Source organism: Rutidosis leptorrhynchoides, chromosome 6, assembly GCF_046630445.1.
Source record: "Rutidosis leptorrhynchoides isolate AG116_Rl617_1_P2 chromosome 6, CSIRO_AGI_Rlap_v1, whole genome shotgun sequence".
Classification (NCBI taxonomy): domain Eukaryota; kingdom Viridiplantae; phylum Streptophyta; class Magnoliopsida; order Asterales; family Asteraceae; genus Rutidosis; species Rutidosis leptorrhynchoides.
In genome coordinates, this window is record NC_092338.1 from 385,923,789 (window position 1) to 385,995,877 (window position 72,089).

Genomic DNA, 72,089 nt, shown 5'->3' on the forward strand with positions numbered 1-72,089 from the left:
GGACCAATGTCCATATTTGTTTAGAAATGGACGATCCTCGTTTACTCCAGGGATCATGGGTCCATTCCAACGAGACTGTGGCTCCGAAAAACTAAAGCTGGGTGGAGCTGGAACCTCCCCTGGGTTTACCGGGAGTTGAGATTCCCCGGCTAACACAATTTCTTCTTTAATAGGTATTGGAACGCCCTTTTCAGTTGTGGATAGAATAGATTCAGTGTCCGATTCCGAGTCGTACAAAATGATAGGATTAGAGGAAGTCATCTATCACATAATTGAAACAACAATTACGTTAGCATATAAATATATCACATATAATGTTTTTGACCAAATAATAAGCAAAAATCAGTAAAAACATATATGGTCATAGTCCAGACTCACTAATGCATCATAACAATTACCAGTTAAACACACTAATGTAATTTCTGGTTCCCTATGACCTCAAGCTCTGATACCAACTGTAACGACCCGTCAAAATTGCTATTGACGCGGCACGTTAATCATTGATTCCACAGTGAGGTTTTGACCTCTATATGATACGTTTTGATAAAATATTGCATTCATTAAAATAAGTGACTTTCTAAACATAGAAAGTTATAAACATGTGGGCGAGTGCTTAGGTATAAGCAAAACCCCGAAATACATAAGTCTTTAATTTACAGGTTAACATCACAGTCCAATTATTTATTACACAACGCAGTTTTATTTTGAATGCAATAAACTTTGTACAAAGCATGAGAGACTCCATGCAGGCAACAAGCACATCACAGCGGAAGCATTCTAAGGACCTGAGAATAAAACATGCTAAAAAGTCAACAAGAATGTTGGTGAGTTATAGGTTTAATTGCTCGAGTCATAAACATGTATAAAGATAGACCACAAGATTTCATCAAAAGTTTATCAATAGATTCTACGTAACAGAGCACCCTGGTAACTAAACTTAACGCTATAGTGATAATTACCCCATTCATTTTAATACACGCAAACCAACGTGTCTTAAACTCAAATAACATACGTCCGTTAAAAGACTAGCGCTCTAGCTCGGACGGGGATGTCAAGCCCTATGGATCCATATACAATTATTCGCGCCCACCAGTCCATATCCTATGTACTGGCAGCTACTAGTTACCCAAACTAAGGGATTTCCGGTTTAACTCAGTGTAGAATTTAGTATGTACTTGTGTCTTATCGCGTTTAAAATAAATTGCATGTATTCTCAGCCCAAAAATATTTAAAGTATTTAAAAAGGGATCTATAACTCACAGTTCAATATTGAGACTCAATATTGTTGGCAAATTGCGTAGACGTAATGATAGTATACGATTGTATGGTTGGCCTTGTGATAATGCTAAAAACGAACATATATTTCATAGCATTATTCCTCAAGAAAGACAAGCTTTTAGTTGCAATTGTTCTATTTACAAGTGATATTCGTTTAAATAATAAAAGGTGAAGACAAAAGACAGATTCGACGATTTGAAGACGCAAACGACCAAAAAGCTCAAAAGAACAAAAGACAATCAAAAAGGTTCCAATTATTGATAAGAAACGTCTCGAAATCACAAGAGTACAAGATTCAAAACGCAAAGTACAAGATATTAAATTGTACGCAAGGACGTTTAAAAAAACCGGAACCGGGACCAGAGTCAACTCTTAACGCTCGACGCAACGGACTAAAAATTACAAGTTAACTATGTATATAAATATAATATAATATATAATTAATTATATTAATTATATATATATTATATATATATATTATTAAAACCGTCGGCAGCCAGAAACTTCAAGGGTGTGAAATGAAAATACCTCTCCGCGACTCGCGGAGTTTGAAGGGCTTTTTGCCGCGAGTCGCGGAGCCCCAAAATTCATTTCTGGCTATAAAGCCAACCGAATTCTGATCGAATTTTACATCTTATTTTCTCAATCTCTCTCAATATATACGTAATATATTTATATTTATAATTTATATTTTAATTTTAATTATAATTCTAATAATAAGGGTATGTTAGCGAATGTTGTAAGGGTGTAAGTCGAAATTCTGTCCGTGTAACGCTACGCTATTTTTAATCATTGTAAGTTATGTTCAACCTTTTTATATTAATGTCTCGTAGCTAAGTTATTATTATGCTTATTTAAAACGAAGTAATCATGATGTTGGGCTAATTACTAAAATTGGGTAATTGGGCTTTGTACCATAATTGGGGTTTGGACAAAAGAACGACACTTGTGGAAACTAGACTATGGGCTATTAATGGGCTTTATATTTGTTTAACTAAATGAAAGTTTGTTAATGTTAATATAAAGATTTACAATTGGGCGTCCCTATAAATTACCATATACACTCGATCGGACACGATGGGCGGGGTATTTATATGTACGAATAATCGTTCATTTAACCGGATACGGGAATGGATTAATAGCCACTAGAATAATTAAAACAGGGGTGAAATTACATTCAAGGGTAATTGGTGTAATTGTTAACAAAGTAGTAAAACCTTGGTTTACACGCAGTCGATAACCTGGTGTATTCATTAAACAAAGTATTAAAACCTTGTTACAATTCGAATCCCCAATTAGTTGGAATATTTATCTTCGGGTATAATAATAATTTGACAAGGACACTTGCAATTTATATTTATGACTGATGGACTGTTATGGACAAAAACCAGACGGACATATTGAATAATCCAGGACAAAGGACAATTAACCCAAGGGCATAAAACTAAAATCAACACGTCAAACATCATGATTACGGAAGTTTAAATAAGCATAATTCTTTTATTTCATATTTAATTTCCTTTATTTTATATTTAATTGCACTTCTAATTATCGCACTTTTATTTATTTTATTTTATCGCACTTTTAATTATCGTACTTTTTAATTATCGCAATTTAATTTTATCGCATTTTTATTATTCGCAATTTCATTATCGTTATTTACTTTACGCTTTAATTTAAAGTCTTGTATTTATTTTATATTTTACATTAGGTTTTAACTGCGACTAAAGTTTTAAAATCGACAAACCGGTCATTAAACGGTAAAAAACCCCCCTTTATAATAATAATATTACCTATATATATATTTGTATTTTTATAAAAGTTAACTAATATAGCGTTGAGCTTTGTTTAAAGATTTCCCTGTGGAACGAACCGGACTTACTAAAAACTACACTACTGTACGATTAGGTACACTGCCTATAAGTGTTGTAGCAAGGTTTAAGTATATCCATTCTATAAATAAATAAATATTTTGTGTAAAATTGTATCATATTTAATAGTTTTTCCTAGTAAAATATAAGCTATTTTATATACACCTCGTTCGACATCAAGTATTTTTGGCGCCGCTGCCGGGGACCTATCTTAAAAACCGGAAGCGCAACGCTAATATAAAAAAAAAAAAAAAAACAAGATTTTTAGTTACTTTTATTAAAAATTTGCTTTTGTAGAAATACGTTTTAATTATTCAAAAATATAAAAAGAAAAAAACAAAAATATAAGTATTTTTAGGATTTTGTTAAATATTTAAGTTTTATAAGTTTCTTTATCTTTATTTTAATTTATAAAAATATAAATTTTATTAAAAATCGTTTATTTAAATTAAAAACAGAAAACAGAAAAATAAATAAAAATAAAAAAAGAAAAACGCGTAAAAAGTACTACCTGTCAACAGAATTCCTGAACCCCGCGACTTGCGGGGTTTTACTCTTTATTTGCCGCGACTCGCGGAGGGTTCCTGACACACGGACAAAACCCTAATCACGGGTTTTAATTTATTATTATTATTATTAATTACTTAATTACTATTATTATTATTAGTTTTAATTTTATTTTTTACTTTATATTTATGTATTTAGTATTAATTAAGTTTTTATTAAATTGTAAAATTAATAGTTTAATAAAATAAATAATATAAAAATAATATTTTTATAAAAATTGTACTTTTTACAACTTTTTATAAATTTTTATATTTTGTATTTTGTACCTTTTTAATCGTTGTAGCGTAACTTTTGTATTTTTAGCTCATATTTAATTTTAAACTTAGTTTTTGATATAATTATTTTTACTCCTATATTTTTAGGCTTTGCCGTAGAATTCCTTAAGTGCTTTTTCTTTAGACTAAGATTTAGGTGCTTTAGAATTTTGCGACGCCTTTTGAAGTTTTAGTTTCTTTTTAAGTTATTTCCATTTGGGATTTAGTTTTTCCTGTAAGCTTTAATATTTTTAGAGACCTTTTACTATGTACCAATTATCATTCCAATTAGTAATTTCAATTTGCGATTATAATTTTAAGTTAGTTGTAGTAATAAGGTTAAATTAGTTAAGTATTTTTAAGTTTTTATAAGTTTCTTTTATTTTTCAGTCACCTTTTATTTTTCAACCATTTTTCTTTTTCGACATTTTTCGACGCGCAATCTTTTTCTCTCTTATTTCTCGCCATTCTAGTTTTAGGACTTAGAATTTTTTTTCTACTTCTTCTCTAAATTTCTTAAAATTACGAAAATTTATTTTAAGTGGTTAAATTGATAGACATCAAAATTTTCTGGTTCGTAGTAATAGTTGGATTTGTACGTGGACCGGGTTATTGGAGCCAAACAGTCCTCAATTATATTGAGACCAAACGAATCCTGCCCCTCTGCTGCATCTTTTGGCTATTCGAAACGTGGGCAAAATCAGAAAAGTCTATTGATTGGATAACTTATTATAATTTTTCTTTCCTTTTTAAAACTAATAAGATATTCTGTGAATGCACCGAGCAAGACGTTCACCACCTTTTGTACGTTCACCACCTGTAACTCGATCAAGACATCGTTTAACAAATATAACCGCCGTTGATTTTTCTTTAGAATCGTCATCCAGTCGACCAAGTACTTCAGTTCAAATTTCCGATAATCCAGTTTTTGAAACAAACCTCACAATTGAGAATCCAGAAAATATTCAGGAACGGTTCGTAGATCCTGAACCATTAAACTTTCCTCCGGAACCACCAATCATTCAAACAGAGATTGTTGAGGAACGAACTATTAAATCAGAATCATCTAGTGATACCGATTCAACAAATTCAATTATGGAGAATCTGGAACCTTTAAGTATGGAAGACCGAATGAGAGCTAAACGCACTGGCCAAGGTCACGCAATTACTCATCCAGACATTAATGCGCCAGATTATGAAATCAAAGGACAAATTCTACACATGGTGACTAATCAATGCCAATTTAGTGGTGCACCGAAGGAAGATCCAAATGAACATCTACGTACCTTTAATAGGATCTGCACACTATTTAAAATCCGAGAAGTGGAGGATGAACAGATATATCTCATGTTATTTCCCTGGACTTTAAAGGGAGAAGCCAAAGATTGGTTGGAATCGTTACCTGAAGGAGCGATTGATACATGGGATGTTTTAGTTGACAAATTTCTTAAACAATTCTTTCCTGCATCTAAAGCCGTAAGACTTCAAGCAGAAATTGTTACGTTCACACAAAAGCCAAATGAAACTCTATATGAGGCGTGGACAAGATATGGAAAGTTGTTAAGAGGATGTCCGCAACATGGTTTAGACACCTGTCAAATAGTACAAATATTCTACCAAGGATGCGACATCACTACAAGGAAAGACATAGATATAGCAGCTGGTGGTTCTATTATGAAGAAAACCGAAACTGATGCTTACAAAATTATTGATAATACTGCTTCCCACTCACATGAGTGGCACCAAGAAAAAGATATCATTAGATCATCTAAAGCAGCTAGAGCCGATTCTAGCCATGACTTAGATTCCATTTCCGCAAAGATAGATGCTGTGGAAAGACGAATGGAAAAGATGACTAAGGATATTCACTCAATACGAATTAGTTGTGAGCAGTGTGGAGGACCACATTTGACAAAAGATTGTCTCAGTATTGAATTAACAATGGAACAAAGAGAGAATATTTCATACATAAACCAAAGGCCTGGAAATAATTATCAGAATAATTATCAACCGCCAAGACCGATTTACAATCAAAACCAGAATTATAACCGAAATATTCCATACAACAACCAACAAGGTCCTAGCAATCAACAAGTATCCAATAATACTTACAATCAGCAAAGACCTAATTTTCAAAACAAACCACCACAACAAACCGATGATAAAAAGCCAAATTTAGAAGATATGATGACGAAGCTAGTTGAAACTCAAACGCAGTTTTTCACATCTCAAAAACAAACAAATGAACAAAATGCTCAAGCATTTAGAAATCAACAAGCTTCTATTCAAAATCTGGAACAAGAAGTAAGTAACCTAGCAAGGTTAATAGGTGAAAGAAAACCGGGAAGTCTACCAAGCGATACAAATGCTAACCCCCGGAATGAAACAGCTAAAGCTATTACCACAAGAAGTGGTACAACACTTAAACCACCTGAAATACCTGTAACTTCTGATGAAACTATTCCTACTACACAAGAACCACAACCTGATCAAGATAAGGAAAAAGAACCGGTAGTTGAAAAGGTTAATGAAGATAACACAGTTAAGGATAAACCTTATGTTAAACCATACCAACCACCACTTCCTTACCCGAGTAAAATGAAGAAGGAAAAACTTGAAGCCGAGCAATCCAAATTCTTGGATATGTTTAAACAGATAAATGTAAATCTTCCTTTCATTGATGTAATTTCAGGAATGCCAAGGTATGCTAAATTCTTGAAAGATCTAATCACGAATAGAAAGAAAATGGAAGAACTCTCGGCTGTTACTATGAATGCAAATTGTTCAGCAGTGCTGTTGAATAAGATACCAGAAAAACTATCTGATCCAGGAAGTTTCACAATTCCATGTTTTCTGGGTAGTCTTAGTTCAATAGAAGCATTGGCTGATTTAGGTGCTAGTATAAATCTAATGCCGTATTCACTATACGCTAAACTAGACCTTGGAGAATTGAAACCAACAAGAATAAGCATACAACTAGCCGATAGATCAATAAAATATCCTAGAGGGATAATGGAGAACATGCTAGTTAAAGTTGGTACTTTAGTATTTCCAGTAGATTTTGTTGTTCTAGACATGGAAGAAGATTCTCAAGTTCCTCTCATATTAGGAAGACCATTCTTAAACACGGCTAAAGCAATGATAGACGTGTTCGGTAAGAAACTGACCCTAAGTATAGAGGATGAGAGTGTTACCTTTTCAGTTGATAGAGCCATGCAACAACCACAATCTGCAGATGATACATGTTATTATATTAAAACTATAGATGCACATGCAGAATTATTAGAAGAATTTCCAGAATTACAAGGAACAGGAGAATGTTCTTTAGGAGAAGGAAATGAACCAATTGATGAAGCTGAAATGTTAGCTACACTTATAGCTAATGGATATGAACCAACAACAGAAGAAATTCAAATGCTAAAAGAAGAAGACAGATATCGATATAAATCATCAATAGAAGAACCTCCGAAATTAGAGTTAAAGCCACTTCCAAACCATTTGGAATACGCTTATTTACATGGTGAATCTGAATTACCTGTAATAATATCGTCTTCTCTTACTGAAAATGAGAAATCACAACTCATTTCTGTGTTGAAAGCTCATAAACCAGCCATTGCATGGAAGATTCATGATATTAAAGGAATAAGTCCTTCGTATTGCACACATAAAATCCTTATGGAAGAAGGTCATAAAACGTATGTGCAACGCCAACGAAGACTAAATCCTAATATGCAAGATGTAGTTAAGAAAGAGATTATTAAACTGCTAGATGCAGGTTTGATATATCCAATCTCTGATAGTCCATGGGTAAGCCCAGTTCAATGCGTGCCTAAGAAGGGTGGCATGACTGTCATTACAAATGAGAAAAATGAGCTTATTCCTACTAGGACTGTAACAGGATGGCGTGTATGTATTGATTATAGAAAATTAAATGACGCCACCAGAAAAGATCACTTTCCCTTACCTTTCATAGATCAAATGTTGGAAAGATTAGCCGGAAATAGTTACTATTGTTTTCTAGATGGATTTTCCGGATATTTTCAAATTCCAATAGCACCCGAAGATCAAGAGAAAACCACATTCACGTGCCCTTATGGTACTTTTGCTTACAAACGCATGCCATTTGGACTTTGCAACGCCCCTGCAACCTTTCAAAGGTGTATGATGGCGATTTTTCATGACATGATAGAAGAATGCATGGAAGTATTCATGGATGACTTTTCAGTCTTCGGTGATACATTTAAATCATGTCTAGTAAATCTGGAACGAATGCTAATTAGATGCGAAAAATCAAATCTAGTACTTAATTGGGAGAAATGCCATTTCATGGTTAAAGAAGGCATCGTTCTTGGACATAAAATTTCAAAAGAAGGAATTGAAGTGGATAGAGCTAAAGTAGATGTAATTGCTAAACTTCCACATCCCACCAATGTTAGAGGAGTTAGGAGTTTTCTAGGGCATGCCGGTTTTTACCGACGTTTTATAAAAGATTTTTCTAAAATTGCCACTCCTATGAATAAACTCCTAGAAAAGGATGCGCCATTCATCTTTTCAGATGAATGTATCAAATCTTTTAATATTCTTAAAGAAAAACTCACTAATGCACCGATCATGATAACACCAAATTGGAATCTACCATTTGAACTAATGTGCGATGCAAGTGATTTTGCAATGGGAGCCGTTTTAGGACAAAGGATTGAAAAACGATTTCAACCTATATATTATGCTAGTAAGACATTACAAGGAGCACAAACGAACTATACAACTACTGAAAAAGAACTCCTTGCTATTGTCTTTGCTTTTGACAAATTTCGATCATATCTCGTTCTAGCAAAAACGGTGGTCTATACCGACCATTCTGCTCTTAGATACCTATTTTCAAAACAAGATGCTAAACCAAGATTAATCCGTTGGATCTTACTCTTACAAGAGTTTGATATTGAAATCCGAGATAAAAAAGGAGCAGAAAATCTCGCCGCTGATCATCTTTCTCGTCTTGAAAATCCCGAATTAGAAGTTCTGAATGAATCGGCCATACAAGACAACTTTCCTGATGAATATCTATTGAAGATAGATTATAAAGAAATCCCATGGTTTGCAGACTATGCAAACTACTTAGTTTGTGGATTCCTTGAAAAAGGATTATCGTACCAAAGACGAAAGAAATTCTTCAGTGATATAAAACACTATTTCTGGGAAGATCCACATCTGTTTAAAAGTTGTCCCGATGGAATAATACGCCGATGTGTATTTGGAGATGAAGCTAGTAAAATTTTAAACCATTGTCACACAGGACCAACAGGAGGGCATTATGGGCCTCAACTAACAGCAAGAAAAGTTTATGAAGCTGGATTCTATTGGCCTACAATTTACAAAGACGCACACCTTCTTTGCAAATCCTGTGATGCATGTCAAAGGGCCGGAAAAATAAGTCAACGTGATGAAATGCCACAAAATGTCATCCAAGTATGTGAAGTATTTGACATTTGGGGTATTGACTTTATGGGTCCATTTCCAAAATCTCATAATAATCTATATATACTCGTAGCCATTGATTATGTATCTAAATGGGCGGAAGCACAAGCTCTCCCAACTAACGATGCACGAGTTGTAGTCAACTTTTTAAAACGTCTTTTTGCAAGGTTTGGAACACCGAAAGCTTTAATAAGTGATCGGGGTACTCATTTCTGTAATAATCAACTTGAGAAAGTTCTTAAAAGATATGGAGTAACTCATAAAATCTCCACCGCATATCATCCACAAACAAGTGGACAAGTTGAAAATACCAACCGAGCTTTAAAACGTATTCTAGAGAAAACCGTAGGATCAAATCCGAAGGAATGGTCCATTAAATTGGAGGATGCACTCTGGGCTTTTAGAACAGCCTACAAAACTCCAATTGGAACCACACCTTTTAGACTTGTTTATGGAAAAGCGTGTCATCTTCCAGTAGAAATTGAACACAAAGCATTTTGGGCTTTGAAGACATGTAATCTTGATTTACATGAAGCCGGACGTCTACGATTAAGTCAACTAAACGAATTAGAAGAATTAAGACATGAAGCATACGAAAATTCGTTAATCTATAAAGAAAGAACGAAGAAATGGCATGATAAAAGAATCAGAAGTTCAAAAGAATTTAAAGAAGGAGACAGAGTTCTTCTTTTCAATTCACGATTCAAGCTATTTCCTGGAAAATTGAAATCAAGATGGTCTGGACCATTCATAGTCAAAAGAGTTTTCCCATACGGAACGATAGAATTAATAAATTCAAATGGGATTGAATTTAAAGTTAATGGTCACAGAGTTAAACATTACATACATGGTCCGATGGAAGTCGACAACGAAGTTAATCACAATTTCGACACCACAGCTAACTAAGTGTGGGGAGAATCAAGTCTTTAAAGGATAATATGTATTTCTGTTAGAGTTAGATTGTCTGTTTTCGTGTAGTTCTCGAAAATGGAACACGTATGGTCTTTCCCTAGCAGACCCTAAAGAACTAGTCTTCTCCCCCCATTCTGAATTTTTATTTTTTTTAGGTTTTTACGAAATGAAGACTGCCTGTGAACTAAACCATGGTCTAATGCTACACGCTTTGATCACTAAACGTAATAATGACATACTCCCGAGTGAAATAGTATCAGTAATCAGAGAAAGAATGGACGGAGTTAGAAAAGGATCCAGATGCGAAGATAATAAGTTACAATTTGGTAAAGGAAAATCAAAATCCGCAGCGAAAAGAAGAGCACGACACCTAGAAAGATGTCACAAATGCGGAAAATGGTCACATGGAGGTAAATGTTCAAATAATCAAACCTATTCAAATACCGAATTTGTTACTTTATGCAGAGACGGACCGTTCATATGTTTAGAAGAAAAGACAATGAATGCTCGAGGTTACGCCTATGCAGCCATGGAAAACCAATTAAACCGACTATCTTATGAATATAATAGGTCATATAACTAAGAAATCTATTTCACAGGTATGTCTGTACAGTTTTTATTTTTATTTTTATTTTTAACCTTTTGATAATAAACGCTAATTTGTTCGCTAAAAAGTATTAAATTGGTATTAAATAAAATTAGGTTTGGCGACCGAAATTATTGATATCATTCAAAAATTTATTACATCACTGCGAAATTTAACGTTTATTCTTAAGGTATAAATATCTGTAATCAATCAACCCAAAATATTTCAAAAATTCGTCATGAGTTAAATTAGGTCTTGGAACCGAAATTACTTTACCGAAAAGAGGGGCGCATATTTTTGATAATATTTGACTGATTAAAGTGGGATAAAAAGACAAAAAGATTTTTAATTTTATTTTTACCATGTTTTTAAAATTAATATTTAATCTTAAATTAATATTGTAAACTTTGTAAAAACAATATATTTAAAATTGTAAATATTTGAAAAATTAATATAAGTTTGGTATGAATTTATAAATTTTTAAATTAAGTTTGGTGTGAATTTTTAATTTTTAAAATATTAATTTTTAATTTTATGCATTTTAAATTTTGAGTTTGGTGTGAATTTTTAATTTTAAATTTTGAATTTTATATTTAAGTTGTGTGAATTTAAAAACAAAAATTTACTTTATCTCATTAAGTTAAAAATATGATTTTTAAAATTCGTCGTAAGTTGAAGACTAGGTCTTTGAACCGAAATTGCTTTACCCGAGGGAGGGACGAGAACTTTTATTATCATTATTTTTAATCTTATTGATTTAAAGTATGCCAAAAACATTAAAAAACCCAAAAATCTTAGCTTTTAAAACAATCGCTACAAAAAGACAAATTTTAAAATTTTGTCGAGGGACGGACTAGGACATCGATCCGAAACGACCTCGTCCTAAATAACAAGGGAAACAAAATTTTAAAATTAATTTCTTAATTGTTTTATAAGTTAAAGATTATAAAAAAAAAAAAAAAAAAAAAAAAAAAAAATAACTCCGCGACTCGCGGAGTTTTAAGTACAAACCTCCGCGACTCGCGGAGGGACCAAATTACAGAAAAAAATAAAACAGCTGCACACGAACTGATCACTCACACACACACAAAAACACCCAAATACAGCTCGAAAAAACCCGAGAAAACCCACGAAAATCATCCCAAAAACTCGATTTTTCACCGTTAATCTTCAAATTTTTCACTACAATCATGTTGAGAAGGATGATATCTAGGAACTACTCAAGAAAACAGGTACAATTACACCCCAAATCACCTTTAAATCCGAATTTTAGTGTGTTCTTGAGCATATTTTCATAATTTGAATTTTGTTAATTTTTAGTGTAATTAGTGTTAAATTGTTAGTATATTATGCATGTATATCCTAGATTGATGCTTGTTAACATGATTTGAAGCCAAAAACTTCAAAATCTTTAGAATCTAGGGTTTGTGTTCTTGAGCAAATTTGGGGCTTTTTGATATAAACAGGTTATGGCCGATTTTTGTCATGAATTGTTGCTAAATTGAGTAGTGTAACATGTCTAGGTAGTTAAATGATCCAAACTTTGAGCCTAAACATGATTTTGAGAATTAAAGTGGACTTTTTCAAGTCCAAAATTCATGAACTTGATTTTTGAAAGATAATGCCATTTGAGACTTGTTTATTTGCTAGTAATGATTATTTTGACATGTTATTTGAGTTGAATGCTTATGAACTTGGCGAAAATTTTCGTATATGCTTATTTGAAAAAGTGTAGATTTGATAAAAATATGAAAATAAGCTTAAGTTTGATATAAATTGATAATGTCATTGTAATTATTTTGATTGATGATTTTGCTGACACTAATGCATATTTGGATGCACAAAATTTGTGTTTGATGTGTTTTGCAGACTGAAAGGGGTGAATCTTCATCCCAAGCCCGTCACGCTCCTGCTGAGAACTTGGAACAACAGGAGGTAGATAACTACTACAAGCAGGATGTACCTCATCCAGTCATGACCTTTTCAGATATGCACTTGGAACAGTTGCACCCGAACCTGCGATTTGACAGACTTTGGATAGATTATCCAAAATATCAACGGGGATTGCATACTCTTCACTCTAAGGTTGTTGAGGTACCGAGGGTCATAGAATGGGGACCCTTGGAAGCTGTAGAATTGGCCGGGCCAATTAGGGAATTACTGGTACAGAGGTATGGTAATTCTTCTTTTAATGACTGGATATGTTTATTCACCATACGCAGACCTGTATATAAAGTATGGTGTGAAGAGTTGTTATGTAGTATAGAGTTGAATGATCGGGTAGCTAGTTTAACCGATCGTTCTTTTATTAGATTTTTGTTAGGCGGTTCGATGCGCCACATGTCTTTACTGAACATGGCTCAGGCTTTACGTATATATACGCCTGAGGAATTAGCGTCTGCCGATTGTAGAGGATTGATACTAAACGGTAGGAAAATAGATGAAAATTTTGATACACACGGTGTGTGGAGTCAAATGACAAGCCATCACCGTTTTAAAGGGGGAAACTACTCTTATTTGGATATAGATAGAGCCGAATTAAGAGTAATACATAGGTTTTTAGCTAACTCGATTACACAAAGGGGTAAAAACAAAGAAAAGGTAAATGAACAAGATTTGTTTTACCATATGTGTATTCGAGACCCACACAGCGCTGTAAGTATACCATATTGTGTGGGTTATTATTTATCAGCTATGGTTCGAGGGATGCGTCCACATAGCATAATAGGAGGTGGTATTTTTATTACTTTGATTGGTGAATATCTCGGTGTGGATATAAGTCGGGGGGGATTATTAGTAGAAGAGCCGGAACCCCGCGACACTATAGGTTTAAATGTATACCATGGTGCTAAAGTTTTGAAGCGGCGAAACAACGCCGCAGTACGATACAATGGTAGACATCCACAGGTAGAGAGAAACCAGGAACAAGGTAATGTAGGAGGGGGGAACCAGATGCAAGAAATGCAAAGGTTTATAGCTTCTCAGGAATACGAAAATGCTAGACAGAGAGCATTTGAAGATTGGCAAGTTCATCAGAACCAGATCATAGCGCATTGCCAACACATAGGTAGAAACTATATTCCTACACCGAAACCCGTCTTCCCTCCTTGGTCGATAGAGATGCAGCCACCATATCCTACGTATGACCCTGCCGAGGCATTCTATAGCACTTATGGTTATGCGTGGAACCCCTATTGGTACCAATATCATCCTTAGTTTACTTATTTTTATTTTTATTTTGTAATTTGTAATTATTGATATGTTTAATATTTTTTGTTAATATTGTAATCATTTTTATATTTATCTAACTTTTATTCTTAGATTTTAATAATTTTTGAATGTGGGGTAATATACCAAACTTCAAAAATATGTATATATGTTTGCAGTTTATCTTATGTACACAACAGGGTAAAATAACGCATTTTCAAAGACTGGCATTAAGTTCAGCAAAAGCAAGTAATTTTGACGACAATGATGCAAAATGTATGTGAAATAACAACAAGACGGAATGAACAAATGACGTGCACCATTTATCATTCAGCAAACAAACGCCAATATATTTGGAAACTTTGGTAAAAATTTAATCATTTTCACACAAATCACCCTCAATAATTTAAATTGTTACTGATTTCTTGCAAATGAGGGCATTGCAAGATCTTAAGTGTGGGAAGGGGTTAAATTCTTTCGGATTTTAAAACTTTTACTTTATACACTTGGTTACCATTAAAAATACTAGTAAAGCAGTAGTAGTATTAGAATCTAGTGCTCTCTGATAAAAAAGAACAGCCCTAGTCTTATATACTGACTACTCAATTCTAGTAAAATTTTTCAAAATTTTCAATTAAATGAATTCAAAATCATGTTTATACATATTTATGAACGATAAAACTAGGTTTTAACACCGAAATTATTGTTACCTCAAAAAGGACATAAATTGAGAAACAAACTAAAACGTCAAAATTCATTTAAAATGGAATAGAGGACGATAAAAAGAAAAATAAAAAGCCAAGTGTGGGAAAATTTACCAAGTTATTTTAAACATATGTCACATATATTTGTAACAAATAACTGAAAATACTTTTGCTTTGAACTAAACTAAACTGTTTTACCCGATGAAAGAAAAGAAGAGATGGATCTACACGATGAATCAATTCCATCACTAAAAGGAAGTAAAGTCTTCCGAAAAAGAAACGCGCTTCTTGATTTAGGTCATGAAGTTGTCGTCCAGACCAGCTGTAGGTTGACGAAAAATCTAGAAAAGTCATCACTAAAATCAGCAGGAAATCCACGGACCTCAGCATTAAACAGGGTCGCCAAGTGGTCAGATTTATCCTAACCATGAGAAGGATTTATCTCGTACAATGGGGAGGCACCGTGCAAATTAGCTGGATAAGACTAATGAATCAGATCCCCAGAAAGGATAATCTCCTTAAAGATTAAAAATCAGCTTTTAAGACTGATATTACTCAATCCTAGAGATTGACCTTAAAGATTGAGAATTCAAACTCATGGAATTCGATGATATCTAAACTCGAGCTTAAACGAAAAAATATTTTGATCAAAATTATAAACCGATTTGTTTTCTGAAAACCCTATTTTCAATGCGTTCATTACCATTGAACGTAAAATCCTAGGAATTCACCTGGAATTCATTAGGTCACCTGAACTAAATCGGGTGTCAACCGTAAGAACGGTGGTTGCATAGCATGGTCAAAGACAGGACCTCGTGCCAAACCGACAAATTATAAGGGTGAGCTTTACTATTGCTCCTACCAAGGATAGTAATTGCGTCCGACACGTTATAGACCATAATCAAAAGCATGTCACGGGACATTGCCTTAAACAGTTGCTTGTTCAACGCTTTCCTTTACAACCGGACGGTAGTTTACCGAAAGGTAATATACGGAACAAGTAAACTGGACGTGTTGCTTTCCAAATACAAGGTTAGCAAGTGGGTGACACAAAACCGCAAGTTTTGAGCTAAAATTTTCAAATCTGAAACCCACCAAACCCACAAAAATATTTTGCAAACACCGGTAAAGGGTTATTCCGGAAAACTTATCTAGGGTAAAAACTAGATTTAATTTTCAAAAGATCAAATGTTTTCATAAAGATCCAATTTCCTTAATGGATCTAAAATTTTATAGTCATGTGGGACTGTAAACCATATCGTTACTACCATTGTTTATACCGCCGTATAGAAATCACTGATGTACAAAGTGTGAAGAATAAAGAAGTGATTCTAGTATTTCAAGACAATATTACTTGAGGACAAGCAACGCTCAAGTGTGGGAATATTTGATAATGCTAAAAACGAACATATATTTCATAGCATTATTCCTCAAGAAAGACAAGCTTTTAGTTGCAATTGTTCTATTTACAAGTGATATTCGTTTAAATAATAAAAGGTGAAGACAAAAGACAGATTCGACGATTTGAAGACGCAAACGACCAAAAAGCTCAAAAGAACAAAAGACAATCAAAAAGGTTCCAATTATTGATAAGAAACGTCTCGAAATCACAAGAGTACAAGATTCAAAACGCAAAGTACAAGATATTAAATTGTACGCAAGGACGTTCAAAAAAACCGGAACCGGGACCAGAGTCAACTCTTAACGCTCGACGCAACGGACTAAAAATTACAAGTTAACTATGTATATAAATATAATATAATATATAATTAATTATATTAATTATATATATATTATATATATATATTATTAAAACCGTCGGCAGCCAGAAACTTCAAGGGTGTGAAATGAAAATACCTCTCCGCGACTCGCGGAGTTTGAAGGGCTTTTTGCCGCGAGTCGCGGAGCCCCAAAATTCATTTCTGGCTATAAAGCCAACCGAATTCTGATCGAATTTTACATCTTATTTTCTCAATCTCTCTCAATATATACGTAATATATTTATATTTATAATTTATATTTTAATTTTAATTATAATTCTAATAATAAGGGTATGTTAGCGAATGTTGTAAGGGTGTAAGTCGAAATTCTGTCCGTGTAACGCTACGCTATTTTTAATCATTGTAAGTTATGTTCAACCTTTTTATATTAATGTCTCGTAGCTAAGTTATTATTATGCTTATTTAAAACGAAGTAATCATGATGTTGGGCTAATTACTAAAATTGGGTAATTGGGCTTTGTACCATAATTGGGGTTTGGACAAAAGAACGACACTTGTGGAAACTAGACTATGGGCTATTAATGGGCTTTATATTTGTTTAACTAAATGAAAGTTTGTTAATGTTAATATAAAGATTTACAATTGGGCGTCCCTATAAATTACCATATACACTCGATCGGACACGATGGGCGGGGTATTTATATGTACGAATAATCGTTCATTTAACCGGATACGGGAATGGATTAATAGCCACTAGAATAATTAAAACAGGGGTGAAATTACATTCAAGGGTAATTGGTGTAATTGTTAACAAAGTAGTAAAACCTTGGTTTACACGCAGTCGATAACCTGGTGTATTCATTAAACAAAGTATTAAAACCTTGTTACAATTCGAATCCCCAATTAGTTGGAATATTTATCTTCGGGTATAATAATAATTTGACAAGGACACTTGCAATTTATATTTATGACTGATGGACTGTTATGGACAAAAACCAGACGGACATATTGAATAATCCAGGACAAAGGACAATTAACCCAAGGGCATAAAACTAAAATCAACACGTCAAACATCATGATTACGGAAGTTTAAATAAGCATAATTCTTTTATTTCATATTTAATTTCCTTTATTTTATATTTAATTGCACTTCTAATTATCGCACTTTTATTTATTTTATTTTATCGCACTTTTAATTATCGTACTTTTTAATTATCGCAATTTAATTTTATCGCATTTTTATTATTCGCAATTTCATTATCGTTATTTACTTTACGCTTTAATTTAAAGTCTTGTATTTATTTTATATTTTACATTAGGTTTTAACTGCGACTAAAGTTTTAAAATCGACAAACCGGTCATTAAACGGTAAAAAACCCCCCTTTATAATAATAATATTACCTATATATATATTTGTATTTTTATAAAAGTTAACTAATATAGCGTTGAGCTTTGTTTAAAGATTTCCCTGTGGAACGAACCGGACTTACTAAAAACTACACTACTGTACGATTAGGTACACTGCCTATAAGTGTTGTAGCAAGGTTTAAGTATATCCATTCTATAAATAAATAAATATTTTGTGTAAAATTGTATCATATTTAATAGTTTTTCCTAGTAAAATATAAGCTATTTTATATACACCTCGTTCGACATCACCTTGGATTCAAGAACAATACCCCGAACAATACCCAATATTTCCTTAGCTTAAAGCGGTTTGAAACCCGAATTAAAACACCCTCGAATATACTTTATTATTATTAAACTTAAATTATAATTATAATTATAAATTAAAATTTAAGTTACAGAAATAATTATGAAAAATTTCGTCGAGCAAAACTGACCTTTTATAGTACTTTTCGATTTACTGTAGCTCATGCGATCACATGAGTTTTCAGTGTTTTTGCCATGCGATCGCATGGCCGCCTTTTCTGTTTTTGTTTGCTAGTTCGTCGACATCAAATAGTGTTTACTGTAGCAAATAGTGTGCTACTGTAGCAATAGTGTTTACTGCAGCAAATAGTGTTTACTGTAGCAAATAGTGTTTCACTGTAGCAAATCACCGTAGCAAACTCGTTTTCACTGTAGCAAAATACGGTTTCACTGTAGCAAATAGTGTTTACTGTAGCAAATTGTGTTTTACTGTAGCAAATAGGGTTTTACTGTAGGAAAGTCATTTTTACTTGTACATATATATATACATACATATAATTGTTCATGAATCGTCGAGAGTAATCAAAGGTAATTGTATATATGAAACAGTTCTAAAATTTTGAGACTCAATCTAACAGACTTTGTTTAGCGTGTTAAAATAATAAATCGTATAGAGAATTGGTTTAAATAAGTCAAAAAATTTCGGGTCATCACATACAGCTACCCCGTGCAGCCACCTCCACATGATTCAGATGACCCGTCATCCGACGACTCATCCACAGATGACTCTAGTGACGATGACTCCGACGAGGAGGACCTTAATGATGTACATGTTCAGCCACCCTCCACCCCGCCGAAGAAGCAGTACCGTTTTGACGGCACCATTATTCTAGGGATTAATGGAGGTCGAGCATTCACTGATGCATATGTTCGGTGTCGTAGGGTTACCGCCCGAAAGCGGCTTGTGCCGTATCCTGCTGATCCCTTCATCCGTAAGCCTTACCGCTTTGCAGCCTCTACTTCTGGAGCCGGACCATCTGCACCACCAGCTCCACCAGCACCACCCATACCGATCGCACCACCTGCCCCACCCACTCCCTCTGTCGAGGAACTGATGAGGGAGGTGGAGATCCTCCGTGCTCGGGTAACTGAGCTCGAGGACCAGATGTCTCATGTATTGGACATCCTACACCCACCTTCACTGTAGGGCTTTTGTAGTAGATTTCATTATGTAATCTAGTTGTAGTTTTATGTTTCACTTATGTATTATACGAACTTATACAGATGTATGCAACTTATTATTATTAATGAATGGAACTTTGCGTTATTTAATTCTTGCACGATGTTCTATTTACGTTACTGTATGATGATTCTGTGGTATTTGTACCTGGATTGCATTACTTAATAAACATGTGATGTGTTGATTCCATGTTGGTTACCATATACTGTATTATTACTATTTGAATACTGGATTTTGACTTGAGTCAAAAATTTTGTTTAGAACACCATGGCCAACGGACGATCAACATCAACACCTACCGCAGCCCAAATCGAGGAGATGATTGCCGAAAGGGTAGCCGCAGCCATTGCGAAAATGCAACCCCAAGCTCCATCGCCACCGCCACCGGTTATTCAACCCATTCGTAATGGGTGCACGTACAAAGAGTTCCAAAGCTGTAAACCTCATAACTTCAGTGGAACAGAGGGACCGGTTGGTCTCACTAGATGGTACGAGAAATTAGAATCTGTGTTTTGAGTTAGTAACTGCTCGGAAGCGAATAAAACCAAGTTTGTTTCATGCACGCTGTCTGATGGCGCACTAATGTGGTGGAACACGTTGGCTCAAGCAAAAGGTATTGATGAGGCGTTTGCTACTCCATGGGAGGAGTTCAAGGGGGCCCTGATTGAGGAATATTGCCCTAGGACCGAGATCCAGAAGATGGAGATTGAATTTATGCAATTAAAGGCTGTTGGGAACAACCTTGATAGTTACAACCGGAGGTTTTCGGAATTAGCCCTGATGTGTCCGACAATGGTTACTCCGGAATTCAAGCGTATGGAAAGGTACTTCTAGGGACTTCCTAAGAGCATTAAGGGAAACGTCACCTCGTCCAAGCCACCTAATGTCCCGGAAGCAATGCGCATGGCGCATACTTTAATGAATCAAATTATCATCGATGAACCGGAGAAGGCTAAGTCTGAAGCGGGTAGTAGTGAGAAGCGCAAATTGGATAACAACAGGGGAAGGACCTATGATCAAAACCCGGCGAAACAACATGAGGGTTTCAGAGGAAACAACAACGGTGGAAACCCTAATCCGAACACCAACTCAAACCCGAACTACAAGGGAACCCTACTACAATGCAAGCGGTGCTACAAGCACCATACTGGGTATTGTAATGTTGTTTGCGAAAAGTGCCAACGGACTGGACATATCGGTAAAGACTGCAAGGTCACCACTTTGAATGGGAAGCCGAACACCAATGGGCCGAAAAAGTACTACGAATGCGGACAGACGGGCCATTTCATAAATGTGTGCCCCAACAAAAGAAAAGATGGCGAACCACCCCGTGGTAGAGCTTTCAACATTAATGCAAGGGATACACGCGAGAATCCCGACTTGGTGAAAGGTATATTCACAATCAAGAATTTATTAGCTTCTGTCCTATTTGATACTGGTGCCGATAGAAGTTATGTATGTAGACATTTTGCGATAAGATTAATTGGTCGTTAGTCCCTTTAAAAGAGAGTATGCTTGTCGAGGTCGCCAATGAAAAACTTGAGAAAGTTGGCCATATTAGTCGAGGAGCTATTATCAACATAGCTGGTGTGGATTTCAAGATTGACTTGATACCTATCAATTTGGAAGTTTTGACGGGATCTTCGGTATGGATTGGTTGACCAAGATAAGGGCCGATATTATCTGTGGAGATAAATCTCTTCGTATACCACAAGGAGACGGTGAGCCACTGATCATTTACGGAGAGAGATGTACCTCGAAGCTGAACCTCATTAGTTGCGTGAAAGCGCAAAAGATCATGAAGAAGGGATGTCTTGCTGTCCTAGCACATGTGAAAACGGTAGAAATCGAGGTGAAGAGTGTGAACGACGTTCGAATTGTGAACGAATTTTTTGATGTCTTCCCTGAAGAATTGCCTGGATTACTGCCGCCTAGAGCAGTAGAGTTTCAAATCGACTTAGTGCCAGGAGCTGCACCTGTAGCTCGCGCACCTTACCGACTCGCACCTTCCGAAATGCAAGAATTACAGAGCCAATTACAAGAACTGCTAGATCGTAGATTTATCCAACCAAGTTTCTCGCCTTGGGGCGCACCTGTTTTATTTGTGAAAAAGAAGGATGGATCTTTCCGCATGTGTATCGACTACCGTGAACTCAACAAATTGACGATCAAGAATCGGTATCCTCTTCCCCGCATTAACGATCTTTTTGATCAACTACAAGGATCGAGTGTTTACTCAAAGATCGATTTGCGATCCGGTTATCACCAGTTGAGGGTGAAGGAAAGAGATGTAATGAAGACTGCATTCAGAACTCGTTATGGTCATTATGAATTTCTCGTGATGCCATTCAGATTAACCAATGCACCTGCCGTGTTCATGGATCTCATGAATCGTGTCTGCAAGCCGTACCTGGATAAGTTTGTTATCGTCTTCATAGATGATATACTCATCTACTCTAAGAGCGAAGAAGAGCATGAGCAATATCTTCGATTAGTGCTTGAACTCTTGAGACAAGAGCAGCTTTATGCGAAATTTTTCAAGTGTGAATTTTGGTTGAAGGAAGTCCAGTTTTTGGGTCATGTTGTGAGTGACCAGGGTATTAAAGTTGATCCCACCAAGATTGAAGCTATCAGCAAGTGGGAGACCCCCACTACTCCAACTCACATTCGCCAATTTCTAGGTCTCGCCGGTTACTACCGAAGGTTTATTGAAGGTTTCTCTCTGATTGCGCGTCCTTTGACCGCGCTGACTCACAAGGGCAAGAAGTTCATTTGGGAACCCACACATGAATCAGCATTCCAAACTTTGAAGAAGAAGTTAACCACCGCACCTATCCTATCTCTTCCTGAAGGCAGTGACGATTTCGTTGTTTATTGCGATGCTTCGAAAAGTGGTTTTGGTTGTGTACTGATGCAACGCACAAAGGTTATTGCCTATGCTTCTCGACAACTGAAGATTCATGAACGGAAGTACACTACTCACAATCTCGAACTTGGAGCCGTTGTCTTTGTGCTCAAATTATGGAGATAGTATTTGTATGGAACTAAGAGTACTATCTTCACCGACCACAAGAGTCTCCAGCACATCTTCGATCAGAAGCAACTGAATATGAGGCAGCGTCGATGGATCGAGACGCTGAACGACTACGATTGTGAACTTCGCTACCACCCTGGCAAGGCCAATGTTGTAGCTGACACTTTAAGCTGAAAGGAGAGGACAGCAACTCTTCGTGTTAGGGCTCTGAACATCACCATCCATTCGAATCTCAACAGTCAGATCCGAGTAGCCCAAGATGAGGCTCTCAAGAAGGAGAATATATCTCATGAACATTTGAACATTCTTGTCTCTCGATTCGAGGTTAGGGAGTCTGGACTCCGATGTTATGCCGAAAGAATTTGGGTACCTCTTTATGGAGATCTATGGAACCTTATACTTGATGAAACACACAAATCGAGATATTCAATTCACCCCGAAGCGGGCAAGATGTACCATGATCTTAAGGAACACTATTGGTGGCCGAATCTTAAGAAGGACGTTGTGACTTATGTTGGTAAGTGTTTGACTTGCTCGAAGGTTAAAGCCGAGCATCAGAGACCTTCTGGGTTACTTCAGCAACCGGAAATTCCGAAATGGAAGTGGGAAAGGATAACAATAGATTTCATCACCAAGCTACCAAAGACGGTGGGCGGATACGATACCATCCGGGTTATCGTTGACCGTCTTACCAAATCTGCACACTTCTTGGCTATGAAGGAAACGGATACGACGGAGAGACTTGCTCAATTATACATCAAAGAGGTTGTATCTCGTCATGGTATACCTTTATCGATCATCTCAGATCGCGATCCCCGTTTTGCTTCCAGATTTTGGCGTTCTTTGCAAGAAGCCATGGGAACCCGTCTCGACATGAGTACTGCTTATCACCCACAGACCAACGGGCAAAGTGAACGAACAATTCAGACCTTGGAGGACATGTTGCTTGCATGTGTCATTGATTTCGGAAAGGCCTGGGAAAGACATTTGCCGTTAGCCGAATTCTCGTACAACAACAGTTATCACTCGAGCATTAATGCTGCACCTTTTGAAGTGTTGTATGGCCGCAAGTGCCGATCTCCTATTTGTTGGGCCGAGGTAGGCGAAAAGCAAATCACCGAACCCGAGGTAGTCCATGAAACAACGGAGAAGATTGCTCAGATTCAAGCTAGACTTAAAACTGCCCGCGATCGTCAAAAGAGTTATGCCGATCTTAAACGTAATGACTTTGAATTCAACGTTGGTGATCGTGTGATGTTGAAGGTTGCACCTTGGAAAGGTGTGATTCGCTTTGGAAAACGTGGAAAGTTGAACCCACGATACATTGGTCCTTTTGAAATCTTGGAACGTGTTAGACCCGTTGCTTACCGTTTGGATCTACCAGCACAATTGAGCTCAGTTCATCCTACTTTCCATGTGTCAAACTTGAAGAAGTGTCTTGCTGCACCCGAACTTATCATACCACTTGAAGAACTTACTATTGATGACAAACTCCACTTCGTGGAAGAACCTGTCGAGATTATGGACCGTGAGGTAAAGACTTTGAAACGCAACAAGATTCCGATCGTCCGAGTACGATGGAATGCCAAACGAGGACCTGAGTTTACTTGGGAGCGAGAGGATCAAATGATGCAGAAGTATCCTCACCTTTTCCCGACTCCTCCATCTACCTCAGCTTAAAATTTCGGGACGAAATTTTTTTTAACAGGTGGGTAATGTAACGACCCTGGATTTTCCAACGTTTAATTAATAATTATTATTATTAATACTTGTGTTTTATTGAATGTATTGTTTATATACATTTACTTGTTACCGCGATTAACTGTTGAATGCCCGAAACGTCTTTGTGACACACGAAACTTTCACGAATAATATTTTAAATATTATTTACATTCATGATTTATTTTTATTAATCATTTTAATTAACTAAGGTTATTAGTTAATTACTTGGGCTTTAATTAGATTAACTTGTTAATTACTTGAACTTGGGCCTTTATTAGTGTTAATGGACTTAAGAGCCCACCCTACTTCCTTAATGGACTAAGTTAGCCCATACTTTCATGTAAGTAATCCATTAAGGCATAACTAGTTAGTTTAAGACTTATGGAATCTAGTTACACCATGTCCCCATGAACAAACACCTTGTAACCAAATTTTTAAACCTTTACATGCTAGTGACTAGTGACACCATATCATCAATCTTTGTTTGTTGTTTGTTTACTTGTTAGTTGTTGTAGTTACTTACTTGTTACTAAGAACCAAACTCTTTAGTTTGTTCTTCATATTATCTTGTATTTACAAGAACACACAAGAGCTAAACTCTCTAGTTTATGTTCTACATCTAATATTTTAAAAGATTGTAAGTTCATTGGTTGTAAGTCATACTTGTAATTCATGTTGTAAACATAAAAGTTTACATTCTTAAAGATCAAGACTTTGGCTTGAATCTTTAAAGTATGAACAACAATGAACTAATTACTTGTTTATTTAGGTTATTTCTTCATTTTATGTACTTTAAAGTTGTGATTTGGTCAAGTATTACTAGTTAATCTTGATCTCATTTTTCTTGAACAAAAGTTAACTTGAAAGTTCAAGAACATGAAAGTGTAACTCTTTAGTTATAACTTCATACACTTGTGTTAGATTTAACTTAATCACTTTAGATCTAGACCTTTGGGTCTTGGATCTTCAAGATCTAACTAAGAACTATGTTCTACATCTTAAGATCTTGATTAGTTAGTTTACTTTCATGTTTGTAGTTCAATATTACTTTTATATTTCATGTATGTGTTAAATCTAGGACTTTGATGTAACTTTGGTTCATCAAACTACATACAACACTTAATTGAGTTGTGCTACATATCTTAGACTTGCACTTGTGTTATGATGGTCAAAACTTGGTTAAGATGATGCAAACACATCAACGAGTTGTACACTTGAAGCTATATGCATCAAGGATGAGAACCGTGATAAGCATCAAGCACCAAGAACCACCGGAACCTACTGTTTACTGTTATTGGGTCTGATCAGTACGACCTGGGCTACTGTAAAGATGATTTTCAGATATCTCTGTTCAATTAGATAACTTTTCATTTAGGACTCGTCTTAATCCGAGTTACTGTTTAGGATTTATGGCCCTCCGAGTGTCACTATGTCTTTTAACGTTGTGCTGAAAAATTCTGACCTACTCGTACTTAGACCGTCGCCACGGTCAAACGAAGACGAGTTTGCTTCTGGAATTTTTACCACAACTAAAGGACTCATATACGGAGCCTTGGCCACTGGTCTCACCTTATTTCAGTAGGTATTGAGGTCGTGGTGACTGATCCAAGTCAGCCTTTGTTTTAAACTCTTTTCATGAACGAAACTTACTTTACACCTTTTGTTTAATGATGATTGATGATGACCCTTAAGACCTAATTTACATACATTTAAACCTATTAGGACGATTTACTGACTTAGTACTATTTGACTTAGGTTGAGGACTTTCCGGACCTACGTACTTGCTTATTTTCCGACTCGACTTTACCACTACTTTACCACTGTGAGTTATAGCATCCCTTTTTACTTTAACTATTTTGGGAACTGAGAATACGTGCGCATTTTACGTTTTACATACTAGGAACAAGTACTTAAACTTTATATATGTGTGGGTTATACAACGGAATAAACATTCCCTTTAGCTCGGTAACGTTTAGTCATTGGTTTTTGAACCGATGAACGCGAATCTTAGATATGGATCCATAGGGTTTGACATCCCCACTCGGGCTAGTCGCGCTAGCATTTAACGAGTTTTTAATACTTCGTAAACATACGCACTTGCCAAGTGTACTTTCAGGGGTATAAACGTTAAGTTAGTTACCAAGTGCCCACGGTTAAACATATACTTTATCTTACTGTTTTGAAACGCTCTTTGTAGCACTGAAATCTCGTGACCTACCTTACATTACTGTTATACTTAAACTATAGCTCACCAACCTTTGTGTTGACATTTTTAAGCATGTTTTTCTCAGGTGCTTAAGGTTGCTATCTTCCGCTGTGTACTAGTCTTGCTGTAGACACCCGCTGCTTTAGAGATGTCACTGCATGAACGTTTATCTTGCATTCATAAACATTATTACTTTTGAAATTATGATTTGTAACGACCTATGGGTCACATACTATTATCCTTGCTTCTATTCATTGAAGCATACTTTGGTTGTTAAACATTGATGTTGGTTAAGACATCACCTTTTATCATGAATGCAAACGTATTTTGAAATAGCATATAGTGTATGACCTTGTAATGATCCTGTTGTTGATGATTCTTACACGATGGTTTTGTACGGAGCATCACATTTTTAATTCAAAGTCAAGTGTCCAGCTATGTTCAATCATTCAAGGGAGAAGTGAGATCAAGAAAAGAGGGAGAAAACCCCAATTCACGTTTTTGTGTACAGCATCATAGTAATTTGACGATCCCCAGTGATCCGACCGTTGAATTTTCATAATATTTGGGATGTGTCTTCCTGACATCAGTGCCAACATTTTCAACCGTTGAATTCGTTTAAAAAGGCATGTAGCTCGTGTACTTGCTGCTGGAACAGAGAGCAGTTTATTAGTAGTGTTGTTCATCTTTTGTCTTTAATTTCTTTATATACTTGTTGATTATTGTTGTTCAAGAGTATGATGATGATGTATACCTCTAGATGATCTAGAGAAGGATTATTGTATTGCTCTCTTGTTGATGATAGTGGAATTTAAGTGGCTTACGAGTCCCGTGGTTTTTACTCTCGATTTTGAGAGGTTTTTCACGTAAAAAGTCTCGTGTGTATTGTGTGTGCTTATTTATTTCATATTTGCTGATTTGGGACAGAATTGGGCTGATTTGTGGTGATTGTGGTATACCTTATTTGTTAGTTTCCTCACGGGTTCATACGGGTCGGGAAAGGTTTGTCAAACGGGTGTTTGTTTCCGCTTTGTAGATTGCCCGTTGTGACTATTTTCCCATCATTATGATCGAAGGTCTCTATTTTCTTTTAACATATGATCTCGTATGTGTGAATTCGCTTGCATAAAAATGCACAACTAGCTCTCCGCCTCTTAAAGGGAGAATTGGAAGCTTCCAAAATTTTGAGCATGCCTCCAATTGAATTGAATGTATGAGTAGATAAACAAAAGAGATGAATTTATTGTTAGCATGGTTATCCATGAACGCATCAATTTTGTGATAATTTAAATCTGACATCGTGAAATATGTTTATATTTCGTTTTGTGTTCGTTCATGTTTAGGAGGGATTGACAGGAGATAGCAAGCAAAGAGCCTGAAGAGGATACTCAAGTGTAGGTAACAATTTATTCTATACTTCTGTATTTCTTTTTATTCATATGCAGCGTCTAACTTATGTTTGCAATTCTGATTACGTTATGTTACTCTTTATATCTGTGCAGATGACATATGCTCGATGTACAAGATGCACATAGAAAAAAGTGCGTTTAATAGGTGGATATGTTGATCGATACCAGGTTCGTACTATTCAGCATGGCATGAACTTCGTTTTATAGATAATTAAAAATCACTATTCATCATTGATTCCTCGTGTTCATGTATGTATATGTATATTTGTATGTAGCTCGAGTGTTTAGCATGTGGTAACTCATGGTATGATTCTAGGGATGAGGCGTCAACCCTTACAACAGACGGGCCCACCTCAAAGACCGTGGGCTCTGCTCCATGGGCCACTAACAAGTTTGAAAATATTGAAAAGAAGTTGGCAAGTCCCGTGATCCTCCCGTGAATGCCAACATGCCCGAAAGACAAGACAAGTCTAAGAACGAAGGGCATGAAAACCCACCACCATCAAACGTGTTGGCATCCGTATAGCGTGTTGGATGGTAGAGGTGGCTACGTTTAAGGGCGTATATGGGTCAGGCGGTAATGGGCAGGGGCGAGTCTAGTTCACAAAGGGTGGGGTCCTATGACCCCACTAGTGGGAAATTTTTTTTTACAATGTATACTTTAAATTATACAGGACACCACTAATTTTAAGTATAGGAACCCATATATTTTTAAAATTTATACTTTTTTTAGAGGTAAACAACACTAAAGTACCCTTCAAATATAATTAGCCTTGAAATTTTTTTTTTGAAACCCCATTGGAATTCCATCCTAGATTCGCCACTGGTAATAGGTCATAATGGATTTGGGTTAAATGATCATTTTGAAGTATGGGATGGAAATGTGGGCTGTTTAGATTGTTTGTTTTGGGTTGAAAATCGCTCATATAAGATGTGAATGGATAGTGTGATATAAATGGTCGACGTCATTGTTTTTAAATTCGGGTCGCATTAGCGATGTTGATTATTGCGTTGTTGGTGTGTTCTATACCACAACCTTGACTTTTTGCATTGGTATCAGTTAGACGAATGTTTCTCATCTTTTGTAGGTTAGTGGCATCATTTTTTCTACAATAATATTTATAGGTTTAACTATTACTCCTATTATTATTCTACAATTCTACAATAATAGTTAATCCTATAAATATTAAATATATCTAATCAATGGCCTGATTCTACTTTGTAATGCCTATTGTAATAATGATGGGTATTTTTGGCGTGTTGGTGGGTAGGTTGAGGTAATTTGCGGTGACGTGACATACATGTTGGTAAAATAAAAAGTAGTGAGGTGATGTGTAGAGTGGCCTGTAAAGATATGATTGATAGTTCAGTGAAAAAGACGATAAAAAATTATTTAAAATATAATAAATAATTGTGGTACGCCACTTGAATTCATGTGCAAAAATTAGTACGCTATCTTGATTTGAAGGTGAGTACGCCGCATTATCAGCGTGTAACCGGTGTAATGAGCGAAAAATGATTTGAACACGCGCGTTTCAATCGGCTAAGTATGTGTATTTGTATTTATGTATAGTAATCACTTACAAATTTTCACCAGCAGTTGATCTTTTATAACTCTTTCATACTACGTAGTTCGTAATTTGTAATGGGTGATATATGGGCTTTCTGTAATGTGGTAGATGACACGTGGTAGATGATGTGTTAGCCTATTAAGTTGTCACGTCAAATGTTCAAGTTACATTAACTCGTCGGTAAAGTTTATTGGTTATTAACAAGTTAACTAGATGCATTCGATATAAAAAAGTACTCCGTAAGATCACGGATAAGGCGGGTGTTTGTCGAGTCTCCGCTATGATGTGTCACCCACAAACGCTTGTAATGGGACGTTTGTGTGTGTTTGTTAATGTAAAACGCAGTAAAAAGGTGCGTTTGTGACTTTTTATATATTAATTTAATTCTTTTTTTTTCTTTTTCTTTTTTACTTTTTTCATCATTTTTTAATCCAAGCTTCAATTATATTTTGTCACATCTCTCACAAACGCTCTCAAGAATCTTTCTCATTACAACCACCATACTCAACTCGTCACAGATTTAACTCAAAAAAACTATTCATCTACTTCACGTCAGCGTCACCATTATCCGTGGTCTAATAGTCCGTACTAAGACACAAAGGACAAATTTTTCGTTGATATGTATTCATTATTTTAGTTTGTTGCAATTTTGCAAACAACAAATATATATTCGTTGATACATTTCTACTCATTAAATTAACTAGACCCGTAAGTGGGCAACAGTCAGCAATAAGATTTTGGGACTTACGTGTACAAAGTACTCGATCGTACACAATTAGACATTTCCTTTTTTTGCACTAACAATAATTAATAATAATATTTGTTGTATAATCATGAACCTAGTAGTTATGTTTGGCGACACCTCATGCTCATCTTTCATATGAAGTACTCGTAGTATATATGTCGAATTTTAGATTTAGATTAGATATGCTTCTACATTATGTTTCGGTTGACACGTGTCAATGACAAGGGTATACTTATTGATATATTTTGCATGCTTGCATATCGACATGTAAAAAAAATACGCAGTATATAAAAAAAATTTAAAATGAAAATATAAAATAAAATCAATTGAAATGAAAAAAAAAAGGATGACGTTCACCGATCGACACGTATGCAATCCAAACACTTCGGGTTGAACCCGGCAGCAAGCAACCTCTTTTCTTTTCTTTTTTTTCCTCATTTCTATAAACCACATAAATAAATATAAATAAATAAATAGGGAGTATACAATTTCTTTCCATCCTTCCCAATTTAATCGCCAATACTCGTTTACTATTCTCCGTCCATTCAATTCAATCCCCATTTCATTTCATTTCATTTCACTTTCAGGTTTCTTTATTCCTTCACTCTTTTTCTCTGCAATTTCCTTCTCATTGTAATTACAATTTTACATATATATTGTATATATACATAGATATAGCACTATCTTCAACTTTTAACAACACCCATCTTTTACACAAAGTCAATTTGGGGATTTTATTGTTTGGGTTCTGTTTGTTCTTGAATAAAGTTTCGATCTTTATTGTGTAAAAGCTGTACTTTTTGTGACTATCAAGGATAATAATTAATTTAGAAAATTAGGGTTCTTGAATTCACAATTATTTAAGGTGTTGTTATTCCTAGATTGAGCTAAAAGAGTTTTAGATTGTAAATTTGGGGGCTTTTTAACATGGTTGAATCAATTGCTGCAACGTCCCAATTAGGGCACAGACCAATTTTAGGAAATTATTGGAATGATTGTTCGGGTAAACGGGCTGTGATTGGCCCTAATCGATTGCATAAGTTTAGGGAAGTTAAAATTAAAGTGAACGCCCAAGCAATGGAATTGACTAGAGAGGTGTTTAATTTCAAAGAAGATAAATTTCCAAAAGGTTCCGATTATCAAATCGATACTAGTTTAGAACGAAAACCCGGGTTGTGGCCACCTAAGAATAAGGCCGATAACCCTTCGTTGCAAAACCCGTTACTAAGACAAGAGCGAATGGGTTGCGGTTGGTTAGGAGCTATTTTCGAATGGGAAGGAGTGTTAGTCGAAGATAACCCCGATCACGAAAAACAATCATGGCTTGCACTATCTCAAGAAGAAGGAAAATCGAGACCTCCCGCTTTTATGCTTAAACGAATCGAAGGTATGAAAAACGAGCAGGCGATTTCAGAAGTTTTGTGTTGGTCAAGAGATCCAAGTCAACTAAAACGAATGGCGTTACGAAAAGAACAAATTTACCAAGGTTTACAAGGTGGGATTTACAGGTTTCGTAACGGGTCACAGGAGTTCATGGATGTTTTGACCCGTTACAATATCCCAATGGCGTTAGTATCAACCCGCCCAAGAAAGAATCTTGAAGAAGCTATCGGTGCAATTGGAATAAACGGTGTTTTTGATGCTGTTGTGACATCTGAAGATGTTTATAGAGGGAAACCTGATCCTGAAATGTTTGTGTATGCAGCTCAATTGTTGCAATTTATACCCGAAAGATGTATTGTGTTTGGTAATTCAAATTTGAGTATTGAAGCTGCTCATGAAGCTAAAATGAAGTGTGTGGCGGTGGCGAGTAAGCATCCGGTTTATGAGCTTAGTGCTGCTGATTTGGTGGTGAGGTGGCTCGATGAGCTGTCGGTTGTTGATTTGAAGAATCTTGCTGATATTGAAACTTCTGAAATTGGTGAACCAGAAGTCGAAATGGAGTTGGAAGAAGATGAACCGCACACGTCCCCAAGGGTTGCTGTTGATGACGATGATTTCTGGTAATTTGTGTTCGATCTGTAAAGTAGTTATATTTATAGGTTTAATCTGATGTTAAAATGGTGATATTATGCATCTCTGCCACTTATATAGTTTATATACTATGAAAATGAAAATACAGAAAAATAAATAGGAATGGGGAAGGGGTAGGGGTAGTCTGCATTAGATTGCCATTATGTTCTGTGTATTATATTATATATCTGTATCTGTATTCTGTAATATGTATATAAATATTTGATTCTTAACAGCAGTTGCTTCTTGTTCAATCTATGTTTTCTGTCTTTAATGAGTTTGAATCATATGTTAGGACTGATACTTAGCAAAGAATCAAACATAAGGTTTCTTGTATTAAGATCCTTGGTAGATATCTTCTGATTTAGTGATACTTAAAGAACTCGATACAAATAGGACATGGAATGGAGTAGGATTAAGGTTGTTGTAATCTTGTCTTAATCAAATGTGAAGAATCCATTTTTTGAAAAGTGTTAAGTAGGGCGAAACCAAACCCATGAAATTCTTGATAGATGTAACAAAAAGATCCAAACTTTAGATGTTTTGAATGAAGCGATAGTCGATGGCTGATTAAGAAAAACAATTTGAAATCCGAAAGGAGAAATGGTGGCAAATTTGGAAGTTAGGAAGAAGTTTTTGAGTGATTGAGCCGAAACCAATGCCCGTTATTGCTGGAATCACTGTTGTAAAAGACCCGATTACTTTCCGATTAATCCCCGATTACTCATTTTTAAGAGCAGTCCGTTCCAAAATTTTCATAATCCGGTTAATTAATCGGTAAACGTCGTCTTATGGGTCAAAATTGAATTTGGTAATCAAAGTCGATCAAAGTCAAAATTGGTCAACATTTTAGGAATTTAAACTAGAACTTTAGAGTTTTTGAAAAAATGAACAATTTTAGACAATAATGTTACGGTTTACGTTTGTGTTTATGTTTATGATTTCTTCTATATTTACACATATAATTTTTGAAATATAATATTTAAATGTATAAAGTACAATTCGATTAATCTACGAATTGCCGATTACTCTTTCCAAAGTCGAGACGGATTAATCTCCCAATAGCGAATTTTGCAACCTTGGATGGAGTCATGATGATGAGGATGGGCAGCAATCACATTTGCTGCATCTCATGGTTAGGAAAAAATAGTGAGATAGACTGTGCTAATGATAAATGATAGTATAAGTTGAGTGAAGAGAAAAATTGCTATATATACAAGTCTATACATAAAGGCATAAAATAAAATTTGGCATAAAATAAAATTTGGCATAAAAAGATAAAAAGAAAATGGTAGATTAGTTGGATTATGAATATTAAATATAAATATAAATACAGATATAATATAATATAAAATGAATCAACCTAACAGAAGATTATAACACATGATAATAAATCTAATGAAAGATGTAAAAAGATAAAAATTTGGCCAATTTGTGCTAACCATTGAACATGAATATCAATAGTAAAGATAGCAAACGAAAGTGATCGGTATGACTTTGTTACTCGCAATAAGTGGTTAGTTGGAATGATGTGAGGTTGGTGCTTAAATTATATAAACAGATATGGAAGATACTAACAAGCTAGAATTATATTATACTTAATTAAATTAATTAAATATACAACCAACAACAAGCTAGAAATTATAAGATAATTAAATATTAATATTTAAATATTTAAATTTAAATATAGAACTAATAACAAGCTAGAAATTATAACGATCCAAAATGATAACTATGACCAGACCAGACCCTAAAAACGACTATTATTGTTTAAAAATTCGTTTTCGATCAACATGAACTTCACACTCGCAAAATTTAATCGAAACTAATTGAAAAGATTTGCAAACGTAAGGACTAGTAGTACTCACTATGCGTTATAATAATGCGACGTACGATTAATTCATCATCGTATCATACAGCTTTATGATATGAAGCTCATAAAGTCATGAAATTAGGTACGATTTAAAAATAACAACAATAAGCCAAAATTGGTGAGGTTGAATAAGGCAATCGACAGCTTACCTCTTGATTATTGCCTTAATTCTTGATGACACCGACAGCTTACTTTGAAAATGCAATTTCAACACCAACAAGTTGTATCTTTGTATCTACTCAATTCTTAATTCTTATTCTTAGTTTAATTATTTGTTTGCCCTCTGTTAATTTTTTGTTACTTCATCCGTTCAAAAAAAGAAACCGACTCCTTAAAATATTTGTGAAAAAAAGTTTGATTGAATTTAACTAAAAAATTGGTTGAGAACAATAAATAAGTACAGTGTAAATTTAGAAAATTAATGATATTTTTTAGAACAACAAGCACTCAACATTTATTAATTCACAAATATGCTTGCAACGGGATTGTACCCCGGTGAAAAATTTTATAGTTTATGTATTCTTGGCAAATAACAAATATTTGGTACATGTATTATAATAATATGAATATGAATAACTTTTATTTTGACGGAGAGAGTATTAAACATAAAGTGGATTTCGATCAAGTGGAGAACAAAAGAAAATGACATTTTTGTCGATATTGCCCTAAATTATTGAAGTATGTTTGCTTTGTGATCTAAAATTATTGTAGTTAATTTCATCTACATGATAGATGACTTGCAGCTCTCAAATGGTGAAACGGAAATCACACTCACCTTTTATTACGGCCAGAGCCGTCTCAACAATTTAAAGACTCTATACGAAAATAAAAATAAATTAAATTTTTTACTACGCATAAAAAATAATACTTCAGTTTATCTATTTATTTACCTATATGTATTTAACTATTAAAAAATAAGGTATTTTAACTTAAATTGACAAGTTTTTATTTGATTTAATTAAATAGATTGAGAAAAACAATTACATATTCAAAATTTTGAGCTCTTATAATTTTTTGAGCCTTAGGCAATTGCCTATGTTGCCTATGCTCGAAGACACCTCTGATTACAGGTAATAATTTGCACATCACAAAATTACCTACACACTACAAACATCAATATATCAATAGAAGATATTGTATTATTTATTACTTATGTGTATTAAATATAAGTATTTATTAGTTAAAAATTCCTTCATATGTTGCACAAATTACATCCTAGTTTTGGTTTATATAAGTCATAATAGTTATGTGAATTAAAGGTATTGTTGCCTTGTTGGTATTACAAGATGAAGTAGACCAGTTAAAATAACATTATGCATCCTGGCCTATTGCTCTCATGTACAGCTCATAAAATCATGGGTTGGATTTTTTCCTATTTTAAAACACATTAAAATTTAGTAAATAAAAAGAACACACTCACATGCAATTATCTATTCCAATTTAATTTTCGAATTATAGCTATTTTAATTTTAATTTAATTTCAAGAATATAAAATCAAACTCCCATTACTCAATATATTTGCCTGCTAGTCTTACAAAAACCCATCCCCATTCTTCTTCCACACCAATTTATCCATTATAAAACTTGTGAAAAACACATCAATTTTTCAAGTAAAATGAGAGAAATTCTTCACATTCAAGCCGGGCAATGCGGAAACCAAATCGGTGCCAAGTTTTGGGAAGTTGTTTGCAACGAACATGGGATCGATGCTAGTGGAGCATACAATGGTAACACTCATGTTCAACTAGAGAGGGTCAATGTGTACTACAACGAGGCTAGCGGTGGACGATACGTCCCACGGGCCGTCTTAGTTGATCTTGAGCCCGGTACCATGGATAGTCTACGGGCCGGGCCTTATGGGAAAATTTTTCGACCCGATAATTTTATTTTTGGCCAAAATGGTGCTGGAAATAATTGGGCTAAGGGACATTATACTGAAGGTGCTGAGTTAGTTGACTCAGTTCTTGATGTTGTTCGTAAAGAAGCCGAAAATAGTGATTGTTTGCAAGGTATAATTCTTGATCCACTTAAACTATGAAGCTAGTATAGTGATTGTTTGCAAGGTATAATTCTTGATTAACTTCAACTATGAAGCAAGTATAAATAACAATTTGTATATATATTTCGTAATGCTTTTCAAAAAAATATATATATTTCGTGGTTAATTTATAGAGTGGTGTGTGTAAGTTTGCCTTAAAAAAGAAAGTTTAAAGGACTAGTGTTTTTATTTACATTGTAAGCCTAAAATGTTTGTTATGTGACAGGATTTCAAGTATGTCATTCGCTTGGAGGTGGTACCGGATCTGGTATGGGCACCCTATTAATCTCTAAGATCCGAGAAGAATATCCGGATCGAATGATGTTGACTTTTTCAGTCTTCCCGTCACCAAAAGTGTCTGACACGGTGGTCGAACCGTATAACGCCACCCTATCAGTCCACCAGTTGGTTGAAAACGCTGATGAATGCATGGTTCTTGATAATGAAGCCCTGTATGATATTTGTTTCCGAACCCTCAAACTCACAAATCCTAGTTGTAAGTACTTTATCTTCTTATGTTCAGTCCAACGCGAGACGGGTCGAGATGGTTAGGACCTTGAAGCGTTGCAACCTTGACTTTTTAAATATATTTTTCAAACATTAATAGGTAAAATTAAAGACAAATATCTATGTTTAAAATATATATTCACAGTCAACGTTGGTCAAAATCCGTCTCGACAATTTTTTAAGGTTTTTGAGCGTTTTTATTGTTGTTGACCGTTGTTTTCACGTTGACCGTTTTTTACCCGTTTTAATCCGTTGCGACGGTACACAAGTAATCCGTTGTGACGTCCGTTGCAACGGCCGTCTCGGCCGTTTTTTAACAACACTGATTCAGTCTATTCAACGTGGGAAAGTACTTTTACAAAGATGTACAAAGTCTAACCAGATTATTATGTGTCTGACTTTTTCCCCGACCATCACAATATATGTTTCTAGTGAAGTTTGAACCTTGAAATCTTATAAGAATATCAGGACCCAACCAGCCTTTTAAATTGTTGTACATTTCTTAATCTTAATAACTAATAACGCTTCATATTTTTTTTTTTTTTTCAGTTGGAGATTTGAATCATTTAATATCAACTACCATGAGTGGGGTCACTTGTTGCCTCCGTTTTCCGGGTCAACTCAACTCGGACCTTCGAAAACTGGCAGTGAATCTAATCCCGTTTCCGCGTCTCCACTTCTTCATGGTGGGATTTGCGCCCTTAACCTCTCGTGGGTCCCAACAATATCGCGCTTTAACAATCCCTGAACTTACACAACAAATGTGGGATTCCAAAAACATGATGTGCGCCGCAGACCCACGTCACGGCCGTTACCTAACCGCATCGGCCATGTTTCGTGGCAAAATGTCTACTAAAGAAGTGGATGAGCAAATGATGAATGTACAAAACAAAAACTCGTCTTATTTTGTCGAATGGATACCAAATAATGTGAAATCGAGCGTTTGTGATATCCCTCCAACAGGGTTGTCAATGTCGTCGACTTTTATGGGGAATTCGACGTCGATTCAAGAGATGTTTAGACGTGTTTCTGAACAGTTTACGGTTATGTTTAGAAGGAAGGCTTTCTTACATTGGTACACAAGTGAAGGGATGGATGAAATGGAGTTCACAGAAGCTGAAAGTAACATGAATGATTTGGTTTCGGAGTATCAACAATATCAAGATGCGGTTGCTGATGAAGATGAATACGAAGAAGAAGAAGATGATGATGAACAAAACTAAGATGCTTGTTTTTGTACGTTTATATGATTATGATACTTGTAATTGGAGCATTTGGTTTCACGAATGGTGATGATGTATATGTATATTTGTTTATGTTTATGTTTGGGTTATGAGTGGAAGTTATTTCTGTTTTTATAAAATTATATATTGAGTCATTATTTGTACTTATGGTCGATTATTTCAAGTTTATAAGAAGAGATGATTGTTTGAAAATATGTACACTGTCAGTTATAAATATAAACCCTGGAATTGAACTGGTGAGGTTCAAATCAATGACCTTTTGGTTGTGATACATTCTTCAAGTTTAATGTTAACAAACTTTGGGTGTAAATTGTACTGTAATTGGTTTTGAACTTGTAAAATTCAGCTCGTCAAAAAAATAAAAAATAATAAAAAATAATAATAATAAAAAAGATGAGGGACTAAAGATGATGGATTGGTTAAGATGAGGTAGCTCAAGTATGGACTTAACATATTCCAATGGTATTATCTTGAGATGAAGCCACAAAATATCCTCATTTGTGATGACAAATGTTATTAAGGTTGGTTGTATGTTTAGTAACACCAATTTAATGGGTCATGCTCTCTAAGACCATTCCTAGTGGTGACGATGACGTCACAGGCAGTTTGGTCAAAAAGTATAAAAAAAAAAGTGCAAACTGACTGTGATTAGTAGGGATGGCAATGGTCACCCGATCTAGCGGATATCCATCCGATCCACCCGCTTCGTGATGGATATGGATAATTTAAATGGATATGGATACGGATATAGATGAACTTAAATGGATGGATAAAAATTTTCATACATGGATATATCCATTATCACCCGAAATACATATATAAATACATAAATATAGATAAACGCAAACACTTTTAGTATTACAAATGCAATTACCATTGCACAAACATTTTGATTGCTACCATACAACTATTTAACTATGATATATTACGAGTAAACATGTACATTTATCAAAAGAACATAAATATTACAAATTTAATTTATCGTAGCCTATATGTAATAGCAAATTTAACAATCAATGTCATATCTTCGACAAAGAATACACGTTCTCGTATATTACGTTTTGTTTTTAACACATTTTAGGAAATATTATAACATTTTTTGAACATCCAATGGATATCCATTAACCCGCTTAATCCACTGGATATGTATATGGATGGATGAAATGAAATTAAATGGATATGGATATGACGTCACCCGATTCATATCCGATCCATTGCCATTCCTAGTGATTAGGCACTGACATTTTATAACCGTGTGTGTCAGTTTGTGTTAAATATTGGGTAGGGTGATGTGGTAAAATCTGATTGGAAATGGTGTAGGAAAAAATAAATTAAATAATAAATGTTATTTATATCTTGAATGTGATTGGTTGAACTAAAAACTCACGGCCCATAAAGAATCCGTCAAAAACTAACTGAAGGAGAAATCTGGAGCCCCATTATTTTTCGTCACATCTCGTCACTTGATGTCATGTCAACTAACGGAACAAACAAACGCACCATTAGGTGTGGTCTAATACTAATGATGCAAATTTTTATGTGCTTAAAGATGGTCACTCAACTTGTGAATGCCATATAATATCTTGTATCGTATCACGATACAATTTTTTTATTCATGCGGTACAGATGAGGATTGATTTCCACCTAAATAGTTATGATGTTAAAATACTATTAGGTTCCGTTTGGCTCACAAAATTCAATCGTCGGAATCTCATTGGATTCCATGAGCCAAACAGATTAGTGTATTATTCACGAAGCATGTGACAGATTCTGGTACCGTCACGTTAGACAGACTCGGACATCAATGCTCCTTAAGCACACCTTTAATGTAGTTACTGTAGGACTTAACACCAATCTCAAAGTTGAAAGGGTCATCACGATATCGCTAGCTCAACGACTCTTTGATGAGAGAACTTCAATTTTTAAAGTTATCTTTTAATGAAGTTACTTCGATGAAAAAAGAGTAACTTCGATTTTTGAAGTTATCAATGTGAAATTTTGATGAAGTTTTATTGGAAGTCAGTACTCCTATTGCTCCAAAATTATTGTACCTGAAATATTTTTAAATTAAATCATCATCATTTTTAGAAAAATAAAGTAAAAGGGTCTTCTCCTAGCTAAAGTTCTTCATACCCATTTTCACTTTTGTCTTTTCCCTCGTCCTTTTCCTTTTCAAAACCCCTTTATTTTTCTTCTCTGTGGTGATCTTCAAAATTAGGGTTTCTCATTTTCTACGAACTAATTCTTCGTTCTTTTAAATTAAATTAACAAAACCCTTGTTTTGCGTATAATTATATATCAAAAGTTTCAATCTTTTTTAAAATTAACTCTCTTTCAATGTGTTTCTTTGCTTCTTGAAACGAATCTCAACAAACCCACTTACAATCCCTGAAAAAAACTGCATCTTTTTTGTGGGGTTTCACTTAATATTTCAAAATTTTAGCCTTTTTTTGTTGTCAACTGTGATTTAGTGTAGAAATTTCTAGACAATTTGTAAGTGTGTTATTGTTTTTCTTATTATTGGGGTTGAAAATTATTGAGTAAATGCATGGATGGAAGGGAAGGATTGTCTTCTTTTTACCTAAATAGAAATGGGTCGGGTAATCAAAGTGGTGGGTTACAATCACATGCCCCACCACCTGCTTTCAAGACCCAATCAAACCCTAATTTGTCTCAAATTTACACCACCTTCTCATTAGAAGATAATTCATCACCAAGTTTCACTCTTAAAAGTGGAAATGTTGGTGATCCTGTTGTAAAGAAAAAGAGAGGGAGGCCTAGGAAATATGCACCAAATGAGTCACATATGGCGTTTGGGCTAACACCCGGGTCATTATCGGGTGCGGTTAGCCCGAACCCGGAAAGAAAGAGAGGGAGGCCACCTGGTAGTGGAAGGAAACAAAGACTGGCTAATGTTGGTATGATTTTTTATTTTGATTTTAACTAAATTAAGTTGCTTTATGTGTTTTGTATTGCCAATGTGTGACAAATATACTTGTTTATTTATAGTTGGTGACATTGATAAATTGTGGGTAACTGGGTACTTATGTTTTGAAATGTGCTTAAAGTTGACAGAAAGTCTAAATTACAAGAATTTTATAAAATTTAAAACTTGTTTTTGTGTGCTACAAGTACATTATCAATTAGCTTATATGTCCTAAATGTTGAGTATATAAAGAGTTAATTACTGAGTAGTATATATGCTAGTAAATATTTGCCTCTATAAAAAATAATCTCTTGTGATTTAATTGTTAAAATGCAATTGTAACCTGTTGTGTTTCGCAATTTATCCCGCCAAACTGAGAAATGTGCAGACTCACATAATCACCTTTTTGTTACTTACTTACTTGTTAGTATACAGTTAATGTTTGGGAAACTATTAAGGCAAATTTGGTTTTAATGGTCTGCAAGCGAGATTAAAAGATTTCATCATTAGTCTTTTAAATTACCCTTACAGAAAGAATATATGGAGTATAAGTAACAGATTTGCTTTGGCTGGTATGGTGTATAATATTTGGCAAAAGAGGAATTTCAGGATGTTCAAAAAAGAATCAAGAATAGTATAGATGAAGTAACTAAAGTTGTGTATGTTAATATTAGACTTAAGCTGATGAGTTTAAGGGTCAAAATATTCAAAAGTAGTTTTGTTTGCAGCAAGAAATTTGGGATTAATTCGAGTAAACAAGTAGTTTCAGTATGGGTAATCGCTGTGGAGTTTTTAGAATGATCATATTATGCGTAGTGAGTCATTAAAGTAGTTTTTTTTTTTTTTTTTTTTTTTTTTCCTAAGGTGAATGGATGAGTAATTCAGCAGGATCGGCTTTTAATACTCATACCATCCATGTTTCAGCCGGAGAGGTATGTGATCGTTTATTTTTCCCATTCAGTCAAAATTTTCCCACACATAAAAATGTGAATTGACAAATTTTAACCTAAAATTGGTGAATGGCTACTGAAAATATACAATACAGGATGTTGCCGAAAAGATATATCTATTTTCACAACGAAAACCGAGAGCTTTATGCGTTCTGTCAGGCACTGGATCAGTTTCTGTAGTTACGCTGAGTCAGCATACATCTTCCAGGCCCGTGACATACGAGGTTAGGACAGGCAACATTCAAATCAACTTCTTCATTAAATTTGCATGAAAGAAATGTTTTCAGTTATGTACAATTGTTATGCCCATTTTGTGTTGAAGAATTTTATAAACATAATAATAGTAATAATTTGGTGAAGATACTTAACCAAGACATGGGCCATTGATTTTGGTATGTGTGTTTTTAGGGTCGTTTTGAGATATTATGCTTATCGGGTTGTTATCTAGTTCCGGAAAACGGGTCCACTAAGAATCGTATCGGGGGTCTTAGTATATCGGTTTGTTGTGGTGATGGAAGTGTTATTGGCGGTGCAATTGGTGGTCGGCTTGTTGCATCCAACTCAGTACAGGTATTGTTCTTCATAAGTATATAATTAATTTTAAATCGTATAGATTATAATAGTGTTGTAAGTGGCGACCGGCTTGACGGGCTAGTCCGTTTGGTGACTAGCCCGTCCCGTTTCGCCCATATACGTCTAATTAGTCGGTCAACGCTAAAAAGTCAGTCTCTGAGTCTGTCTGAGTCGGGTATGAGTTGGTCAATGTCAAGATTGGTCACAGTTTGGTCAATCTTTTGATAATTTTATATACTCAAAATCCGTTCCCTAAACATGTTTGAAATGTTAATGTTTCATCGATTTATGTGTAATATATACAATATATGTTAAATATATATATAATACGGAGTACTAAAAGTCAAAGTTATTAAGTGTCCGACTCAACCCGACTCGGCTGACTAGTCGTTTCAAAATCCCGACCGACTCGTGACTTTTCAAACCTTGGATTATAGTGAAGTTCTTTTTTAATTATATGAAATGTGGTCAGTGGCGGAACTTGATCCCGAATACAGATGGGGCGGGTGTAAAAATTTAACAAATTTTACATTGTCATCAGGGGTAAACACTAAAAAACCTTATTTTTTTGGTAATTTTGTTTTTTAGTGTAAATTTTTTTTCCCGTTAAATCTAGGTGGGACAGATACCCCCTTTGAGTAACACTATGTTCCGCCCTGAAAGTGGTATATCTAGTCATCTTTATTTGGAGGTGTGATTGTGTTGTTGTAGGTGGTGGTGTGTAGTTTTGTGCATGGTGGCGATAATAACGTTAAAGGTCGAACCCAAAACGAAGCACCATCAACTGATAATGACAATTTGGGTATCGAGCTAAATGACATTTGCCCTGTAGTAGCGGTTCCTTGGGAAGTAGATTCACGAGATGGATTGAGAAATTCGCCTACTGAAATTGACCTTAGCCGCGGATGATATCTAGGACCATAACATTTCTCGTTTAGGTAGGTCCCACATGATGCTTGTTTGTTTATATTTTATTAGTATGTACTTGGGCTGTTCAAATCCATTCGTAAGAAAGAAATCGACCCATCTTGATGTTGTTGATCAGTTTTGGTAATTTTATTAGGATTGAGATTCTCTACAGTTGGAGATAACATGACATGTCATGTTATATTAATAATATCCGTCAGATTTAATATACGGCCCAGATTGAAAATTTTCGTACCCTTTTTGATTCCCCCTTTTTAATGTAACTTCCAATTTCTATATCTTTTTTCTCTCTCCTTACCTGTAACACTCCGAAAAACTGGATAAAAGGAAGTACTTCCATAATATGTATGAACAATATTCTCTACAAATTAAAATTCATATTACCACCAAATTAGAGTAACATCCTCACAACAAATAATAAAGATTCATTCATAATAAAAAAGCCAATTAGTCTTAAATTTCGAGTCTGACTTCATGAGATAACAATGACTTGATCTCCAAAAATCAGTTCATATGTGAAGTTATATTTGAATCCTGATTCCCATTTCGAGTGTCCTACAAAAAACCACATATGCTTCAAAATTACTCCGTATATGAACTAAAGGGTAAAAGGTTTACTTTCTTATTATTACAAAGTATGTAGTATAACTTATTAAGTTACCACATTATTAAGCAAGGTCCTTGTATCCTGAGATAATTGAAAAGAGTGATTGAGATTATAGGCCTGTTCAAAAATAAGTCAAGTCAGTATATAATAATATAATCCACATCTACATGCTACTCAATACACAGTACACACACACATATATATACTTACAATTATAATATATATACCTGAGCATCACAAAGAAATCCCTTGAACTTCTCGAATACCTTGTCCGCAACTGAGTCAATATCATTTTTTTTCTTCTTTGGAAGTTTTTCTACCCAACTTTTTGGTCTTCTCCTTCCTTTTTGACCTGCTGTTTTTTTAATCCCTTTCACATTTGAAGGTGATTCATCATTCTCTTTTTTATCCTTACTTTTAGATGACGATCCATCAACTCCGCTATTCTCAACAGTAACTTTATTAAGGTTAACACACATGCTTTCAACTTGTTTACATAATTCATTCGAAGCTCTTCCTAGAAAATCATAGGTCTCCTCATATTGAGATGCTTTTGATGCAAGTTTAACTAATATTGAGCACAAATATCTATACCTTTGTGTTGCACTCAAGTTTGCATCTGCATGCACCTCCTTTCCATTAACTTCTTGAACACTTTCATTCTTGGCTTCTCTTGACCATCTTTTTAAGATGTATTTCTCTGGAAGTATTTTTATATCCATGACATTAAGAACTTTCAAACTGTGAGAGCAAAGGTATCCAAAAGTTTCGAATTTTTTGCAACTACAACAGATGGTATTTTCTGAAGGATTGATTGTGACAATGTACTCTCCATATTGATTGAACATGTCGATTACATATGTATGCACATTACACGTCTCATTGTGATGCTTTATTGAAGCTGACAATGACCAATCAAACTCCTCTTGAAATAATTCAAAAACGGATGGAGTATAAACCCGGGCAACTTGTTGTAACAATGGCGATTTAGGCATCCTCACCCTCGGTAACTTTTGCCTAGAATCGAACTCGGCTTTCAACTCATTATAACGCTTATCTTCTACCACCCTCACAAAATTCTTAAAGAAATCAAGAATATTCAGTTCACAATTCAAGTAGTCCTTTAAATCACCATTCAAACTTTCACTAAGTTGTGTGCTTCGCATTCCTAATGTGAACACATCATTCATATAACATTTAGCCCATTTTTCTTTCTTTTCATAAATACCTTTCAACCATGTATTCTCTTTGACATTGTAATAATCAATTATTGTTTCCCATTTTTTCTCAAATTTTTGTTGATCATCATATTGATACATACATTTTTTAAAATCCTTAAGAAGCCTACGATCATCCTTCACAATATTGCCCACATGCTTTATAGCATTTTGCATAATGTGCCAAGTACATAACCCATGATGTACATTTGGCATAACATTAACTAGGGCACTTGCCATTGCTTGATCTTGATCAGTAAAAATCGTAATTGGTTTTTTGTTGTTATGTGCTTCTAAGAATGTCCTAAACAACCACTCAAAAGATTCAATAGTTTCATCATATAGAAGTGAACCCCCAAACACAGTTATTCCCTTATGGTGATTAAAACCAATAAATACACCTAAAGGTCGATACTGGTTGTTAGTTTTATAAGTAGTATCAAAAGTAACTACATCACCAAAATAACTATAATCCATAATCATTCTTGCATCAGCCCAAAATATATTTGTTATTTGTTCCTCACTATCTAATTGGGTTGCATAAAAAAAGGATGGATTTTCTAGTGATTGTTGTTGAAAGTACCTCAATAAAGTTCCAGCTTCACCATATTTTAATTCTCGTTGTCGCTTTCTTCCAATGTAATTCTTCTGATCTATATAAGTGTAGCCAACACTAGATTTTCCTCCGCCACGTCGACTCATTAGCTCATAAGATGCTTTGGTCTTAATCCCGGAATCATTCACTAAATCAATCTCCATTGCTTGAACTTGAGATATCTTTCTTTGTGATGACATCATGTGCACGGTTTCGGGAGTATGAAGCATATGATTATGCTCACGTACAAAATCAGTTATCTTATATTTTTGTGTATCCTTATTGAATATAATACCCATTCGCGATCCACAGTTTGTCCTAGTCTCGGCTCGCGGACATTTAGTCTGATGATCTCTTTTATGGATCCGGATTCTCTACAGTTAGAGATAACATGACATATCATGTTATATTAATAATATCCGTCAGATCTAATGTACGGTTAAGATTGACAAATTTCCCCACCTTTTTTCTTCCCTCCTTTTTGACCACAACTTCCCTCCAATTTAATGTAACTTCCACAACTACAAGCCAACCTACTACCTAGGTGTTTTCAACCTTCGTATATGACTTATTCACAAGATTGAACCAACTTGTTCGTACTCGATGTTGAGTTTAAAATGATGTCAATATATAAAGTTCCCTGCACATAACAATCTTTCATGAAGTTCAACTCAAAAACTAAATCCAACACTTTTATGGATTAGCAATTTTAATCATAGTACATTAACGACAACAATGGAAGCCTATAGCGTCATTACTACTTTATGATGAAGCATCTGTGACCTCCAGGAGTTTCTGCACATCTCGCTGCAAAACGATCATAAAGTCAAAATCTTAAGCTAGATATATACAAGTTATTCATGATGATGATGATGATGATGATATATGCCAAAACAACCCAGACAGTTGTTGAATCTAATCTTTAAAAGGCAGGTGGTTTTTACCTCAATCGTAAGAGGTGAAGTGGTGGGATAATAACGTCCAACAGTATTCCCAGTCTTATCGACAAGGAATTTAGCAAAGTTCCATTGAATGTCGTCCTTGAACAGACCCCATTTTCCAGCCTTCAAGAACTTGTACACTGGTGCAGTGTTTTCCCCATTTACTTCAATCTATGTAAGAAAACATTGCAGTTAGGAGGAAAAAAAAAAAAAAGGAATAAATGATACTATTTTGATGTTTCCACTATCTTTTCATGTTGTGTAATTAGAGATGGCAAAAGAAACCCGTACCCGATGAAAAAACCCGAAACCCGATATTTTTGGGCCGACTTCGAGCCGGGTAAACGGGTCTAGGGCCGGGTCAGGGGATGGTTTTAGACACCAACCCGATTACCCGGCCCGTATACTCGGAAAAGACCCCAGTCCATATACCCGGCCTGTAATCCCGATAACCCGGACCGTAAACCCGATTACTCGGTTACACGGCCAGTATACCCAATTACCCGACCCGTATACCCAAAAACAAAAAGACTGGAATACCCGTGGGAAAACCCCTTTATCGGTAGTTCGTAGATAAATCGGGACACGGATACCCGTGGGGAACCCGTTTACCCTCTAGTTAGTAATTAAATGGGGACCCGGTGGGTCCAGGTTCGGGCCTGGGACAAGTTTTTTTAATCGGGTTCGGGTCTGGGATTACCTAAACCCGGCCCAAACCCGCCCGATGTCATCCCTATGTGTAATGTTGTTATGACTATGTAAAATTGGATTGTACCTTATCAAAAACAGCGAACTCTGATTTGAAACGGGTGCAAACAAAATCTAGAATTTGCTCATTACTTCCTGGCTCCTCCTCACCAAACTGATTGCATGGAAACGCTAAGATCTCAAAACCTACAAGCAAGTCGAGACGATAATCACAAACATAACTAATCATCATCAAAGAACCAAAATAATCTCAATACTATGTTCATACTACATGAAGAAACACAACCCGTTCATACTAAGATTAACATAAAAGGACAAAAATTAGGGTACTTCATGTCCTTAACGGACCACAATTCTTGCGAAAGAGATCATTTTAGGTTTCTACAACTCATTAACAAGTATCACCCTCAAACTTTTGAACTAAAGCATGGTTAGTTGAAACAAAGGCCAAGTAACATGGTTGCACATATCATGCATCAAAATATCAAATACTTGCACTTTTTACCTAGGCATCAAACAAGTTATTATCTGAAAAACGAACCTTGATCTTTATATTTAGTATAAAGTTGATTCAACTCGGAGTAATTGGAATTTGTCAACCCGCTGCAAAATAAACCAGCATATTATAAGCCAATTGGATTTACATCTGATTTGAGAAAGTAAAACGACAACAATCATACATAATTGGCAAAAATGAAAGAACGTAACCATTTGGAAGCAACATTTACTACAAGCAGAACTTTTCCTTTGTAAATGCTAAGATCAACATTGTTTCCATTAGCATCCTGCATATATAAAGATAAGCTTTGACCCTTTGAATACTGATATCAAAGTTGACCACAGAAATAATAAAAATGTTGCAAACTGAAAATATATTCAGAATTAAAAGGTCAAATTTGCTAGCTTTAAAATGCAAATATGTAACAGACTAGCTGCAAAAATTCTTCTGATTTTGGTCTTTATTATATTAAAAGTTCGTTTTAATAAAGATGTATAGGCATTTCAAAAGAATTCATATAAGATTTGGGCTATAAAAATTAGTATCTTTGACTTAAAAAAGTCAAACTGGAAGACGCATATCATATCATACAAAATGAATCCCAAGTTACAAAATCAAGATTTCTGTAAAGATAAAACATCACCAAAAATCTAATCTTTATTAATGGGTTTCTGTATATATAACGATCAAATCGTTGAACAAGCAATCAAATATTCTTCAAACAAACAATTGAAATTGAATATATAAACCCTAATAAACAAAATTTTATAATGGAAATTGTAATTGTACTTCGCAACAGATCAAGATTTCATGAAAAAGGAAGATTAGGTTTCACTTGAACTTAGTGAATTTATTGTTTATGATTGTTATTATCATATAGAGCATTACATTAAATAAATATAATTTCGAATATCACTACACGTATACGTAGTTTACCTTGACTGTAAGATCATGAATGGATTTAGGTAGTTTGTCCATGGCTGATTGACTGATGTTAAGAGGAGGTACAGTAGTAAAATTTTTATGCGGATTCTGGTATGTAAGTATGCTAATGGCTTCAATCAACAAAGTTTGACCTTTTTTTTATATGGAAGCTGATTGGTACACCACCATTTTTAGCCCTACACCACTAAACGTGTATCAGACAGTTGTACAGTTGTACAGTACAGTACTTTAAAGCACAACTAGTGGTGTATGGCTAAAATTTGGTGATGTACGAATCATCACCCTTTTTATATAGTCAATTCCATTGCTTATAATTTGTGCCTAAAATGGCAAATAAATTACATTAAATATTGTTTTAAATTTAAAATAATAAATACAATTGAGGTGATATAACTCAACAAACATAAATTTGTTAAGTAAAAGTTGTATCATTGAGAAGAAAAATCTAAACAGAAGGTTTTGTTTGGGCTGCCAATGATATATTTGCAGTTTCAAATATATTAGAATCCATATGAACAAATTGAATTTTACACGAACTAAAAAAAAAAGCAATCATCTAAAATCTAAAATAAAAATTAATAAGGCTTTGGCTCCAATTTACTCCAAATTTAGAGCCTTAACTCTCTCAAGAAGATTGTTGATTGTAATGGAGAATGCATCTTGAAACATACTAAATTTTGCATCCTGATCTCCATAAACCAATTTGGGCATCAACTCATACACTATGTATCTTCTCATTTCATCCCTCTCCTTCAGTGACACATTCATTAACTTTTCTACCACATTCACCTTCAAGTTCCTCACCTCTTCTTGATCAATTAAAACCGAATACTTACTATGATCCTCGGGCAAATGCCATGGATATTGATAATAAGCGGTGAAAGGGTCGAAAACAACAGGTATACATCCCGCAACCAATGAGTCAAACACTGATTTTCTTGTAGGGCTATCTCCCGGAGGCTGAAGACAAAATTCAGACTCCGTGAATAGCCCTATTAGTGATTTGGGCTCGTCACAGAGCCCAGACTTACAATCAAAGAATTTACATGTTTCTTTGGTTGTTGATATGCATTGGTCAATTAGAATAGACCTTATGTTGTCTTGTGAGCCAGGACGGGCTGCACCTGCAAAGCTGACAAGGTTTCTTCGATTGGATGATATGATCGTACGTTGCCATGAACGGATGTCGTCGTCTGATTGTGGGTGGAAGTGAGTAGGGTGAGGGATTCCGATGTCGTTAATCTCCCATGGTTGTCGTTCAATCATAAGTTTTATAGGGTTTTTCATTTCTTCTAGCTCAAGAAATTTAGTCCCCCATGAAGTGTTATCCTTCCTCCTAAAATCCCAAGAAATTTTTCCCAAGACAAAAACATGATCTTTTCCAAGATTCTTATCCCACGGCTTTTGCATTTCTAACCAATTTACAAGTTCTAATGCTAAAAGATCTTTAACTTCACTAGAAACTTTCTTGAAATGCCATCTCAAGATGTCTAATCCACCATAGTATGGAACATAGAAGAGTTTTGCTTGGTTTTCATCATAAACACGACACGGGTGGTTTAGTACTCGATTATGGAATATCAATTCCAACGAGTATTGATGAGTTCGAAACCAACGGCTACCAAGCTCTGGTATAGGTTCACCTAATGCGTTGTTACCAAAATACTTGCACATATCGACCCACGGAACCATATCATGACATTGAGCCACCAAGTCCTTGTTGAACTTTGGTGGCAACTCATAGACATAGACTCCCCGTCCTTCACACTGATTTTGATTCTGATTCCAATTCTGACTCGTGGTCCACGATCTATGAACTCGTAGTTGCTCTTCCACAACTATCTTTGCTTTCTTGATTTCATTAATCCTATCCTCTTCCGGACTAGAAACTTTCTTCGTATCGATGGCTTTGAGGTCACCAAAGACATCACTCCCTTCGTTCTCATCTTTGTTCTCATGAAAAACGGTCGCCTTTTCAACAATAGTTGGGCTTTCAATAACAGGTTTGATAATCATTTTAGGCTCATCTTTGAGACCATTTTTTACCTCAACAAGAAGTTTGGAATCGTCTTTGAGGTTGTGATTATTGTCATTCGAGACAGAATCAAGAAATTCATTCTTCTCTTTTTCTAGTTTTTCTTCAAGAAGAGGAATATTTCTGTTACCAAGAAACTTTTCAGAGCTAGAATTTGTAAATGGGAGACGAAACTCTTCATTTGGTTGGGTTGTAGCGGACAAACAATATAGATTGCTTAGTTTACGCGAAGAGACACAAACGTGAACAATTCTACCCGAAATATACGTGGTAGATGAAGACCATACAAACATCAAAATCATGAAAAATAGAGCAGCAGGAAGAGGAAACACAAACCATGCCACACATGATCGTAAACAGCCGCCACTTTGGGACTCGACAACCTTTTTTGCAACTTTCGACTTCCTTTTAGACGAAACAGTTAACATTTTGTTTTGGGTACGATGGTACTGTTTGAGTTAGAATGTGTGTTTGGATTAAGAGTTTTCCATGAGCTTTATTTAGGAAGCATATCATAAAAACAACATGAGTGCACGTAGAGCTTTATTGCATGATTAGGTTGTTTAGAATACTTGTATGCACGATCATGTTATGTGTTTAACTTACTATATATGATATGAAAAGGTCAACCCCAATCATTTGACCATTACATACTTTACAATACATGTTTGTTTTCATTACTACATATAGATATATATATTCACATTATCTCATACCTATATCAAGGAGTGGCTGGCAGGTTTTGGATTAATCCCCTCAATCATGTTTATATAGTTTAAAAGATCTTTAAACTATTAAAATATAAACTATAAGCTAAAATGGCAAAGCTTATGATTTGGTGTAAGACGTGTTGAATTTTATAATTTTTATTTTGATACATGGTGTTGAATGTTGTTAGAAAATAAAATAAATATATGAATATTCAAAAGTGGCATGTCAGACTAGTTGATCACATGCACCTGCTCTAGGGATACAAACAAAGCTGCAGGCTTCAACGGATACAACCCAATGGCTACAATCTTTCTGTTGTATTTTAGGCTCTATAAATAGAGTTATTTTCAGTGTACATAAAAAAAACTCAATATAATCAAAATGTAGTCCTCAAGGTTTATTTACCTCCTTGTTCATAATTCAATCAACAATAATCAAATCATTTTCTTTACTTTAAAAATTCAGCATATCAATTGTTAACATGGTATCAGAGCTTACAGTGTCGATCTTGGATCAAGACACTCGTTTTTCAGCTTCAATCATTTACCTCAAATCTGGGTTGTCATGTCAATCGACGGTAACTCAGTAAACAGTTCCAAAATCTAACCAAATTCAGGAAACGAAAAGAGCTGAAAGGTTTGTTGATAGCAATAACCTTTCAAGGCTTATTTCACTACCATGATTTGTGTTGCCATGTCCAAAGACGGTAGCACAAATCAAGCCCGTTAAATAATACCAGAAGTAACTATAATTTAATTGCTCAACGAGAGCAGATTACCAATTACCTTTTAGATCTGATTGTTCTCTGCCAATGAGAACTCTTAAGGCAATGTCAAATAAATGAGTGTCAAAAGAGGGGCAATAGAGAACTCAGAAATACTTTAAACAAACTGCCATGTCATGAGATGACGGCAGCTTGAAAAGGCCGAAACAATAAGATTCTTAAATCAAGCTACCATGGCCAAAATGACGGTAGCTCAAATCAAGGCCAAAATCACCAGTTACTAGGCAACAAATAATAGTTGTGGTTGCCATGGTGAGTATGTTGCAGCTTTAGAACAGAGGAAAAGTGGGATTTGCAGCCGTGGGTAACCAAGAGGCTACCAACAACGGTTGCCACCACCAACCATCAATAGTTAACGGCGACCGTAGGCAGATTACCTGGCACCGAAAAGAGAAAAGACAACAACGACCTGACCGGCGGCAAAGGGAGCAGCAGTGGTAGTCGGCGGCAACCATGAAGCTACCCGCAACGACACCAGAAATGCTTCGATTTCATGGATTCGAAAATCTGCAAATCAGGTGAAGGGTTTGAGTTAACACCTCAAATCCTCAAACTTTTTCCTTTAATTTCGTGTTCATAGCTACAACCGTCATGGGAGAATGGTTGGAATGAAAGATATAAACCCTAATTTAGTCGGTGACTGATTTTAGGGAAGAAAAGGTTGGAATGAAGGATAAAATTAGTTTTGTGTCAAAAACACTCTTCAAAACCCAGTCTAGTTTTAACCCAGATTTCAATCAGTCAAGGGGGAAGAAGGGTGATAAATACTCTCTTTCTTTGAAAAAGGCTATGAAGTGGAAACACCTTGGATTCTACTCCGTAAGTAAAAAAAAAAAAAAATTTAAAAGTAAAAAAATATGGTTGGGAATGGACTGTAAAAGTGAAAAAACACTTTTGAGTGTGCAGCAAATGACCATTTGAGATCTTGATAAGTAAAAACAAAAAAAGTGGTCAAGTGTGAAGTGGCCTTTCAGAAAGTACAAAAGTCTTCAAGACCCTTTTTCAATGTACATATTCAACACACGGGTGAGGGGGAGATTTATTTTAGCGTCACCGTGAGTTGATTAACGAAGCATCTAACGGAATTGTAACGACCCTGAATTTTCCAACGTTTATTTATTAATAATTTTTATTATTAATACTTGTGATTAAACGAATGTATGTTATTACATTTACATGTTGCCATGATTGCCCGTACTTGACTTTAATTGCCCGAAACGTCTTTGTGACACACGAAACTTTTACGAATAATATTTTTGAATATTATTTACATTCATGATTAATTTCTTAATCATTTTAATTAACTATGGTTACTAGTTAATTACTTGGGCTTTTATTGGATTATTATTTATTTGAACTTGGGCTTATTCATTTAACTTGTTACTTACATACATACTTGGGCTTATAAGCCCACCCTACTTCTTAAATGAATTACTTAGCCCATTTTTTCATGTAAGTAGCATCATTAAGTTACAACTAGTTGGTTTAAGTCACATTGGAATCTAGTTACTTGTTATCCCCATGCATGGCCACCTAATAACCAATCTTTTAAGCTTTAACATGCAAGGAACCATTGAACATTTCCCTCCCCCCTTTTGTTGCTGCAGGCCGTGGCCTTTATGGCCTTGGTAGTGTTTTTTTTGTTTCAAATTTTGATCACATATTGCTAGCATTTTGCTCTCTTTTTCTCACACACAAAACACCTCAAACTTGCAACTTCCTTTCTCTCCTTTTTCTCTCTTTTCTTGTAAGTATTATGAGCAACTTCTTCCTCTTTTCTATTTTGTAAAACCGAATCCAACATGCATCATCATCATTATTTGTTGTTAACTTGTTACTTGTCTTTGATAAGTTACTTACTAGTTGTTGATGTTGTTGTTCTTCACTAATTTCAAGAATCAAACTTACTAGTTTCATTCTTCATTTTATCTTGAAATTTCAAGAACACACAAGAACTAAACTTACTAGTTTATGTTCTACTTATGTTGTTTTAAAGATTGTAAGTTCATGGTGATAAAAATCATACTTGTGAATCATGTTTGTAAACTTAAAAGTTTACATTCTTAAAGATCAAACTTTGGTTTGAATCTTTAAAGTATTGTGATGACCCGAAAATTTCTGACCAAATTTAAACTTAATCTTTGTATGATTAACATTTCCGACACGATAAGCAAAGTCTGTAAAACTGAATCTCAAAATTTTTAAACTACTTTTATATATTTAAATACCCTTCGGTTGTTTTCGACGATTCGCGAACAATTATATGTAAATAGATACATATATACTATAACTTGAAAAGGTAACAATGTATTAATTATTTGATACCGTACATTAAACTTATTGGTTTAAATATCTATTTGAATATATATGATAAGTTGAAATATTTATTATTAAAATTTATTTATAAATAACTTCCAATGTGTATTTAAAAACTGATTTATGTATATTAAAAAGATATATACATATATATAATTTCAAGTTATTTAGTAAACGATAGTAACATTTTCAAATTTGCTACAGTACTCAAAATGCTACAGTGTTTTCGAAAATCACTATTTGCTACAGTGAAATTGACTTTGCTACAGTGAATTGCTACAGTAAAAATGATTAAATTATTGAGTTCTTGCAATGCCCTCATTTGCAAGAAATCAGTAACAATTTAAATTATTGAGGGTGATTAGCGTAGAAAATGATTAAATTTTACCAAAGTTTCCAACATATTGTTGTTTTGTTGAATGATAAATGGTGCACATCATTTGTTCATTCCGTCTTGTTGTTATTTCACATATATTTTGCATCTTGTCGTCAAAATTGGTTGCTTTTGCTGAACTTAATGCCAGTCTTTGAAAATGCGTTGTTTTACCCTGTTGTGTACATAAGATAAACTGCAAACATATATACATATTTTTGAAGTTTGGTATATTACCCCACATTCAAAAATTATTAAAATCTAATAATAAAAGTTAGAAAATTATAAAAACTATTACAATATCAACATAAGTGCTAAATGTAGTAACATTACAAAAATAAAATAAATAAAACTAAATAAAGTAGGGTTGATACTGATACCAGTAGGGGTTCCATGCATAACCGTATGTGTTATAAAATGCTTCAGCTGGGTTATAAGTAGGATACGGTTGTTGGATCTCTATAGACCAGGGAGGAAATACGGGCTTTGGAGTAGGAATATAGTTTTTACCTACATGTTGGCAATGAGCTATGATGTGGTTTTGATGAACTTGCCAATCTTCAAATGCTCGATGTCTAACATTTTCATATTCTTGTGAAGCTATAAACCTTTGCATTTCTGTCATTTCATTTCCCCCTCCCATATTACCTGGCTGTTGATTTCTTTCAACATGTGGATGTCTTCCATTATATGCTACTGTGGCGTTATTTCGTGTGATGACCCAGAAATTTCTGACCAAATTTAAACTTTATCTTTAAATGATTTAATATTTCCGACACGATAAGCAAAGTCTGTAAAACTGAATCTCAAAATTTTTGAACTACTTTTATATATTTAAATACCCTTCGGTTGTTTTCGACGATTCGCGAATAATTATATGTAAATAGATACATATATACTATAACTTGAAAATGTAACGATGTATTAATTGTTTGATACCGTACATTAAACTTATTGGTTTAAATATCTATTTGAATATATATGATGAGTTGAAATATTTATTATTAAAATTAATTATAAATAACTTCCAATGTGTATTTAAAAACTGATTTATGTATATTAAAAAGATATATACATATATATAATTTCAAGTTATTTAGTAAGATAGTAACATTCATTTATTGATTCGATTGATATTTAGATAAGTTAACTAAAGCGTTTAAGATGAACCAGTAAAACACTAATTTGCTACAGTATTTTCAAATTGCTACAGTACCCAAAATGCTACATTGTCTTCGAAAATCACTATTTGCTACAGTGAAATTGACTTTGCTACAGTGAATTGCTACAGTAAACACTATTTCTATATATATATATATATATATGTGTGTGTGTGTGTGTGTGTGTGTGTGTGTATGTATATACTACGAGACGATAATTTATAGAAGTAAATAACCAAAACACTTAATTGATTAAAGCTACACTTAGAGTGACATAGTTATCAATGATTAAGTTTATATTTTGACAAAGGTACGAGTCACGAAACGAAAAGTACTAGTTTTCTCAGCGTACGAAAGGGCATTCGAAAAACCGAAACCGGGACATAAGTCGAGTGACAACGTACGACTTATCGGAACAAAAATTACAAGTCAACTATGCATGTGAATTTAATATAATATATAATTAATTATATAAATTAAATATATTATATATATTATATTAAATTATGTCGACGAGCTAAATTACAAAAATATGTGAGCTGGAAAAACGGGCCATGCGATCGCATGGCAAATGGCCTTCAGAACCATGCGATCGCATGGGGTCTGAATTCAGGCCACACCTATAAAAGCTCGAGCATATCTGTTTCTGATTCATTCCATTACTCCGTATTTATTTACTTCTTCTTCTTATTATTATTATTATTATTATTATTATTATTATTATTATTATTATTATTATTATTATTATTATTATTATTATTATTATTATTATTATTAAGAATATTAATAATATTAAATCTTATTATTATTAATATTATTCTTATTATTAGTATTACACATAAAATACTACGACGAGGTTTTGCTCGAATAAATTCAAAACAAGTTTTTTGAGCGGGATAAAGCTAAGGAAATTATGGGTTATTGCCAAGGAGGTTATGGGTAATGTTCGGGGGTATATTTGTGAATCAAATCTAGTGTTTATCATCTCCGTTACGTCTACGTACCTTCCTACAATATTAAATCACAATATTGATATGTAAGCATTTATTTCTTATCTATTATATATTAATAGTGTATCCATGTCTAGTGCTCGAATATATATTTATACATACTTGTATACTAAATTTCGTCGTTAAACAGTTTATAATGAATCACGAATTAAATACATATATTACTGGTAAAAGGTATATGATATTCATGTTTTCGGAAAGTTGGCGAAAAATCAATAACTTTTCATTTAGATATCGAATAAATTCGATAAACGGGTTAAAAGATATGATCAACTGAATTATGATTGACGTTAATTGAAATTGCTTTTGAATCTGCAATTAAGATTTAAACAACTTGTTTACGAGATTGATAAATTGGATTTTTGAATATTACCAACCGAGTAAATGAATCCTTATATAAGGTACGTCTCGTTTTGTTAAACAACTGTCAAAATTGACTTTTTGAAACGACTTTGGATAACTTTTGTATGTCGATCTCGAGCATTAGGATTGTGATACACTATGACTTTGGTTTGCGTGTATTATTAAGATGATTATACAAAGGATACAAATTATATATATATACGTTAAGTTTAGTTACCAGGGTGCTCAATCTTGTAGAATATTTTGATAAACGTTTCTGGATTGAACAAGTGAAATCTTGTGATCCACCTTTATATACAGATTATGCACAACATTAAAACTATGAACTCACCAACCTTTGTGTTGACACTTTTAAGCATGTTTATTCTCAGGTTTCTAGAAGTCTTCCGCTGTTTGCTTATATGTGATACAAGCTATGTGCATGGAGTCATACATGCTTTATTCAAGAAAACTTTGCATTCACAAAATCATCACCGTGTATCTTATTTTGACTTCATTGTCAACGGATGTATTATGGTAAACTATTATTTATGGTGATTGTCTATATGTAGAAATCATCAAACGTTGAAAACCTTAGAAATTGATATTTATTTATTGCGTACCTTTTGAAAAGAATGCAATGTTTACAAAACGTATCATATAGAGGTCAAATACCTCGCAATGAAATCAATGAATGACGTGTTCGTCCATATGGATTTGGAGCGATCATCACATTTCGCCTCTTCAAAACCTTAGCACCATGATATATATTTAAACCAATTGTATCGTGGGGTTCTGGTTCTTCGATTAATAATCCCCCCTGACTTATATCCACATCGAGATACTCAGCAATTAATGTAATAAATATAGCACCTCCTATTATACTGTGCGGTCTCATCCCCCTAACCATAGCCGATAAATAATAACCCACACAATAAGGTATACTTACAGCGCTTTGTGGGTCTCGAATACACATGTGGTAAAATAAATCTTGCTCATTTACCTTTTCCTTATTTTTACCTCGTTGTGTAATCGAGTTCGCTAGAAACCTGTGAATTACTCTTAACTCAGCTCTATCTATATCCGTATAAGAGTAATTTCCCCCTTTAAATCGGTGATGGCTAGTCATTTGACTCCATACACCATGCGTATCAAAATTTTCATCAATCTTCCTACCATTTAATATCAACCCTTGACAATCGGCAGATGCTAGCTCCTCAGGCGTATATATACGTAAGGCCTGAGCCATGTCTAGTAGAGACATGTGGCGCATCGAACCTCCTAACAAAAATCTAATAAAAGTTCGATCGGTTAAAGTAGCTACCCGATCATTTATTTCTATACTACACAATAATTTTTCACACCATACTTTATATACAGGTCTACGCATGTTGAATAATCGTACCCAATCGTTAAAAGTAGAATTACCATACCTATGTGTAAGTAATTCTCTAATCCATTCGCCCAATCCTACAGCTTCTAACGGTTCCCATTCTATTACCCTAGGTACTTCAACAGCTTTAGAATGAAGAGTGTGCAAGCTCCTTTGGTATTTTGGATAATCTATCCAACGTCTGTCTAATCTCAAGTTCGGGTGCAAATCTTCCACATGCATATCTGAAAATGTCATAACTGGATGAGGTATATCTTGTTTGTAATAGTTATCAACATCCTGTTGTTCCGCATTCTCAGGAGGAGCAATGCGAGCTTGAGATGAAGATTCACCCCTTTCAGTCTGCAAAACACATCAAACACAATTTTTGTGCATCCAAATATGCATTACTGTCAGCAAAATCATCAATCAAAATAATTACAATGACATGTTCAATTTTATCAAACTTATGCTCATTTTCATATTTTTATCAAATCTACACTTTTTCAAATAAGCATATACGAAAATGTTCGCCAAGTTCATATGCATTCAACTCAAATAACATGTCAAAATAATCATTATTAGCAATTAAACAAGTTTCAAATGGCATTATCTCTCAAAAATCAAGTTCATGAATTTTAGACTTGAAAAAGTCCACTTTAATTCTCAAAAATCATGTTTAGGCTCAAAGTTTGGATCAATTAACTACCTAAACATGTTACATTACTTAATTTAGCAATAATTCATGACAAAAATCGGCCATAACCTTTTTATATCAAAAAGCCCCAAATTGCTCAAGAACACAAACCCTAGATTACTCAAAATTTGAATTTTAAGGCTTCTAATCATGTTAAATAGCATCAATCTAGGTTATACAAGCATAATATATAAGCAATTTAAGCATAATTACACTAAAAATCATCAAAATCGAATTGGGTATAAATTTGTTCAAGAACACTAAATATTCAGATTAAAGGGTGTTTTGATGTAGAAATTTACCGTTTTCCTTGAGTAATTCCTTGATAGCATTCTTCTCAACATGATTTTGTGAAAGATTTGATGAAAAATGGTGAAAAAATTCGGATTTGTGTGTGTTTTTGGGAGTGTTTTCGCAGTTTTTGTGGGTGTTGTTATGTTGGGGACTGGTCTGTTCCTGCGTTTATTTTTTTTCTGTAATTTACAAACTCCGCGAGTTGCGGTATTTTCCTTTTACAAACTCCGCGACTCGCGGAGTTTTTTTTTTTTTTTTATTTTTTTTATAAAAACCTTAACTTATAAAACAATTAATTAATTAATTTTAAAACTTTGTTTCCCTTGTTATTTAGGACGAGGTCGTTTCGGAACGATGTCCTAGTCCGTCCCTCTACAAAATTTTAAAATTTGTCAATTTAAAGCGCGGTTTTAAAAGCAAAGATTTTTGGGTTTTTTTTAATGTTTTTGGCATACTTTAATTCAATAAGATTAAAAATAATGATAAAAAAAAAGTTCTCGTCCCTCCCTCGGGTAAAGCAATTTCGGTTCAACGACCTAGTCTTCAACTTACGACGAATTTTTAAAAATCATATTTTTAACTTAGCAAAATAAAGTAAATTTTTGTTTTTTAAATTCACACCAAACTTAAATTTAAAATGCATAAAATTAAAAATTCATATTTTAAAAATTCATATTTTAAAAATTCACACCAAACTTAAATTATATTTTTGTTTTTATACATACCAACTTATATTAATTTTTCAAATATTTACAATTTTAAATAAGTTTACAATATTAAATTAATATTTATATATTAATTAAAAAAACATGGTAAAAATAAAATTAAAAATCTTTTTGGCTTTTATTCCACTTTAATCAATCAAATATTATCAAAAATATGCGCCCCTCTTTTCGGTAAAGTAATTTCGGTTCCATGACCTAATTTAACTCATGACGAATTTTTGAAATATTTTGGGTTGATTGATTAAAGATATTTATACCTTAAGAATAAACGTTAAATTTCGCAGTGATGTAATAAATTTTTGTATGATATCAATAATTTCGGTCGCAAGACCTAATTTTATTGAATACCAATTTAATACTTTATAGCGAACAAATTAGCGTTTATTATCAAAAGGTTAAAAATAAAAATAAAAATAAAAACTGTACAAACTTACCTGTGAAATAGTATTCTTAGTGATATGCTCTAGCCCACTCATAAGATAGTCGGACTAATTGATTTTCCATGGCTACATAGGCGTAACCTCGAGCATTCAATGTTTTTTCTTCTAAACATATGAACGGTCCATCTCTGCATAAAGTAACAAATTCGGTGTTTGAATAGGTTTGATTATTTGAACATTTACCTTCGTGTGACCATTTACCGCATTTGTGACATCTTTCAAGGTGTCGTGCTCTTCTTTTCGCTGCGAATTTTGATTTTCCTTTACCAAATTGTAACTTATTATCTTCGCATCTGGATTCTTTTCTTACTCCGTCCAATTTTTCTCTGATTACTGATACCAGTTCACTCGGAAGTGTGTCACTATTACGTTTAGTAATCAAAGCGTGTAGCATTAGACCATGGTTTAGTTCACAGGAAGTCTTCATTTCGTAAAAACCTAAAAAATAAAAATTCAGAATGGGGGGAGAAGACTAGTTCTTTAGGGTCTGCTAGGGAAAGACCATCTGGGTTCCATTTTCGAGAACTACACGAAAACAGAAAATCTAACTCTAAAAGAAATACATATTATCCTTTAAAAGACTTGATTCTCTCCACACTTAGTTAGCTGTGGTGTTGAAATTGTGATTAACTTCGTTGTCAAGTTCCATTGAACTATCTATGTAATGTTTAACTCTGTGACCATTAACCTTAAATTCAATCCCATTTGAATTTATTAATTCTACAGTTCCGTATGGGAAAACTCTTTTGACTATAAATGGTCCAGACCATCTTGATTTCAATTTTCCAGGAAATAGCTTGAATCGTGAATTGAAAAGAAGAACTCTGTCTCCTTCTTTAAATTCTTTTGAACTTCTGATTCTTTTATCATGCCATTTCTTCATTCTTTCCTTATAGATTAACGAATTTTCGTATGCTTCATGTCTTAATTCTTCTAATTCGTTTAATTTACTTAACCGTAGACGTCCGGCTTCATGTAAATCAAGATTACATGTCTTCAAAGCCCAAAATGCTTTGTGTTCAATTTCTACTGGAAGATGACATGTTTTTCCGTAAACGAGTCTGAAAGGTGTGGTTCCAATTGGAGTTTTGTAGGCTGTTCTAAAAGCCCAGAGTGCATCCTCTAATTTTATGGACCATTCCTTCGGATTTGATCCTACGGTTTTCTCTAGAATACGTTTCAAAGCTCGGTTGGTATTTTCAACTTGTCCACTTGTTTGTGGATGATATGCGGTGGAGATTTTATGAGTTACTCCATATCTTTTAAGAACTTTCTCAAGTTGATTATTACAAAAATGAGTTTCCCGATCACTTATTAAAGCTTTCGGTGTTCCAAACCTTGCAAAAAGACATTTTAAGAAGTTGACTACAACTCGTGCATCGTTAGTTGGGAGAGCTTGTGCTTCCGCCCATTTAGATACATAATCAATGGCTACGAGAATGTAAAGATTATTATGAGATTTTGGAAATGGACCCATAAAGTCAATACCCCAAATGTCAAATACTTCACATACTTGAATGACATTTTGTGGCATTTCATCACGTTGACTTATTTTTCCGGCCCTTTGACAAGCATCACAGGATTTGCAAAGAAGGTGTGCGTCTTTGTAAATTGTAGGCCAATAGAATCCAGCATCATAAACTTTCCTTGCTGTTAGTTGAGGCCCATAATGCCCTCCTGTTGGTCCTGTGTGACAATGGTTTAAGATTTTACTAGCTTCATCTCCGAATACACATCAGCGTATTATTCCATCGGGACAACTTTTAAACAAATGTGGATCTTAGAATTTCTTTCGTTTTTGGTACGATAATCCTTTTTCAAGGAATCCACATACTAAGTAGTTTGCATAGTCTGCAAACCATGGAATTTCATTATAATCTATCTTCAATAGATATTCATCAGGAAAGTTGTCTTGTATGGCCGATTCATTTAGAACTTCTAATTCAGGATTTTCAAGACGAGAAAGATGATCGGCTGCGAGATTTTCTGCTCCCTTTTTATCTCGGATTTCAATATCAAACTCTTGTAATAGTAAGATCCAACGGATTAATCGTGGTTTGGCATCTTTTTTCGAAAATAGTTATCTAAGAGCAGAATGGTCGGTATAGACCACCGTTTTAGCTAGAACGAGATATGAACGAAATTTGTCAAAAGCAAAGACAATAGCAAGGAGTTCTTTTTCAGTAGTTGTATAATTTGTTTGTGCTCCTTGTAACGTCTTACTAGCGTAATAAATAGGTTGAAATCGTTTTTCAATCCTTTGTCCTAAAACGGCTCCCATTGCAAAATCACTTGCATCGCACATAAGTTCAAACGGTAGATTCCAATTTGGAGTTATCATGATTGGCGCATTAGTGAGTTTCTCTTTAAGAATATTAAAAGATTTGATACATTCATCTGAAAAGATGAATGGAGCATCCTTTTCTAGGAGTTTATTCATAGGAGTGGCAATTTTAGAAAAATCTTTAATGAAACGTCGGTAAAAACCGGCATGCCCTAGAAAACTCCTAACTCCTCTAACATTGGTGGGATGTGGAAGTTTAGCAGTTACATCTACTTTAGCTCTATCCACTTCAATTCCTTCCTTTGAAATTTTATGACCCAGAACGATGCCTTCTTTAACCATGAAATGACATTTCTCTCAATTAAGAACTAGATTTGATTGTTCGCATCTAATAAGCATTCGTTCAAGATTAGCTAGACATGTTTCAAAAGTATCACCGAAGACTGAAAAGTCATCCATGAAAACTTCCATGCATTCTTCTATCATGTCATGAAAAATTGCCATCATGCACCTTTGAAAGGTTGCAGGGGCGTTGCAAAGTCCAAATGGCATGCTTTTATAAGCAAAAGTACCATAAGGGCACGTGAATGTGGTTTTCTCTTGGTCCTCGGGTGCTATTGGAATTTGAAAATATCCGGAAAAACCATCAAGAAAACAATAGTAACTATTTCCGGCTAATCTTTCTAACATTTGATCAATGAAAGGTAAGGGAAAGTGATCTTTTCTGGTGGCGTCATTTAATTTTCTATAATCAATACATACACGTCATCCTATTACAGTCCTAGTAGGAATAAGCTCATTTTTCTCATTTGTAATGACAGTCATGCCACCCTTCTTAGGCACGCATTGAACTGGGCTTACCCATGGACTATCAGAAATTGGATAAATTAAACCTGCATCAAGCAGTTTAATAATTTCTTTCTTAACAACATCTTGCATATTAGGATTTAGTCTTCGTTGGCGTTGCACATACGTTTTATGACCTTCTTCCATAAGGATTTTATGTGTGCAATACAAAGGACTTATTCCTTTAATATCATGAATTTTCCATGCAATAGATGGCTTGTGAGTTTTTAACACAGAAATGAGTTGTGATTTCTCATTTTCAGTAAGAGAAGAAGATATTATTACAGGTAATTCAGATTCACCATGTAAATAAGCGTATTCCAAATGATTTGGAAGTGGCTTTAACTCTAATGTCGGTGGTTCTTCTATCGATGATTTATATCGATATCTGTCTTTCTCTTTTAGCATTTGAATTTCTTCTATTGTTGGTTCATATTCATTAGTCATTAGTGTAGCTAACATTTCAGTTTCATCAATTGGTTCAGTTCCTTCTCCTAAAGAACATTCTCCTGTTCCTTGTAATTCTGGAAATTCTTCTAACAATTCTGCATGTGATTCTATAGTTTGAATATAATAACATGTATCATCTGCAGATTGCGGTTGTTGCATTGCTCTATCAACTGAAAAGGTAACACTCTCGTCCTCTATACTTAGGGTCAGTTTCTTACCGAACACGTCTATCATTGCTTTAGCCGTGTTTAAGAATGGTCTTCCTAATATGAGAGGAACTTGAGAATCTTCTTCCATGTCCAGAACAACAAAATCTACTGGAAATACTAAAGTACCAAATTTAACTAGCATGTTCTCGATTATCCCTCTAGGATATTTTATTGATCGATCGGCTAGTTGTATGCTTATTCTTGTTGGTTTCAATTCTCCAAGGTCTAGTTTAGCGTATAGTGAATACGGCATTAAATTTATACTAGCACCTAAGTCTGCCAATGCTTCTATTGAACTAAGACTACCCAGAAATCATGGAATTGTGAAACTTCCTGGATCAGATAATTTTTCTGGTATCTTATTCAACAGCACTGCAGAATAATTAGCATTCATAGTAACGGCCGAGAGTTCTTCCATTTTCTTTCTATTTGTGATTAGATCTTTCAGAAATTTAGCATATATAGGCATTCCTGAAATCACATCAATGAAAGGAAGATTTACATTTATCTGTTTAAACATATCCAAGAATTTGGATTGCTCGGCTTCAAGTCTCTCTTTTTTCATTTTACTCGGATAAGGAAGTGGTGGTTGGTATGGTTTAACATAAGGTTTAGCCTTAACTGTGTTATCTTCATTAACCTTTTCAACTACCGGTTCTTTTTCCTTATCTTGTTCAGGTTGTGGTTCTTGTGGAGTAGGAATAGTTTCCTCAAAAATTACAGGTATTTCAGGTGGTTTAAGTGTAATACCACTTCTTGTGGTAATGGCTTTTGCTGTTTCATTCCGGGGGTTAGCATTTGTATCACTAGGTAGACTTCCCGGTTTTCTTTCACCTATTAACCTTGCTAGGTTACTTACTTCTTGTTTCAGATTTTGAATAGAAGCTTGTTGATTTCTAAATGCTTGAGCATTTTGTTCATTGGTTTGTTTTTGAGATGTGAAAAACTGTGTTTGAGTTTCAACTAGCTTCTTCATCATATCTTCTAAATTTGGCTTTTTATCATCGGTTTGTGGTGGTCTGTTTTGAAAATTAGGTCTTTGCTGATTGCAAGTATTATTGGATACTTGTTGATTGCTAGGACCTTGTTGGTTGTTGTATGGAATATTTCGGTTATAATTCTGGTTTTGATTGTAAATTGGTCTTGGCGGTTGATAATTATTCTGATAATTATTTCCAGGCCTTTGGTTTATGTATGAATATTCTCTCTTTGTTCCATTGTTAGTTCAATACTGAGACAATCTTTTTTCAAATGTGGTCCTCCACACTGCTCACAACTAATTCGTATTGAGTGAATATCTTTAGTCATCTTTTCCATTCGTCTCTCGACAGCATCTATCTTTGCAGAAATGGAATCTAAGTCATGGCTAGAATCGGCTCTAGCTGCTTTAGATGATCTAACGATATCTTTTTCTTGGTGCCACTCATGTGAGTGGGAAGCAGTGTTATCAATAATTTTGTAAGCATCAGTTTCGGTTTTCTTCATAATGGAACCACCAGCTGCTATATCGATGTCTTTCCTTGTAGTGATGTCGCATCCTTGGTAGAATATTTGTACTATTTGACAGGTGTCTAAACCATGCTGCGGACATCCTCTCAATAACTTTTCAAATCTTGTCCACGCCTCATATAGAGTTTCATTCGGCTTCTATGTGAACGTAACAATTTCTCCTTGAAGTCTTACGGCTTTAGATGCCGGAAAGAATTGTTTAAGAAATTTTTCAACTAAAACGTCCCATGTATCAATCGCCCCTTCAGGTAACGATTCCAACCAATCTTTGGCTTCTCCCTTTAAAGTCCAGGGAAATAACATGAGATATATCTGTTCATCCTCCACTTCTCTTATTTTAAATAGTGTGCAGATCCTATTAAAGGTACGAAGATGTTCATTTGGATCTTCCTTCGGCGCACCACTAAATTGGCATTGATTAGTCACCATATGTAGAATTTGTCCTTTGATTTCATAATCTGGCGCATTAATGTCTGGATGAGTAATTGCGTGACCTTGGCCAGTGCGTTTAGCTCTCATTCGGTCTTCCATACTTAAAGGTTCTAGATTCTCCATGATTGAATTTGTTGAATCTGAATCACTAGAGGATTCTGATTTAATGGTTCGTTCCTCAACAATCTTTGTTTGAATGATTGGTGGTTCTGGAGGAAAGATTAATGGTTCGGGATCTATGAATCGTCCCTGAATATTCTCCGGATTCTCAATTGTGAGGTCGGGTTCAAAAAATGGATTATTGGAAATTTGAATTGGAGTACTTGGTCGACTGGATGACGATTCTAAAGAAAAATCAACGGCGACAATATTAGCTAGATTTCTTGATCTAGTTACAGGTGGTGAACGTACAAAAGGTGGTGAAGTCTTGCTCGGTGCATTCACTGAATATCCTATTAGTTTTAAAAAGAAAGAAAAATTATATAAGTTATCCAATTAATAGACTTTTCTGATTTTGCACACGTTTCGAATAGCCAAAAGATGCAGCAGAGGGGCAGGATTCGTTTGGTCTCAATATAATTGAGTACTGTGTGGCTCCAATAACCTGGTCCACGTACAAATCCAACTATTACTACGAACCAGAAAATTTTGATGTCTATCAATTTAACCACTTAAAATAAATTTTCGTAATTTTAAGAAGTTTTAGATAAGAAATAGAGAAAATTCTAAGTCCTAAAAACTAGAATGGCGAGAAATAAGAAAGAAAAAAAGCGCGTCGGTATTAAATTTGGAGAAATAAGAAAGAAAAAGAACGACTTATAAAACTTTAAAACACTCGACTAACCCAACCTTATTATTATCACTAACTTAAAATTAAAATTGCAAATTGAGATTACTAATTGGAGTGATAATTGATACATAGGTAAAAGGCGTCGAAAAATAAAAATAAGAAAGTAGCGCGTTGAAACGGCGTCGCAAAATTCTAAAGCACCTAAATCTTAGTCTAAGGAATAAGCACTTAAGGGATTTTACGGCAAAGCCTAAAAATCTAGAAATAATAATAAGCTACGGCAAAAACTAGAACTTAAAATTAGATACGAGCGAAAAATATAAATATTACGAATAAACGATTAAAAAGTTACAAAAATAAAAATAGGCTTAAAATTGATAAAGAGTACAATTTTTATAAAAATATTATTTTTATATTATTTATTTTATAAAAGTATTAATTTTTTATATACAAATAAAACTAATTATAATTTAATATTATTAATTAATTTAAAAAACTTAAACTAAATAATAATAATAATTAAACTAATTTAGGGTTTATTAATAATAATAATTAATAACACTCCATAATTAATGCGATTAGGGTTATGTCAGGCGCGTCAGGTTAAACTCCGCGAGTGCGGTGCCTAGCTGGCAACACACTCCGCGAGTCGTGGAGAATGCAAATTCAAATGACAGGCTGGTTTCGTTCGACAGGTTTTTTTTTTATGTTTTAAATAAATACGAAATATTTAAATAAAACTTATATTTTTTTAACACTAAAATAAAAATAAAGAAACTTTATAAAACTTTTAACAAACTCTTAAAAATATATAAATTTTTGTTTTTCTTTTTATATTTTTGAATTTTTAAAACGTATTTTTACAAAAGCGTATTTTTTTATTAAAGTAAACTAAAAATAAAAATCTTTTTTTTATATAGCGTTGCGCTTCCGGCTTTTAAGCTAGATTGGTCCCCGGCAGCGGCGCCAAAAAATACTTGATGTTATGCGAGGTGTATATGAAATAGCTTATATTTTACTAGGAAAAACTATTAAATACGATACAATTTTACACAAGATATTTATTTATTTATAGAATGGATATACCTAAACCTTGCTACAACACTTATATGCAGTGTACCTAATCGTACAGTAGTGTAGTTTTTAGTAAGTCCGGTTCGTTCCACAGGGAAAATTTTAAATAAAGCTTAACGCTATATTAGTTTTAATTTATAAAAATACAAATATATATAAGTAATATTATTATTATAAAAAGGGGGTTTTTACCGTTTAATGACCGGTTTGTCGATTTTAAAACTTAGTCGCAGTTAAAACCTAATGTAAAATATTAAAAATAAATACAAGACTTAATTTAAAGCGTAAAGTAAATAACGATAATGAAATTGCGATAAATAAAAGTGCAATAAAATAAACTTGTGATAATTAAAAAGTACGATAATTAAAAGTGCAATTAAATACAATAACAATAAATAAAAGTGCTATAATTAGAAGTGCAATCAAATATAAAATAAAGGAAATTAAATATGAAATAAAAGAATTATGCTTATTTAAACTTCCGTAATCATGATGTTTGACGTGTTGATTTTAGTTTTATGCCCATGGGTTAATTGTCATTTGTCCTGGATTATTTAATATGTCCGTCTGGTTTTTGTCCATAACAGTCCATCAGTCATAAATATAAAGTGCGAGTGTCCTCGTCAAATTATCCTTATACCCGAAGTCAAATATTCTAACTAATTGGGGACTTAAACTGTAACAAGGTTTTATTACATTGTTTAATAATTACACCAGGATATCGACTGCGTGTAACCCAAGGTTTTAATACTTTGTTATCAATTATGCCAAGTGTCCTTGTACATAATTTTACCCCTATTTTAATAATTCCATAGACTATTAATCCATTTCCGTATCCGGTTAAATGAACGATTATTCGTACATATAAATACCCCGCCCATCGTGTCCGATCGAGTGTATATGGTTATTTATAGGTACATCCAATTGTAAATCTTTATATTAAAATTAACAAACTATCATTTAGTTAAACAAATATAAAGCCCATTAATAGCCCATAGTCTAATTTCCACAAGTGTCGTTCTTTTGTCCAAACCCCAATTATGGTACATAGCCCAATTACCCAATTTTAGTAATTAGCCCAACATCATGATTACTTCGTTTTAAATAAGCATAATAATAATTTAGCTACGAGACATTAAATTAAAAAGGTTGAACATAACTTACAATGATTAAAAATAGCGTAGCGTTACACGGACAGAATTTTGACTTACACCCTTACAATATGCGCTAACATACCCTTATTATTAGGATTTAAAATTAAAATTAAAATTAAAATATAAATATATATATATAAATATATATATATATATATATATATACATATATATATATATATATATACATATATATATATATATATATATATATACACGTTTACATATAGATAGAGAGATTGATGGATGGATATTTAAAACGGATCAAATGCGTTGGCTTTTATAGGCAGTTTCAGAATTTGGGGCTCCGCGAGTCGCGGCCCCTTTGCTCTTATAACTCAGCGAGTCGCGGAGAGATCAGATCCAGCTCACACCTTTTGGATCTTTGTTTGCCGACGGATTTTATAATATAAATATAATATAAATATATAATTTATATAATTAATTATATATTATATTATATTTATATACATAATTAATTTGTAACTTTCGGTCCGTTGCGTCGAGCGTTGAGAGTTGACTCTGGCCCCGGTTCCGGATTTTCGAACGTCCTTGCGTACAATTCAATATCTTGTACTTTGCGTTTTGAATCTTGTACTTTTGTAATTTCGAGACGTTTCTTATCAATAATTAGAACCTCTTTGATTGTATTTTGTACTTTTGAGCTTTTTGGTCGTTTGCGTCTTCAATTCGTCGAATCTATCTTTTGTCTTCACCTTTTATTATTTAACCGAATATCACTTGTAAATAGGACAATTGCAACTAAAAGCTTGTCTTTCTTGAGGAATAATGCTATGAAATATATGTTCGTTTTTAGCATTATCAAGGACTAATCTACAGCTTGCTAGTTTACGTGTTTCTGCTGAACTTACTGCATGCTGCTGCTTACTTTTACTGCTACATGCCGTATGCTACCACATGATTTCACTACTGTATGATATTACTTGCTTTCAATTGCATGCTACTTCTGTACGATTCATTATTATTGCCATGCTACTTATTGTTATACATGATTTAAACTGTTGGCCTAATACGTGCTTGCTTTATGACTTACTGACATGGAAAAATTTATTTTTCCTTGTTCAGATGTCGGATACTCCACCTGCTATCATTTTGGGCAGTTCAGACTCGTCAGCCACCCCACATGTTGCTGCTGCCGACACACAGATCCCGCTACCCACGAGTGACTCCGGCGCTTCATCTTCCAGGACTAGCAGCCAGGCGCCTGCCCCAGTGGTTATTTCTAGCAGAGCCCAGGACCCTTCGGAGATTCCAGCTCCATCTGCCCCCGGACGTTCAGGATTACAGCCTCGCTCCGGTGAGATTGTGATTCCCGCGGAGTTCGGGGAAGGTCCATTCCGTAACCGGTATTGCCATTGGTGCCGATGCGCCCCTGATGGACGTCTCATTCCGATCGGACCCGCTCGTTACCAACAGATGATGGTCGCTCAAGGACGGCCAGTTCAGCCACCCGTATAGCCACCACATGATTCGGACGACCCGTCATCCACTGATGCTTCATCCGATGACACCTCCTCAGACGACTCCAGTGATGATGAGGACCCTGCTGATGTACCTATACAGACACCCTCCACCCCACCGAAGAAGCGGTACCGTTTTGATGGCACCGTCATTCCAGGGGTGAATGGAGGTCGTGCTTTCACTGATGCATTTGGTCGGCGTCGTAGGGTTACTGCTCGTAAGTGGCTTGTGCCGTACACTGCCGACCCACATGTGAAAACCCGTCCTAATCCATCCGGAAGAAGTCCATATTAATTATAAACGATTCACAACAGTTGATTTCATCGCGAAGTACTTGACCTCTATAAGATACATTTTACAAACATTGCATTCGTTTTTGAAAAGACAATCTTTCATTACATTAAAAGTTGACGGCAGCCATACCATTTCATAATATATCTAACTATAATTGACTTAATAATAATCTTGATGAACGCGACGACTCGAATGCAACGTATTTTGAAATATGTCATGAATGACTCCAAGTAATATCTCTAAAATAAGCAAATGCACAGCGGAAGATTTCTTTCATACCTGAGAATAAACATGCTTTCAAGTGTCAACCTAAAGGTTGGTGAGTTCATTAGTTTAACATAAATAATCATTTCATAATTTTAATAGACCACAAGATTTCATATTTCCATTTCTCATAAACATACGTCCCGTGCATAGAGACAAAAATATCATTCATATGGATTGAACACCTGGTAACCGACATTCACAATATGCATATAAGAATATCCCCATCATTCCGGGATCCTCCTTCAGACATGATATAAATTTCGAAGTACTAAAGCATCCGGTACTTTGGATGGGGCTTGTTGGGCCCGATAGATCTATCTT

General features: G+C 34.4%; 6 protein-coding genes across 6 annotated transcripts; 3 read left to right on the forward strand and 3 right to left on the reverse strand.

The window, feature by feature from the left end:
• Positions 1–30,722: 30,722 nt before the first annotated feature.
• Positions 30,723–32,422, forward strand: LOC139852380 (5-amino-6-(5-phospho-D-ribitylamino)uracil phosphatase, chloroplastic-like). Its single transcript, XM_071841664.1, has one exon. It carries the CDS (start codon positions 31,083–31,085, stop codon positions 32,160–32,162), a length of 1,080 nt encoding a protein of 359 aa, XP_071697765.1. The 5' UTR covers positions 30,723–31,082; the 3' UTR covers positions 32,163–32,422.
• A 3,085-nt stretch (positions 32,423–35,507) lies between these two features.
• LOC139853330 (tubulin beta-6 chain-like) lies at positions 35,508–38,001 on the forward strand. The gene is made up of 3 exons (XM_071842704.1): positions 35,508–36,050; positions 36,306–36,575; positions 37,136–38,001. The coding sequence occupies exons 1-3, from the start codon at positions 35,657–35,659 to the stop codon at positions 37,807–37,809; spliced, it is 1,338 nt and encodes a 445-aa protein (XP_071698805.1). The 5' UTR covers positions 35,508–35,656; the 3' UTR covers positions 37,810–38,001.
• A 1,994-nt stretch (positions 38,002–39,995) lies between these two features.
• Positions 39,996–43,335, forward strand: LOC139855467 (AT-hook motif nuclear-localized protein 5-like). The gene is made up of 5 exons (XM_071844693.1): positions 39,996–40,748; positions 41,621–41,688; positions 41,802–41,930; positions 42,115–42,276; positions 42,991–43,335. Exons 1-5 carry the CDS (start codon positions 40,379–40,381, stop codon positions 43,186–43,188), a joined length of 927 nt encoding a protein of 308 aa, XP_071700794.1. The 5' UTR covers positions 39,996–40,378; the 3' UTR covers positions 43,189–43,335.
• Positions 43,336–43,710: 375 nt separating this feature from the next.
• On the reverse strand, positions 43,711–45,924 carry LOC139854962 (protein FAR1-RELATED SEQUENCE 5-like). Its single transcript, XM_071844232.1, has 3 exons — positions 44,041–45,924; positions 43,868–43,930; positions 43,711–43,761 (listed from the first exon to the last, which is right to left on the reverse strand). The coding sequence occupies exons 1-3, from the start codon at positions 45,922–45,924 to the stop codon at positions 43,711–43,713; spliced, it is 1,998 nt and encodes a 665-aa protein (XP_071700333.1).
• Positions 45,925–46,277: 353 nt separating this feature from the next.
• On the reverse strand, positions 46,278–48,851 carry LOC139851849 (probable glutathione peroxidase 8). Its single transcript, XM_071841028.1, has 6 exons — positions 48,710–48,851; positions 47,983–48,059; positions 47,816–47,877; positions 47,342–47,460; positions 46,570–46,737; positions 46,278–46,432 (listed from the first exon to the last, which is right to left on the reverse strand). The coding sequence occupies exons 1-6, from the start codon at positions 48,749–48,751 to the stop codon at positions 46,388–46,390; spliced, it is 513 nt and encodes a 170-aa protein (XP_071697129.1). The 5' UTR covers positions 48,752–48,851; the 3' UTR covers positions 46,278–46,387.
• A 464-nt stretch (positions 48,852–49,315) lies between these two features.
• On the reverse strand, positions 49,316–51,181 carry LOC139851516 (xyloglucan-specific galacturonosyltransferase 1-like). The gene has a single exon (XM_071840593.1). It carries the CDS (start codon positions 51,179–51,181, stop codon positions 49,316–49,318), a length of 1,866 nt encoding a protein of 621 aa, XP_071696694.1.
• Positions 51,182–72,089: the final 20,908 nt, after the last annotated feature.

Excerpts from the sequence above, each read along its gene's own strand:
- LOC139854962 (XM_071844232.1), bottom strand. The coding sequence starts at position 45,924 with ATGGGTATTATATTCAATAAGGATACACAAAAATATAAGATAACTGAT. Across the intron at positions 43,931-44,040 it reads GATTTCTTTGTGATGCTCAG|GCCTATAATCTCAATCACTC; the intron begins GTATATATATTA and ends ATTTTTGAACAG. Across the intron at positions 43,762-43,867 it reads GGACCTTGCTTAATAATGTG|GACACTCGAAATGGGAATCA; the intron begins GTAACTTAATAA and ends GGTTTTTTGTAG.
- LOC139852380 (XM_071841664.1), top strand. The coding sequence starts at position 31,083 with ATGGTTGAATCAATTGCTGCAACGTCCCAATTAGGGCACAGACCAATT.
- LOC139853330 (XM_071842704.1), top strand. The coding sequence starts at position 35,657 with ATGAGAGAAATTCTTCACATTCAAGCCGGGCAATGCGGAAACCAAATC. Across the intron at positions 36,051-36,305 it reads AAATAGTGATTGTTTGCAAG|GATTTCAAGTATGTCATTCG; the intron begins GTATAATTCTTG and ends GTTATGTGACAG. Across the intron at positions 36,576-37,135 it reads CAAACTCACAAATCCTAGTT|TTGGAGATTTGAATCATTTA; the intron begins GTAAGTACTTTA and ends TTTTTTTTTCAG.
- LOC139855467 (XM_071844693.1), top strand. The coding sequence starts at position 40,379 with ATGGATGGAAGGGAAGGATTGTCTTCTTTTTACCTAAATAGAAATGGG. Across the intron at positions 40,749-41,620 it reads ACAAAGACTGGCTAATGTTG|GTGAATGGATGAGTAATTCA; the intron begins GTATGATTTTTT and ends TTTTTTCCTAAG. Across the intron at positions 41,689-41,801 it reads TCCATGTTTCAGCCGGAGAG|GATGTTGCCGAAAAGATATA; the intron begins GTATGTGATCGT and ends TATACAATACAG.
- LOC139851849 (XM_071841028.1), bottom strand. The coding sequence starts at position 48,751 with ATGGACAAACTACCTAAATCCATTCATGATCTTACAGTCAAG. Across the intron at positions 47,878-47,982 it reads GTAAATGTTGCTTCCAAATG|CGGGTTGACAAATTCCAATT; the intron begins GTTACGTTCTTT and ends TTTATTTTGCAG. Across the intron at positions 46,738-47,341 it reads AGTTCGCTGTTTTTGATAAG|ATTGAAGTAAATGGGGAAAA; the intron begins GTACAATCCAAT and ends TTTCTTACATAG.
- LOC139851516 (XM_071840593.1), bottom strand. The coding sequence starts at position 51,181 with ATGTTAACTGTTTCGTCTAAAAGGAAGTCGAAAGTTGCAAAAAAGGTT.